Raw genomic sequence first — 72,089 nt, forward strand, 5'->3', positions numbered from 1 at the left:
CCAATATCTAGTACTGGCCAGGAAGATGAAATACTATCCGGGTGAGGTGTGGGCAATATCGAAGGAGCTTTAGAATAGACAGACATAAAATATTGAGCGAAACCGTTAGCAATGGACTGGGAGCCACTCATATGTAGATTCGTATACCTTTTGGCTTTTTGAATCCAAAAATCTTCTATCTATATATTACAAATATGCACGTAGTTTGTTAGGTCAACAGTTGGACAAACATGTTGAATAATCGTAATATAAAAATTAATTTCCATCAATGGCACTTAGTCGATGGTATTTTCTTCATTTCCATGTCAGCTCCTTAGGTGGATATCACACGGCGTTTCCAAGAATCCATGTTGCTCGCCAGTATTCTTGCATTCATCTCGTCGTACACAACCTGTGGATGATATTTGGTGTTAATCCATAATGCAGAAATGTGGTTGACTTGAAGATAATGCAAGACCGGTTAATACTATCTTGAAGTATCCGTAGCACGTGGTCAAAGCAGGTCAAACATCGAATCGCCACCTTAGATGTAATGAAAACCTCTACTGTCCAGCTTTTGATCTCCTCGTTTCTGACAAAGTAGTGTATTCCCAATGCCCACTACCCACTGCAAGTATCATCCATCAAAGCTCAGTATCAGTCTTCGTAATATGCAATCACTTGTAACCGTAAATCAAGTTCAGGTATCTAGTATCATATTCTCCAGATATAGTTGCGGGGCAAACTATCGAAGGTCGTCTTATAATCCACGAAAGTACTAATTATCTAATATCAATAATTTCAGTAATTTACAGTACAACGTTTCTTTTAATTTAAATTTATTTGCGGTTCTTTAAATTCAATCAGCGTAAATGAAAGTTTCATAAATCACGACAAAGGCACAAAAAAACAATAAAATGACATCTGCCGAAAATCTTTCTTCAAAAAAGTTTTGCTAAAAAACAATTCCGTGTAAGATCTTATCCCTGTTCTCTCGGCTTAGTATCTAGCAGGCTGGAAGGAAGGGTTTGTGAAAAACTTTTTTATATTTCCGAATGCGGTAGGTAAATATTTAATGCACTGAAAAGGTGAAACTTTTAATTAACATCGTTTTCCAAGAGAAAGTTTTTCATTCTGATGAAAGCTGATTGCGAAGTTATTATAAACGTCGGATTCTTTTGTCAGAGGGCTAAGGGACGTCTAACAATGACAACCCCTCAATTTTAGGGAAAATTAATATTCAAAGGATGGTTCTTTTAACAATAGGTAAATATTAATATTTCTGCTGTCAATTATTATGATTGAGTAAATCAAAAATCTTAAAAAAACACGTACATCGTACACGTACACATCGTTGAAAATGACTCAAGTTTTGGAGAATGAATGAAGATGATCTCAAGTAATTTTGGTGGTACAGAGGTACAGCTACAGCTACTACCCTGTAGTTACATATTGATAACTCTGGAGGCACCACTCTTATGAATTATAGTAACCTTTTAAATCTTCCACGTTTCTGGAAATATGCTCGTCTCTATTATGCGATGAAATATAAATGAAAGTTAGCATTTTCTTGACAAAGTCAAAATAGGTACCCCTATAAAAATATTGCGCATTTATTTTAACTTTTCCAGTTTTTTTGGTCTTTGAATGAAGTAGATTCCTAGAATTTCTATAATATCATCATCCATTTTTATTTTATTGTAAAATTTTAGATACTCTCGGTGAATTTGGAATTCAGATCGACATATTTTGACGGCGAATAATGTCTTCAGACAATTTTGTTATTCCGTTACCAAGTTATAAAGTTCCGTTATAAAGTTACCAATTAAATTTAAAGGAATTTAAATTTAAATAAATTCAAATTTGGAATATGTATTGTAAACTTCAAACATTCATCACATCTCGCGAATTAAATCACATAAACATGTCAAAATACGTACGTTGGTCCTAATTTTGGTCAAGGAATCTTCAGTAAAAATTTCAGCGCTATACTTGGAGCATGTAGTTTTGGAGCCTTTGAATTCCTGACAAACTGTGTTTTATAATATAATATTACTGTGAATGTATAAAATAGGTTTGTGTCTATTGCATGACTATTATATGGCCTAACAAAACTTATGATTTGTGCCACATAGCATGTATGCTACCAATTTTCAATTTAATTTTAATTAACATTATATTATATATTTTATTGATATATTTTATATTCGTGTCTTATAACTTTGTACATCGTTTCATAATTTCCATAAACCAGATCCCATCTTCTATTTAAGTGGGAAAGTTTTCCCGAGTCTAGACTTATTAAAGAAGAAGAAACTAGTTATAACGAGATGCAAACTGTTTGATATTTAATGCATATAAAAAAACCTTTCTAGAATATTTTTTTTTTGAAAATATTATGTTAATTGTTCACTTTACTTTTTCCAAATTTATATACGTCGTCCTCAGAGATAATGATAGGAGAATTTTTAATAAAATATTTAATAGTCTCAAAATACCTGCAGTTATTTATCTAGAATACGTTAATGAATGAATTTTAATTAACGCAACGATATCAAATGAGTAGGTCAAAAACAAAAGGCTACTCTTCATCACTTACACATTACACAGTTTTGAGGGGTTTTTAGGTACCTACATTAAATTTTTTATTAAGTACATAATATTAATAGAGTACCAAATTATTTTTTTAAATTAAAAATAATTAAGTTATCTGGTCTACTTTTAATAATTTCAAATAGTGACTGTTGTGAATTTCAAACATGGAGAAATTTATTTTGCTTCTCACCTACCACGAAGTTTTTACGTTACAACGTCTAATGATTTCTCAGCATCTTTAGTGTGGTTGAATTGGTAGACACAGGCCAACAAAATAGGGATACTGTACGTGTCTTCAGTGTACACAATAAAAAAGGTATCTTTGTACTGTTATAAATCCAAGTGAATTTTTAATTTTGTAATTAATGTGGTTATTTTTCCGTTGCCAATATATATTTATCCACTTTAAACTCAAATGTGAAAGTTAGAATTAATTGAAGCATACATAATAATAATAATATGTTCATTATTTGTTATCCGTTATCACAGAATATGTTTGATACAAATGCGACTACCAGATTCTTAGCGATACTGATCAATCACATTATGTATCAACGAAAACAATGTTAGCCATTTTTTTTACTGAACTACATTTTTCAATATTACAATAGGTAGTGTAATTTCAAATTTTACATCCGTACTTAGGTTATGATAAATCATTAAAAAAACATTCGTAATTCGCAGCTTAAACCTTGTTGAAAACTCAGTTAAATCTACAATAATACTTACGAAATTGTGTGTTTGACATCTCACTGCAGATAGAGATATTCAATATTTTAGTCATATACTTACACAACTTATTGAACAAATTAACATACGGGTCGCATGTTAAGTATATATTATAGTCAACCAATTATGGGCCGCATGCGGTACGTGGGTCACTGGTTGCCGACAGCTGATTTATAATATTAATAATATAATATGTTGATTTTCGTTTTGTATATTTGAAACCATATCATTGAAATTCATCATAAGATAATTTCATAGATACTTAAATTCAAGTGTGTATTTCAATATTTTCAACTAAGCAATTTAGAAGCAGTTTCTATGAAAAGGGACGCAAAGAGCATAAAATTATTCTACTTGTGTAAAATTTAATAAAGTAAATTGTGTCACGTCATTCATATTTCAATGCGATGTCACTTTGAATTCATAATAAGACTATTATCATAAATTTCTCTGTGGCCAAATTTGATAACCCGGCCAAATTGTTGCCCGTAAAAAATTACCGCCAAAAAAACCATTCACCTCCCTTGTATATTTATATGCAAATGTGAAAATTCGCATAATTTGAATGACTTTGTCACTGTGTATGAAAAGTATTCAATGCCCCTATATATAAAAACTTTATTATTGAAGCGCTGTACAGGTACAATGAGAAATACACAAATCGTCATTTTTATGAACACTAATATGAACAAAAGAAAATACATTTTTGATCGTGTTTATTTTTTGTATTTTTGACTTATTTCGTACTCCAAGGCTGGAAATTTAAAAAGAAAAATGAACAAAAATGCTGTAATTCAAAATAATGCTTTCATAAAACAAAATATTTTGTCATTTCCATACTGCTGCATAAGCTCATTTGTTTCACATTTGGGTGTATTTTTTAAAATAATATGTATTTAGAATGTTGTGCCGGCGTTAGAGTAAGCCACAAATTACAAAATATTATGTTCTTATTTCGCGCTTCGTTTACGAAAAAGTGGCGGCGACATATTAAATTAACATCGTGTATTAGTAACCCTAAATAATAAAAAAGTCTACATTTTCATTGCTACTGACTAGTCACTGGCGCGAAATCAAGCAGATAGAAAATCTATCCTTACATAATAATAATATTATTTTGTATAATATTTTGGACGTAATGATTAATGGATTGTGGTCCTGTAAACATATTGTGTATTAAGTCTAGGTTAAATTCTTTGATACGAGTATAACTTTCAACGCAACTTGTTAGTTTTAAGGTACCTACACATAAATAATTTCTTAATAATTTTTGTCACTCACAAAATATCGTCAAAGTAAAGCAATGAATTGTCTGTTATTACGAGTCAAAAAATCTTATATTATATTAGTTATCCTCCCATTTTCATCGTTTCCTACTTATATCGGCCCCATCTACAAAGAGCAGCTTCGAATATTGCAATATGGCGTTCGGGTTTCCGTCTGCCGGCAGACTAAACGTTCATCCGGTCGCTTATTCAGCAAGAACCAGCGCCATAGTTTTGCAAATTCACCTTTCCGTTTTCACAATTCGCTCATAAAAGTCTAATATTGTAGATAAAATACTGAGAAGGTACGAATTTTCTCCCCGGGCGAGCGATATTACAAGGTTCTAAATTTGAAATATTACACTCTTTTTGTTTCTTGAGAGTGCACGTGGTTCCTATGTCAAGCAAGGTTATTCCAATAACATTTCAAGTTTATTTATCCCATTGGCAACATAGCAATTTTCTGTACCTGTGATGGTTTGGCAACTACCTATCAACCAACATAAATAGTTTTCACTTTAGAAGAAATATCAGTAGAAAGAGAGGTGAGCATTTCCACAGCTGGTGTTATTTTCTTATTCCGCTCACATGTTTATGTTAATGAACTCTCTGAGAAAATGTTATACTCGTGCTTATATTCAAATCCAACTACTTAAGCATGTGTTTGATTATGTTACGTCATCTCTAATAAAAAATAATGATTATGAATTAATTCATACTTATATTTTATACCTGCTTATTCCATTTCATTATCGATAGCTGATGGTGTTATTGTCAGCGGTGATTTTCTCTGAGGGAAATAACGCAATCGATTCATCAGAATATTTAAAAGAGGGTTTCGTAACAGTTCAAACCAGTCATAGAATTATTAAATTATACATAGATCAGAAAAAATATGCGTATTTGTCATGTAAAATATTACCCAAAGCATAATAATTATGTGCAACATCAAAGGGGCTACATGGAACGCATTTTATTAGCCTGTTCTGTGGGCCTATTTATAGCACGACCACTCAAACAGATGCGTACTTCTACACTAGAAAATAAATCACTAATATTATTTGTGTCTTCGCTGTCATCTTTTTAGTTACAATGTGATTCTAGAAGAGGGTAGACACATTAATATTTTTACTAGATAGATAGGTACGTCAATATCTATGGCTTTTATTAGAGTATACGCTGCATAACTTTGCATTCAGGCTCTAAATAATAGGCAAGTTTAAATGAATGGATGAAGAAATAAATAGCACTATTCTAAATTTAATTATTTATAACTAAATAAGTTATGGTCTTCTAAATGTTTTATGTATAATTAATCGATTAACGAAGAATGTGTTTTTAAAGGAGTGTGTGAAGTAAATTACTCAGCTCATATTAAATGTTTCAAGTATTAGTAACAAAAATCATTTTTTTTCAATATTGTAAGGGTTTCCAACCTATGGTTCCCGCATTCCCAAGGGGTGCAAGATGGAATTGCAGGCGTTGCAAGCTTTACCGGCTTGTTTCAACTGCGAGAATAAATCAACTTTTTTGGAAGAACGTGAATGTGGCCTGGTTCGCCATCACGCATGAAAAATGTTCACCCATATCCCTGACATTTTACTCGTATGAATGGGCTTAGGTTTATCTTCAAAAAAAAGTTATCAACATAAGTATCAACATAAATATCAACATAAATATTTTTATATTATAAATTTACGATAAGTTGAAATAAGTACTTCAAATAAAAGTTACCCTTCGACATCTAGTCGAACAATTGAATCTCTCACACTGTTCTCCACTCTATAGAAATCTCTAATTATTCTACAAGAAACCCATCCATGTACCTTCAAATGTGCTGACGACAGCGCTCGAAATGGAAAAGTTTACGAACCGGAGCGCTCGACAAATTTTCTGAAGATATTTACATAGTCATCAAATCGTATGTGTATTTTATAAAAATAAGTGTGTCAGATTTTCTATTCTATGGCCTATCTAGCTCAGACGGTCAACATATTTTTTCCACGAGACGGAGCGATAATTTTACAAATTTCACGAGCCGGAACGGCGCTCCGGTGCGTTCCGTTCCATTTCGAGCCCTGGCTGACGAACTGCTGGCTTGAATACTTGGAACACATTGAACTGTTTCATGGACCCACAAGATGAATCTAGTTGCTTCAAATAATATGTTTTTACTTTGAAATCTCACATTAGCGTATTGTCGTATAAATACCATTTAGAATATTATCATGTTTTCAATTTACATGGTACGTATAATCTCTTGGCATTTTAGAGGGTGGGATTTTTGTATCGAGTTTCTTCAACGCATGTGAGAAAGATACGTAAATTATCACGCCACACTTTTATATTAACCAGACGCCTAATAATTTTTGCTTGATACCTCTATCGTAACTTTAATACAGGTGAAATCTTTGACATTATCTTCTGTCGGAGAAAACAGCTGCATCATTGGGTACCTACCGGGAATCATTAAAATTAAATTGTGATACCCAAAACGCCAATAAAACGCTTGTTATAAAAATTAAATAGGTACCTCCCTAATAAGGCGAATGGATTTTATATAAATACCTACGCAGATTTTCTTCGTTTCGGTGTTCCAATAGACAATAATGAATATAAATTCGAATTATAAAGTTTTATTCCATTGGCAATAGATAATTAGGGTAAATCCTAAGTTCAATATTTACACAAAAGTACCTACCTCCTATACAACTCTCTCTGTCTCTCTTTCGCCTTCCCTCGCAAAATCTTCAGGTGTTGGGAAACTCAAACTTGAATATTCATCGAGCGAAATTGTTTTGAATGAAATTCAAATCCTTGAATTTATGATAACACGACAACGATGGCTTTCTACGTTTCAAATGCAAGCCCTTATGAATTCCTCGTTCATAATTTTATTTGAATCAATATTATGTTTAATTTGATTTATTATTAATTAGAATAACCATAACTGAACTTAATGTTCGTTATCATTTCATTTCAGATGTATTTCGTCCACTGCAATTACTATTTCGACATCCCATTTCCACTACTCTTTCCGGTCCTGCGCTGCTGTCATCCATACAAACCATAATCACCGAAAATTGTCGCCATCCACCCGTCTTGTTACAGGGTTGGCACATTGACACGGCATCGAAAAGGTTTCAATTCAAACCCAAAAATTTTCTCACCCCCAAAAGGTGGAAAATGATACATAAATACAATGGAAAATATTCAAATGAAGATGCAAGCACATTGGTTGGTATAGGCCAGCGATGGCAAATCTGTTTATGCATACGTAACTTTGCTAGATTGTGCTCCTATGTGGACTTGACTGTGAGACATAGCATCTATCTATGGTCCAAAGGTCTCGACTTTTGAACTTTGAGAATCGATGTCATCGCCGAATCATAGGGCTACATTGATACGGCCACGGTAAAACACTCGTCTTCGTTAGCAGTCACTTCAGCCATGGGTGATTGAAGTTGTCACGAGAAGATGCTTCAAGTGGCTTGGAAATGTTTTTCAGATGCCTCCAGATAATGCGACACTAGTAAGTACCCTTGTAGCACATCCCTATAGATTCCGCCGCTACGACCGACCCTATATTAAGATAGGAACATATTGGTAACACGCCACACGACGAAACGCCACGCATGTGGAGTGGCACCAATAAATAATTATTATACATAGTAGGTATTACCATTTTCTATTGTGTTTACTGGAACAGAAAAATCCTATTAACACCCGACGCGACGATGCGTACGAACGGCTTTTTCTCCAAAAAAATATGTCCGATTTCTTACCATTTTTTTTTCTTTTGGCGGCCAAACTGTTTTCGCCCAAAAAAAAGTAGAGAATCTTTTGGAGCTTTCTTTTAAAAATATTGTTTTTCGTTCGATAGACCTTTTTCCCCATACTAAATTTCCTAATTTTGCCAGTTGCTACATATCGTTCCGAGCTGCGTGTTAAATTTAAATTGGGTCGATAGTCTCTAAAATTCCGGGACATTTTGTATCTTGGATATGGTTCAACCGGGATCCAGAGCTGGGACACAAACACAACTCCTCCGCGTGCCACAAGTGGCCCTTGTGCTATTCACCGCTGCTGCTGGTAAAGGTACAAATTAGCTTACTGTCCCACAAGAACTTCTTGGCTACGTGTTAAAAATGTGAACTAGCAAGCTCCTCCCATTTAATCGACGACAGCGCCTTTGGCTTGTGCCTAAATCTTCTTGTTGGACAGTACTCTATGACAACATCTTCTTGGCTACGAGTTAAAACTGTGAACTAACATGCTCCTCCCATTTTTAAACGCACTTCCATTATAAACTAACAAGCTCCTCCCATTTAGTCGACAACAGCACCTTCCTTCACGTAGCCAAGAAGATGTTGTCGTACAATAGTATCTATATTCCTGAAACCTTTTAATATTAAAACTAGTGATCGGCCACGATTTCATCTGCGAGAAATGCGGGCAGAAATACAAAATAAAGTAATCGACTGATTTCGATAATTATGATTACATAGACACTCGTTGTGAATAGATGCTGTGCGCACACACGGGTCCGGGACACCCCCAGAAACGGAACATTACTTCTACTTTTTCGCCAGGACTTCATGACTGAGGATCGTAGCTCGAATGATTTGGCTGTCGAATAGCCTTCTCACCGGGTTGGCTTCTCTCGGCATTCTACGACTAACGACACCAATGGCATGTGGCCACTGGAAGACCCGTGGCATTCATAAATCGATGCATCCAATGTTGGCTTTATATTCTGATGCGGCATATCTAAAAAAACAAGACAGCACGGAAGACACAAACGGTTTCAACATTCCTAATAATTGTGTCTGTAAGTCATAATGTATTCAATAAGCACTTGTGGATGCGACAACTCGCAAAAACGTGAAAAACCTCAGTTATATTGTCATGTTATTTTATAACATAACACACTAAGTCAAGGAAGTCTTTACGAGGGCAACACTACGCATAAGTACGACCGGATCGCGCCTGCGCACGGGATAGTTTGTACGGAGTTCGTGACACTATTTCCGGCGCTATCGGAGCTAGCGGGCTTTTGACACGTAGGCGAAGCGAGAGTCGTTCTCTCAGTCTTGATCGTTCGAAGGAAGCAGACGTCTTGGCCAGTTCCGAGCCTCGGACCCTGGGCTCAGGGCTTTCGATTTCCTGACGTTTTGGAGACGAGGACGATGGCCATCTGAAGGACGTCCCCCCCACGCCAGGAGATCGGAGGAACTCCACGGTCCACACACGTTCGAAGACGCACTCCTCGATTCCGTCCTGGAAGGAATCGAGGGCAGCGAATAGGCTGGAGAGCCTTTTGTTTTAATTGGTATTTATTGTTCATTTATGTTACGGTCCACCGAAGTAGTCTTTGTTTCGAATTAGCTTTTGGGTTTTTGTTCTAATTTATTTAAATATTGTATCGCATTAGGTGCTCGTGAATCACTTAATAATTATACATTTTTATACACTGTAGCCCGAAAGTTATCTTATTTATTAATATACAATTGTTGAAATTTCTCTACTTGCTTTTCATTTAATTATCCTTCACTATTGTCTCTATGCATCATCATAGAGTGGCGCTCAATCCGAGATATTTATATTTATCCCATTTATTATGCCTTTTTATTAATCTAGGAACCTACACGAATGAGTATAGTAACCGGACAGGTAACTGAGGTCTTAGAGGTAATAAGTCAAACCACCCACGACCCTGCATCCCATTTCCCCGAGTCTCATGCTTATTCCTATATCCCCAAACCTATCCCTATCCTATATCCCGTTCCTGATCCCATCCTTCCTTAACCCCCATTAAATCATTTTCCATGACATTGGCACCCAACAAGCATCGTGTTTCTTTTTGAATATTTCTTTTCCAAAACACGATGACTTACCTCCCAAAGACTACAGTTATTTGTTTCGGATTGCGAACTCTTTCGTTATTTTGTCCTAATTTTCTAAATTTTATTTGTTCCGATTATAAAACTTTAAATTTCGCTAGTCACGATTTCATACAATAATTGTTACCGTAACTGTATTTTGTTTTCAGAATCATTAGTTCTAATTATACCAATTTTTGCCGGTTCAGTTTTGAATGTTTTTTGATTACCGTCGTGTGACATCGCTTGCGTGCGCTTCCGTATCGGGCGTGATTTTAGACGCACTTTGATAATTATTCTATTTCTTATAACTTATTAAACTTGTAAATTAATTAATGACAAATTAAAACGTATTATTTGCGTTATATTTTTCTTAAAATTTTCTGGTTCGGTGGTCGTAACTATGTGTGTTATATTTTTCATATATTTATATAGTCTTTTATTGACTTACGCGGTACTTGCAAGAGACGTCGGACTAGTCTATGCGGTATGCGCAGAATGGCGATCTAAATGATAGAGATCAATACGTCAATTTTATCATTGTCCTTGTGGAATTTATTTAATTTTGTGTTGTAAGTTACAATTATTCCTTCGCAAATTAATATTAAGAGTGTTATATATGGTTTACACCTAATTTTGAAATACAATTTGCACATTTATCATCAATACATACTTCTTCTATAATTTATGTGATACCCACATTATTGGTATGGAAATGTCAATATTTGGGCATCGGAATTTGTGTTAACCATTGATTGTTTCAGCAAAAAGTTTGTTTAATGTTTAGTATGGTGCTATAAGTGATTTAATAAAGTTCCAAAGGAGAAGGAAGGATGTTAAACTAGGACGATATCGACATGAACATTTATATACCTACTGGATGACAAGAATTATTAACCTCAAATTTGACAGAACCATTGGATTGAAACATACTATGTGGATGTAACACCAAATCAATTGGACAGCTGGATGAACCTTATTATGGAATGGAGTTTACAAAAGGTCCTTTCGTTCCATTTCTATATTGTGAATAATTAATAATTTCTATATCTCGAATAAAATCATTATCGGGTTATTCCACCATTTAGTAGACAGTCGCGCTGTCATCGATTATTTGAGTGATATATTTTCATTCTTGTTAAAATTTGACACTAAATTATTCTGAATTCATTTCTTCTTAATTATTAACTTTCTATTCATTTTATTTTGCTATTACAATTAATTATTTGCGACGGTAGAATACATTTATTTCGGATAATATGTTTCTACATTGTTTTTCTTACTAGTTTGACAGTTCGATATTAGTTTTTCAAATCTGTTCTTTTTATAATGTAGACAATTGAAATTATTAATTTCGCGTTCATTATTGATAAAATTGAAGTAATCTTTCATTCATTAAAATAGATTTAGTCATTTTTAATTCCTATTCAATTATTCATATTTCAAATTGATTTCTGGTTAAAACGTTAAACGTCAAGCGCGCTTACATTTGCGGTCGCTAGATGACACCTTCATAGAATTTATTTGAAATATTTAATTTCAAGATTCTGTTCTTTCGTAAGAATGATTATTTATTATACATAAATAATTATTTTTACAGGTGAATATTTTTAATAAAATTTTCCTTCTTAATTCCTATATAAAAACTTCCGTCTACATATTTTTTTGAATCAATTTAATTTTTTCTCTCCTGTCAATCCTTTCTAATTTAAAGACATATTTTTTTTTAAAGCTTTTTGATTTCATTCTAGATGCTTTCACTCAACTATATGCAACTTTCCGTCCTCTCCTAATTTTTTAAAAAGCATATAAGCTAACATTAATTAATATCTTTAAATTCTTTTTTTCTCTTTTCAAATCCTAGCAATCAGCTATCTATTATTCATAAACATTCAATTTACTTTCACTTAAATTATTAATTACATTCTTTTTGATTTTGCAATTTTTTTTTGGATAAATAAAAAAAAAAAATTATTATTTAAAAATTTTCTATATACGTGTTGCATACATGTTAATTTTGAATTTGGTAAAATATTTTCATTCATGTATAGTTGTTAAATGATATAATTAAATTTTTCTTTGAGTATTAAAATATTTTTCTTTCAAATACAATCTGGAATTTGATATTTAACTACATTTCCATTTGAAATAACTAAATTATTTTTTCTTTCAATTTAACCTGAATTTAATAATTGATTATTTTTTTTGCTTGTTCAGCGTGCTTATTTCACTGGGCAAATTTAAAAAAAAAAAAATGCTGATATTTAATTTATTATCAACTATGTTTGAAACCTTTAGGAGTTATCAAACCTTCATTCATTATGACACACACTCTGTCAAATATTTTTTCTTTTATTATTATGGAAAGGTGTGTTTCCGTGCTAATGACACTCAACCAATTATTTTGAATTTTGTCAGGGCCGCATTTTAATAATGCCTATTTATTAATATTCAATTTTTTCGTGAAGGAATTTTGTACTCTTTGGTCTTTTGTCTATTACACACCTCAGATATTTATAAATTATAATTATTATTTTTGCTCTTTTACAAGCTTCTTTTTTGGATTGATTTTCTTTTTATCGAATTAATTATCGCAAATTTTATACATATATTATGTCATTGAGTAATATTTTCTATTATAAATTCTATATTTCTTTATGTCAATTTCTTAGTGAATTTTTACTCACCTATGGTAAACTATTTCAGCTACTGACTTCTTTCCTGCACATGGCAATACACCCTTGTTCCGGTGAACGTCCATCGCAAAGGTGGTGGTTGCAGACCTTTCGGGAAGGAGGCCTACTCAATTCATTCCACACAAACAGCACCTGGACCAACTTTTGGTAAACAAGCACAGTTCTAAATACTACCATAGTGCCAGGATGAGAGTTATGGTGTTCCCGGAAGACGCAACCGCTGTCTTGGCGTTTGGAAGGGCCTGTCAGTTTAGCTACCTAGTGATAAAACACCTATATTTAAAATTACTTACAATTGTCTAATTAAGTACATCGCGCTGGGGATCATGTGATCTTTATTTATACCAGTTGCCTTTGTACTTGATTTTGCGTGACGGTTTTGTTTGCTATTTTTATTATATATTTTTTTTTATTGATTGTAGTGATTGGTTATACTTGTTCTGTCAATGTATCTTTGTCGGTACAGGCTGCGGGGAGATTTTATTATTATTTGTTGGCTGCTAGCTCCTTGGAAGTCGTGGGAACTGAAGGTGTCTCACTACTGTCCGGTGTGTTTTAGTGATCCGGGGTACTGAAGATGTTCCTCGGACGCGTCTGATTTTTTTCTCTAGCAGTCAACCCTCTTGGTATTTGGGTTGAACTATCGGTGCTGAAGACGGTCCCGTTAGTCCCCTCTCTTTTTGGCGTTGGAATCTGCCGCTGATTGTGTGGATTCCACCGCACTCTGATGTTTATGGTGGTGAGTTGGCAGGCGTGATGCAAATAATAGAAGCGATCGTCTGTCAACACTGATGATGTTGTGCAGCGGCCTGGACTGTATGAAGGAAATCAACCTACTTATCAAAATTCCTTGAGGGAAGAAAGTGGACGTTATTATACGATCTCTTTAGCCTTTCATTTTTTATTTTTTGCAGCCCCAACTTGAATGTCGGACCAGTTGCGAACCATGTTGTTCTTTAATTACATTTAGCTTCCGATGTGTTCATGGTTTCCTCGTCGTTGCCTGGTTTTCGTGTGGTGCTTCCTTAACTTCGTTTTCTAGCTCATCCGGATCAGTTCTCTTCTTGATGGAGCTCTAACAGCAAGGAGGGAGTTGTCTCGAGATGGCGTCTCGGGTTTGGCGGGATTGAGTTGGTCCAGAATCTGCGGCGGAGTATTTTAAGTAGTTAGCTTTAAGTGTGTATGAAAGGGATATGGCTAGTTTTGCTATCGCGAGGTTTTAGAGTAGTTTGAAGCAGAGCCGTATATTCTGGAACGGACGATATCTTGCTACACCATTGTAGACTTTAACGTAGTATACTAAAATCGATGATTAATTTTAATGTTATATTTTGTACTAGGAATTCTTTTCTAGCTTAGTTTCCTCCTTGTTCGCGTTATTTTATTTGTGGGAGCGCTGCTTGGGATCCGGACCATGGCTTGGAAGTCCATCACACGTCATTTGTTCTTTCAGGCTTAACAGAGAATCCACATCACAGCTGTTGGTTGTTAGCCACACTGTTATTTTTATTCAGATTAGACATCTGAAAGTAGTATATTTTAGTAATGTTCTTTTTAAATATTCGGACGGTGCTTGACGCACAGTATTTATTACTTTCCGACAGATACGCCCTCACGCAAAAGCAAACTGGCACTCATTGTTTATTAATTAGTATGTTATTTGTTCGAACCAAGTTGGTGAATTTATTGTATTTATTATTTTTTATTATGTATACTTGCCAAAAACTACGGCATATACGATTGAGGATTTATATATTTTTTGCTTTGTGCACTTTATAACTTTTGCCAACTATTAAAGGTTCATCTTTTTTTCAATAACTTAATATCAGTTGAAATCAATTTATTAAATCATTCACTGATCTATTATTATTTTCAACTTAATTACTCAATGCTTATATACTTACTCAAATTATGGAAGCAATTTTAATTTCTATTAATTACTTTATTATATTATACTATCTCTGCAATTTTATCAATTTAATGAATTGAATTAAATTTCTTGAACCAAAATATTAATTCATTTATATACAATATATTAATTTATTATACCATTTCATATATTATTATTATCTGAGGTGCATTTATGTAAATTTTTTGGCTATTATTTCAATTTTTTATACTGATATCAAATCTTTTCAAACTAATAATTATTATACAACTCTTCATATCTTTTTGGAAGCTTTATCTAAATCAATTTTAATACATTCTAAATATTGCAGTTTTACACTGCTGGGTTGAATCCCCACTATTTGTTATGATGTGAATTATCTGTGATAAATTATTATATTTTATTTATTTATTTCTATATACACGAGCTTAGGTGTTTTTATATTTATTAGATCTTTTTCAAAATTTATAAATTATTGGTGGACCGGTTAGGTAGGGTAAATCTACGAGACCTCTCCCAGCTCTTCACTCTTCAGCAAATAATCTTCTTCGTTTTTTGGATTCTTCATAAGCCTCTCCCTCTGTCACCAAATAACAGAGTGGAAATTTCATCTATATGTCTCCTTCGCTTCGCCTGTAGCCGCGCTATCTCTAAGCATGCCGTCCATGATGCCCAACCCCTGGGAGGATTGATGCTATCAGAAGACCCCCCCCGAGAAGTTGACAGTCGAAGTCCTCGCTATGGCTTGTCCTTCTCTTACCGAGGTTGGAGGTAATGTCATGTTATTTTATAACATAACACACTAAGTCAAGGAAGTCTTTACGAGGGCAACACTACGCATAAGTACGACCGGATCGCGCCTGCGCACGGGATAGTTTGTACGGAGTTCGTGACACTATTTCCGGCGCTATCGGAGCTAGCGGGCTTTTGACACGTAGGCGAAGCGAGAGTCGTTCTCTCAGTCTTGATCGTTCGAAGGAAGCAGACGTCTTGGCCAGTTCCGAGCCTCGGACCCTGGGCTCAGGGCTTTCGATTTCCTGACGTTTTGGAGACGAGGACGATGGCCATCTGAAGGACGTCCCCCCCACGCCAGGAGATCGGAGGAACTCCACGGTCCACACACGTTCGAAGACGCACTCCTCGATTCCGTCCTGGAAGGAATCGAGGGCAGCGAATAGGCTGGAGAGCCTTTTGTTTTAATTGGTATTTATTGTTCATTTATGTTACGGTCCACCGAAGTAGTCTTTGTTTCGAATTAGCTTTTGGGTTTTTGTTCTAATTTATTTAAATATTGTATCGCATTAGGTGCTCGTGAATCACTTAATAATTATACATTTTTATACACTGTAGCCCGAAAGTTATCTTATTTATTAATATACAATTGTTGAAATTTCTCTACTTGCTTTTCATTTAATTATCCTTCACTATTGTCTCTATGCATCATCATAGAGTGGCGCTCAATCCGAGATATTTATATTTATCCCATTTATTATGCCTTTTTATTAATCTAGGAACCTACACGAATGAGTATAGTAACCGGACAGGTAACTGAGGTCTTAGAGGTAATAAGTCAAACCACCCACGACCCTGCATCCCATTTCCCCGAGTCTCATGCTTATTCCTATATCCCCAAACCTATCCCTATCCTATATCCCGTTCCTGATCCCATCCTTCCTTAACCCCCATTAAATCATTTTCCATGACAATATCTGCAAGCTAGCTGTTTATTGGTAGACTCAAAGTGTGGAGTGTCTGGCCGTCTGGCGAATGTACCTACCTGGAAAAGTATAGTATTCCGCGGCTGAAGCGATGACAATCTATAATTAGTTAACCGGTAAATCTGGAAGTCTGGAAGCGAAGTACCTACCTACCTACTTACACGAATTATACAGTGTTGCTGGGGATTTTTGGCCGCTCTGTAAATTCTGCTGTCATTGTGCAATGGACGTTTTGCACTTATGAACGGACAAACGTATGGGACGATAATAAATTATAACAAAATAACCAATCATTCTACTGGATCCGATTTTTAATATTTTTTTTCCATTCGGTAATAATTCACACACAAAAACAAAGACCCATCACAAAAATGTTGTATAATATAAGTACAAACTTTAGAGTCTTACAAAAATAGTTTAAACTTTTTAAACATATATTTTAGTTTATTAATTGATAAAATTTGTATATTTTCTTTTATGTACATAAATTTTTCAGATTTATAAATTATGTTATATTTGTTTTCCATCACATTCTTACCGTGCAATGTCTTTGTTGAAGTGTAGTAGAGGTGGGTTGGAAATACTGTCACCAGTTTGTGTACTCAAGTATCGGATGAAACTAGGTACCCATACTTAGTACGTGTGGCCCAATAAACATGTTCCAAAAAACTTGTGATGATAATAATATCATTGCGAGTTTCGCTGGCTAGTTGGTAGACTTTCAATACTATTGACATTAAACGCGCGCGAGCGAGATAGCACTCGAATACAATTATATTTTAATTTATTAGTCTATACATGCGAAGGACATCATCTTATGTATGAGAATAGGTTATAAATTTTCTGTAGCAGCATATTATTTCTTCGAAAATGTGGTGCGGTGACTGGGATGACGCAGTTTACATTTAAAAAAATCACTGTTCTTCATTATGTTAACAAGAATATTATAACCGAATAGAAAAACAACTCATAAATTTAAAGTGTGTTTAAAATTTTATAATAAATAGGACATTTCGAAAGCCGATACTTCAAATACTAATTTATATAGTTAAGTTTTAGTTTCATTATCAGTTAGACTTATTGCGCATACGCACGCCAAACGCTTTATATAGTATTACAAATACTAGTAAGTATTTTGGAACATGTTTTGATACTAAGTATATTTTTATACTGGTAGTATACTTAGTCTTCAAAATCGACCAGTTTTTCCACCTCTAGTGTGTAGGTTATGATTTGGTTATGATATTGATATTTTCATATAAAGTATACACGTATTGCTCAAGTATACTCGATATTGGATAAGAATAAAATTGTTTATTTTATCTTATGGCAAGAACATTCGGCCACTGTCATTTGTCAAATAAATGTCAAGATTTCCTACCTAAATATTATTATTTACATTATATTTTGTTGTTTATGTATTAAATTAATATCTACAAGCAATAAAATTATGTCTCCCACTTGGGATAGATTATGTCGACTATGTGCCACAGCAAATAACTGTGATATTAATCTCTACAGTGAAGATAGAGAAACCAAAAGAATGGTGCAAATAATACTAAAATACCTTTCGATTTCGGTAAGACGGAAAGTTAATAATTGTGAACCCATTAAAGATTTATATATAAATACAAAGTCATTATTGTTCTAGTCTGTCATATATGATATTTTTTTCAACAATCATTTTGTAAATATATGTACTTATTGTTAAAAGATTGTACCCCATTGTTTCTTAGGTTACTGCAGCCGATAACTTTCCTTCTAAAATGTGTCAAGATTGTGGAAGTAAATTGTCTGTATTTCACAGCTTTGCCTCGCAATGCTCAAAAGTTCAATCAATGTTCAAAGCCCACACGAACATAACAATCTTACAAGATGATCTACATTTGCAATTCCTGAAATCCGAATTTGACTTGGAAAATCCACCCATCAGAATTAAACATGAAAATGATGTAAGTCAGTGTGTAAAAATAACTATAGAATAAATATAGATAAACTAAAAGTTCATCCATCATCAACTGTGTTGTGGTGGTGTATAGGTACTCATAACAGTTTGCGCAAACTCATATTTCTTTAATTTTATGTGTACAGCAGAGATTCAATCTTGATCTCCTCTAATGCTTTTCTCCAGCTGTACACCTTCGACTTTTGGTGTATAATGTTAAAGATTGTTATAACTTGCTACTTAATTACTTACTCTAAAATTCGTTTATTGATTTTTCCAAAAAAAATTGTTTCAATTCACTCCCCGGTTCCATTAAGTAATTATTTGGGGCACAGTACATTCTGGAAAAATCATTGTGAATTGAATAAAAATGTTGATAATACTCCAGAGGCAATTACTTAATGCTACCTTCACTGTCCACTCCTTTAAAATGACTTATGACAAAACGACATAATGTTTTTTATGAAAAGATATTCCCAGCATTGGGGTTATATCCTATGGACATGGTGTATAAAATATTTTTATTTTCACAGCAATCATAATAATTTGAATGTGTTGGCTTGAGTTGTCCTTTTTCAAACACTAAAAACATAAAGAAATATTAATATTTTTCGTGGCAATAAAAGATCACTTGAAAACGAAACCTCATTTATTGAATATTGAAACAGTTTACAATTGCATATTCAATGTTAAAATCAATTAACTCAACTTGATCACCGGTGTATTTGTATTCATTCTATCCTCAGCACCTCAATTATGAGTTTTATGCTACGTAATAATGGTTTATAACAGCATTGCTGTGCATTAATGTATGAGGGATCAAATGTGGATGTTTTTCTCTAATTAATATGTTTTTTTTTAAATTGGTCAATGCTAGACGGATAATGAAATTATTGTGGGTGATGATGATGCTGATATTTTACCCCTAAGTGATATAAAGGAAAACAAAACTAAGTTGAAAAATAACTGTTTCCTAAGAGATGTTAAGAAAAGACGAGGACGACCCAGTAAAGCTCCAAAGGAAGAAATTGACAACAGCAAAGTTTTAAATGAATTAGAAGAACTTCTCGAAGGTAACATTATTCTTACACACAAAACAAAAGTAATAATAATTATTTCAACCTGTCAGTGTATGTATATGACATCACACGATAAGGAGAGGGGGTCTAACGTTATGTGATAATTTGTAACGGTGAGGATAGGGAGGGGTTTTAGAAAATGTCACAAAACCAACAAAATATAAACTCATTTTTTCTGAGAATAAAATATTTCTTAAGAACAATTTCGGTACCTTTATTACTAAAATAATTTTCAACGAATTATATGAAATACATATCGTCGTTGCGCCGTCAAAACTGGCTGTGCTGTTTGCAAAACTTTACAGGAGAGGAAAAAAACACTGAGTTGTAACTCAACTCGTGTACATTTTTAATTAAATTAATTATTAAAAAATATCTCCGATTGTAATCAATTTTTTCATTGTATAGTTTTCACAACACTTATATCATTTTTTTTGAATGTGTATAACTGATTAAAATAATCTATGTATGAAATCACATGGCCATTTTATTCAAGATTCTCCCGGTTTTGAAGAACATTGTATTTTGAATTATTAAATTTTTTTGGTTTTATTTTTATCTTATTTCATGAATAGTATACACATAGCCGGTTTAGAGGCTCAACGTTTGTTTTATGTCACAGGAAATATGACAGATAATCAAACTGAATCTGATTCTCCCCTAACTTCAATATTACCAAGAGTAAAGAAACGGAGAGGTCTGAAAGAAGAATTGCTAACTGATGACGAGTGTTTTGAAAATGATGATAATAATGAACGTTCTCGCTATACTCCGAGAAAAAAACGAAGAAAGAAGAGCAATCTAGAGACAGACTATAGCATGTTCAGGTGAATATAATTATTTATCAATTTATTTAAGTAGAGCAACACAAGATAATACAATATAACTGTGTCATTGATACGTTTTCTTTTAAGGTTTACGTGCCATCTATGTAATATTGAATGTCTGAATTGGAATGCATTAAGGTCACATGTAAAGAACATTCATAAAAGTATCCCTAAAGTGATGTGTATATGTTTCAAGCTACTGACATCCAGAAAATCTTTGCTAAAACATATTGCAAAACACGATCCAACAAAATGTTTCAGGTATAACCATAATAATTTCATTATGATAGATTATTTTTATTCGTAAAAATTGAAGGATGTAATATTTTTCATTGATAATATGAGGTTGTTTCATCTTGTGTCATTACAAACTAAAATAAAATAATTCCTTACAAAACATTCATTGGTGTAGGTAGTGAAATATTAAGTTTCCAAAATATATTAATAATTATTCTCGAACATATATTATGCTCCCATAATACATAAGTCAGGTTTTTAACCAATATGTAGAAAGTAATATAATAATAGTGATTTATGCGTCAATTACATTGAACTACTTTACGAGCTGTTTGTTGGCGAATTTAAAAGCGGGCGATTCAGCTACTGCGATTGTAATGATGACACACAAAACTTTCCATTCGCTGAGAAGCCAACAAGCTAGTGACTATTTTGACAGAACGTAGTTCGTTTTTTACCGGGAGGTCGCTACTGCGCAGACGCAGTAGGCCCACACGCCGGCATGTAGCGTGTAAAGTTGACCGGCTTTCAACTTTTCTCGGTAGATTGTTTACAATCTGCTTAGCTTGTTCGATGATGACACTGGGTGACTTTACAGGCAGATTGTAAATTCGCCAACAAGCAGCTCGTAAAGTAGCTCAATATCATTGACGCATAAGCTGTAACTATTTTCATAGGTCGAATGAAAAAATGACAAACAAAACAATTGAACATCATTTTTAATGATTAGATAGATTTCCTGTGTTTAGTCAGTAAGTTTTATGCTGTTGCTAATCATAATATACAATTTCAAGTGAATATTCTCTTTCCAGGTGTGATTCATGCAACAAAATATTTGCAACCCTAAAAGAATTGGAAAACCATGTGAATGTTCATCTACCAAAAGAAGAGTTGCCATATGTCTGCTGTAAATGTGCCAAACGTTTCACCACCGCTAGAATCCTTAAAGTTCATGAAAGAACGCATGTCCCTCGCGAGGAACGCTTTATATGGCCATGTGAATTGTGTGGAACAAAGTAAGATTATGAATTCAATAGATATTAGATACATTGGATGGCTTTAAAACAAAGTTATTTGTTAATTCTACAATGATTGAGTTATTTATGTTGACAGCTGTTTTCGAATATCATTGTGTACAAAAACGATACAGCAGAAGTTTTAATTAATATATAATGCATGAAGTTTGCAACCCATCAACAACGCCGAGTCTTGTGTCACCATAATGGTTAACTTAGAAGTAGAGAAGAGTATTATTCCAAATACGGCGGTAGTTTCCGATTCCATAGCGATTATCAAAGTGGTCATCCAATGAACTCAAAATAAATCCCACGAAAATAATGAGACCGAAGATTATCTTAACTTTCCCCATTTCGACAGAATATATTTTGGCAGAGTGTACATAGTAAACAACCCGAGGACAATAAGAATCTCTGACGCCAGGTTCGGCTAGTGTGATTTTATGGCATAGAGTATTTAAATATTGTAAATGTCTATAATAGACTATATACCGTCGTTGCACCGTCAAAATCGGCTATGTATATTTTTCAAAACTTTACAGGAGAGGATAAAAACAATGCGCATTACAATGCCTGTCGCCTACAACATCGAAATATTTTTTAAAGCAATTCCAGAATACATTTTATCATAATCATTTTATTTTTTCCTTGGTATAGATAGAAGGAATTATTATAAAATTTTTGGTGCAAAAAACCATTTTTGTGAAATTTATGCACATAGCCGATTTTGAAGGCGCAACGACGATATGTAATGGAAACTACATTTATATCACAGCCATACTTCATTGGTACAACTTTATAAATATAGTTAGATAATTTTTTTATTTACACTGTTTCAGAATTTCTGTATTCAATTTCTCCACTTAAATTCTTACAGTAACACATGTTTCTTTCTCTTACAAGATATTATCCATATGATTAAACTTTCATTGCCTTATAGATTTGCGACAAAAGGAGCATTGGGTACCCACAAAAGAGTAATCCATGAAAAGCTGAAGCCATACGTGTGTGACTTGTGCGGGCACGCCTGCAGTACTAAAGCCAATCTTGAAGAGCACCGCATTCGCCATGGAGCTGATAAAAACTTTGTTTGTGATAAATGTCAAAAAAGGTATTGCTATTGATTCGTACTTCTGACTTCAATAACTGATCCAAAAATAATCACTTTGCATTCTTGGTTTAGTGTTTTAATTTTTACCGCATTCTTACAAAAAAAATGCATTGCATTATTGGTACAATGCAAAATGACTTGAACCAAAGACATTGAAGAATACCTTCTTCTATCGAGACAGAGCCTAAATATGAATGAAAGTTAAGCTGGGAAAAGGTTACTATAAACATTATATCAACATAAACCGACCACTATTCTAATTTAGAATTAAAACCACGACAGTGTAAAAAATGCTGAATGATATACACAATAATGTTATCATCATAATACCCAGTGCTTTCGCCTCTAACCTATCAATCCAACTTATTCTCATTACAAAGCCATTTCCCATTATAGATTCATTTGAAACAAATTCATACTTTGTTCTCTGAGAATTTTTTTCCAGGGCTGCCCCGAAATAAAAACACCTTTGTGATAAGCGTAAAATAAGTATTTTTATGCAACAAACCATTATTATTTAAATCATACAACATCGCAAACAATACTAAGTAATAGTAAAACGACAGTGTTTTTAATTAGCAGGGCAGAATAGAGGATATCATACATTCAGTATAGCAAAATGTCAAAACATGTCACCATCTTTCAATTTACCGATGCTTAAAATATTATGTTTTCTATGGCTACTAATTCAACCACACTACTATCAAGTTTTGTAATACAGCAACATCACATAAATCCCTCATGGTATAGGCCAGGGGTCGCAAACTCTTGGACCAAATGAGCCAAATATGAGTGGCACAACGGTTAAAAAAAATTCGAGAGCCATACGTATATTTTTATAAATATGATTTATTTAATGAATTAATTACATTTTATAATTGTTTATTTATTAAGTGATGAAGATTTCCCGAATAAAACTAACGTAAATATATGTTTTTATTGTTGAAATTATAAATATAATTTTTACAGAATATGAATTACATACAATTTTCACGCATTCCTTAAAACTAATCTGAAGAATGACCTTCTTTGCATTTCTTTGGAGATTTTCTGTATGCTTGGTATGTAACTTGTAGTTTTTAGGCGCGACCTTTACCTTATGTAGATCTTTTAAAGCGCTTCACTTGTGTTGTGAAATTAAATTGCATTTTTCTCTCTCCAAATCATCAATTTTGGTGGCAAGACCTACAAATTTTGAGCTCCATAACTCTTTGCTTGTTAAATCCACCAATAAAATTGTATTTTAAAAGTGCTCGTGTCATTATCAAATGGAGAAAATTTTAATTTGTTGACCTTTGCAATGGACGGATTTAAAACAACTATCATACATTTTTGCATCAACCATCACAGAGGAAAAATTAGGCTCGCGATTATTTGTCATTATAAAATATAATAAGTGTACAAATCAATGACAAAAAATAAAAATTGTGAATTTTGCAAAAGTTTTTGTCAAAATTGGAAATTGGGAATTTAGAAAAGAGCCACACGCCAATGCCCAAAGAGCCACAGTTTGCCGACCTCTGGTATAGGCCAAACTCTTTAATTTGAACTATGTGGTAAATGTTTAAATAAAGCATTATTACAACATAGTTTACATGGATCTGGGGATACACAATACTAATAAATTATGTATGTGTTTGACCTATTGAAGAAAGTATGTTCTTTTGACACTTTAGGTTCAAAACTAAAGGAGCCTTAGTGCGGCATATCGATACCCACGGTGACACAGCATACCAATGTCCACACTGTCCGATGTTGCTCAATTCACGAAGGACTTTACGAAACCACCTGTTTGTTCATGATGAGAAGGCAAAACATGTTTGCACGTTTTGTGGAAAAGCTTTCAAACGAAGAAAAGATATAAAGGTATATAGGAAGTTTCATCAATTTCTTTTTATATACAGCGTAGTCTGCTAATAATAAAATCATCTTTATCCTTAGGGTCATCTCAAACTGCATACAGGTGAAAGGCCATATGCATGTCTATGGTGCCCAAGAACTTTTACAAACGGTTCAAATTGCAGAATCCATAAACGAAGGATGCATCCCAATGAATTTCAAATAGCTGAAGCTGACAATCCATATGCTCCTGTCATTAGTAAGTAAAATATTATTCTTTGAAAAGTGTTTTACCATCTTCAACTTTCTTTTGTAACTTCCTAAGTGAAGGATATAGCAAGAATCCTGACACTCGCTATATCATCAACTTTGTTCCAACCTATCGCGAATTTGCGACCCGTTGTAATTCAAGCTAGATGATTTCACCGAAGTGCAATATTATCACAAATGATTGCTAGCCACGATATAGCTTGTGCAATATGACATCAAAGTTAGTAAGTTAAAATAAGACCACAGAACACATAACAATATTTTAGATTGTTAATTTATTTATTCTCATGATAATCTAGTTGTCAAATTTGTTAATGTTAGGTATGTTATATTGAAAATTAAAGTTGATGCTTATATTTCATGCTCATCAAACTAAATTGTAGGTAACAAAAACGACCCACCAAAAAAAGTTATTCACACTACCATCAAGGTACATCCATCACCCCTGAAGACTGACATCCTCGATGACCCTCACCTGGAACTGGAGATCAGCTAGGGGTTTAAATACCTGCCCGACAAGGATTACGCAAACCAATATAACCAATGTAATTATTGATATTAAAGTCATTCCTTATTGCTGGTGAGTTTTCTTTTGTCAAATGAACCAGTCGATGCAAAATATTCTAGTCTGATAATATGACAGTTCTAACTTATAATTTTTATACATAATAATATGTAAGCGCAAACCTATTTATTATCCACTTCTAATATGTGAATATAAACAGGAATGACTATTTATTTATTTCCTTCTTCACAGGCTGACCTATTTCTCTATATGTACATATTATTATGTTAGTTGAATGCAAAGTATTTCATATCTTTTTTACTAATATGTGGTATAATTATTAATTATTGCTATACCTAAAGATTTTTAAGTCAAATAAATCTTGCTCAATTTTGTACATACATATTGTTTTATTCTTGCAAAACCTCCATTAGCATTTAAAACATTAGTTTTTTCATTAATTTGGAAAATAAAAACCAGCAACTGATATTTAAATAAAACATTTATTTACCAATATTATACACTATCAACAAAAACAACTAAATCAATAAAACAATTGAGAATAATCGAAATGAAAATTTCATTAAAAAAAAAAAATATCCATAATTTTTGTTATGAAAATATACCTAGATCATGATTGTATTCTAAAATTCTATTAAATATTCCATTTAGGTATAAGTACTTCAAAATTTAAATTTTCCCATATAATTTATTGGTGATAGAACTAATCCAATTCTAGCTTGTATTCAAATTACCAAGAGACACACCGAAAATACATAATATGAATTATTGTGCACGTTAATGGTATATGTACTCTGTTCTATATTTCAATCGATCATTCATTATACAGGTACGAGGTTATTCTATAAAACATTGAACATATATTTTCATATAGAAAAAAAGTCTACGAGAAAAGAAAGAAAAAAAACATACATGAAGCTCATTTCAATTCACTCCCAACTAAAACTAACAAAAAAATATTTTAAGGATTATTGATAAAATATATTTTCATTGTTAACATCATTACATTATTGCTACTTATACCATAGGCACATTATTTCATGAAATTTAATTAAGTATTTCTAAGCTGCCATATTCAGTCAACTTAGTATTAAATAAAATAGATGATTAAAACCCAAAAACAATTAATGTATTAGATATACATTGGTATGTAGATATATATCACAAATTTTAATAACATCATTTCACTTAGATGTAGGTACATATAATTGAATTGTGTTAGTGAAATTACTGTAGGTATCTATTCTTACAGGGCATTGAAAGTTTTTCAAAAGTACCGAATGCTGATAACTAAAAGACCGAAAGTAATCATTCTCCATTAATAAATCACTGTATAGGTATAATAATAATTTTAAAGCATCAAACATAAAGGGTGGATTCGTCTGTGATCCCATGCATTGCCATCTCGTGTCTTTTTCTGTTATCGAACCGTGCAAACTTTTTACCACAAAATCGACAAGCCTGATGCTGCTCCTTGGTATGACATAATAGGTGTCTTTTTAATCCTGAAGAACTCACAAAACTTTTGTCGCAATACTGGCAATGGTAGTTTTTTGTATTGGTATGCCTGTAAAATAAAACTGCATGGAATACCAACAATGGTTGCTTTTTGTTATGAAAATGTACATGTACCTAAGTACGTAGGTATCTTATTAATATATTAGTCAACATAGATGAATGACATGCACATGGGATTTTTGATTAAATTTTTCATTCACATTGTTAAAAATTTATTAAGTTAATTTTTACCATCTTTCATGAGTAATTCTGGCAGATGTGGTTATAAACATCTTCTCGCAGAAGCCACACGAATATGGCCGTTCATTAGTGTGCGTCCGAATATGAACTTCTAACTGATACTTGTCAATAAAACTTTTACTACACAAGTGACAGACAAAATTTTTTAAACCGCTGTGGGATATTCTGCAATGAAAGAAATAAAACATTATAATATTGAAAGGATAATTCTACAATATTTTCATGTCGGAAGTTTTAGTTTTTAAAGATTGTCTTCCCGTTGGCTATAAATACATTGTCATTCAGTTCTGAATTGAGTATAAAATGAATATGATTTGAATGTTTTCACTGACACTATTTAACAAAATATAATTAATAATGAAACTGAAACAAAGCCATTAAATATAACATCTCTAACCATCCATGATAATTGAATTGCTGAGGATTAAACAACTACAAGTGACATGAAGAACGAGTTAGGCTTTTACATCGTTTCATACATACTTATCCATCAAACAATGTTGAAACACGTACATAACTGCTTTGTATAAAAAGTGATAAACATTTTATTCCTTACACTGGTTACACCCCGTATATAAAATATTTTTATTATTTTCAAGTAACATATCAATTTGAATATTTTGGCTTGACCTGTCTGTCCTTGAAATAATAAAAACATTAAATATGAATATCTTTTCTTAGAATAGTAATAACAGATCATTTGACATCAATACACCCCCCCCCCCATTACAGAAGGTTGAAAAGTTACTTATGCAAAACTTAGAGTCGCATATTTAATTCATTATTTTCTCAGCTCGATAATAAAAAAATATTTTAAATACCTAGTTGAAAGAAATGACACGATTATTATTATTGTGCCTTGTTATATTATTTGGGAAAAAGCAAGAATACTAAATACTACATATGTAATTGGAGAATTTCTTTTTACTGGGCGTCATGTGTCAATAATTCAATGTATGGCGTGAATATGTTGATAAGTCCAAAAACATCAATTCTCAAGGCAGCTAGTTGTAAGGTTGGTTTTCTGTGGTAAATCAAAATGTTTTTAAATTTTTGTTTGTTGAGAATTTAGATTTTACTGAAATTTAAAAATGTATCTGATTTACAACAGAAAGCCAAACGTACAAATAACTGCCCTGAGAATTGATGTTTTTAGACTTATCAACATATTCACAACATACACAGAATAATTTTAACTATTCATTTATCAACAATTCAAAATATGAGGATACCTGTGCCGGTCCAAACCACTCATACTTAAAAAAGTTTTAGTACATCCATCTAAACCGCAAATAATTTTTTCTCTATCTGTGGAATGCGTATTTTTGTGAATGCTGAGTTTCGCTTTTGTATTGAAACATTTTGAACATACATCACATTTGAATTTAAATCCTCGCCGATGCATATTTTTGTGGTCCTTCTCAACTCTGTAAGCTGAAACACAATTATTATTGAATGTGAATTGCCAGCGAATAAAATTACCCATAAAGACCGGTATCTACTGATACAAATAATGTCTGATTCATTTCTGTATCATCACTGTAAATATTATATCCATCATAAAACCACAGGATATGGTATTACGATACAAGTTCTTGAATCTAATCATCATTTTCTATTTCACTGCAGCAATGAATTCATTTAGTTCATTAGTAGCAAACACATACATTTTTATTCACTATATATGAGTAAAAGGTAAACTAAATCACACCGCGTTGAACGATCCAGATGTTTTGGATCCCAAATAAAGTAGTTTTTATGGAAGGGTTCTATCAAGATTATGGCTTCCTCCTTACTACTCATCAGAACAAATAGATGCCTTTGCCACAGTACAAACAGAAAATTAATAAAATTACAATCTCATATACTCGAATCATAAAAATATTTCCGATATTAATGACAGGAATGAGAGCTACGGGGTAATAACGCTCCTCGTCCACCCTGACTTAGAAGAGTGATGTCTCATTCTTTTGATGCGGCGATAAAAATCTGACAAATGGCTGATTAAACCTGTTGTGTATTTTTTAATCACACTGAGATGTAGCACTGCAACATTTGCCCATCCACAGTATATCAATATACATAACAATGACTTGATATGATGGTTTTCAAAAAGTGGATCCTGTGAATCTTCGGAGGATATATTATGTATATTCAAAAAAAATTACCTAGAATAAAATATAACAAATATGTGAAAAGTAATATTTAGTATGACAAATTTGAGAAGGACATAATAGGTTCTTACATTTCTGGCAGATATCACAAAAATACCGCTTAATTCCTAAATGAGAATCCTGATGCGCAATAAGCAGATATTTCCACTTAAAAACCTTAGGGCAGAGTGAGCATTTTAATGCTTCGGGCTCTGCGGTATCTTGGGACTTTTTTAATTCTTTGCACACCTTGAATTTCTTTTTCAATCTCTTGTGTGCTCTTCTCAATTCTACAATAATAAACAGGTTGATTAGTACTTACACAACAAAACATAACAATGGCTTTTGTCTTACACAATTAATTATTATAACATACTTATTTTATTTAGAATCCTCAACAATCATTGGTTTTTTTAAAAATCATGAAATGTACAGTTTCAGTGTCATTTGGCTTATTTAATTAATGTAAAACTATGCTGTTAACTTATAAGTTTTATGTGTAAGGACACATAAAATTGTCAATATTAAAATGGACACGTTACTAGAATAGTTAAAAAACATAAATGTGAATTCACAATATGTAGAATTGTTTTTTGTGGCAATATTTAAGTGGACACATTCGAAGAATAGGACAATGCTAGAAAAGGGTCGTTTATAAGGTCCCTTTTATTCTTCAAATCTGCATTCACTAGTAAGTGAATGTGTTATGTAGTAATACAGACATTATAATTTGTTCACAAAATAGAAATCCACCAGAAAACTGATTACAAAATCAACCTCAATCCTGAAAAGTGACAATAACATCGCGGTAATGTTAGGTATATACAGGGCTCTTTTTTTTAAATACAGGTGCCGGAACTCACTTATTGCCAAACTTCTTACCTACTAAAGAAAATTATGTTCAAATATCATTTAAAGTAACTTTTCCTATGCCACGAAGCAGCGCACGAAAAATTAAACAAACAAACATTAATACAAATAAACAACCAAAGTTATAAAAAATAAAATTGTAAAAACATCATATATTTGAATAAAAGTATACAGTTGATTTCCATTGCCCCCAAATCCTGAACGGTCCCCCAGTCCACAATCTTTTGCGGGCCCCCTACCTATCACTAAGGTTAAAGGCAGTGTGACGCTATATAGTAGCGTTTTTCAAATGGTGTTCAAGGTTAAGGGTATTCAGTGTATTATCAATCATTAACCAAAAAATGCAATTACACAACCACATATTTTAAAATGGTAATACGCCTGAAGTAAGTGATTTTTTTACGATTAGAGCAAATCTGTGATGTGCATTTATCTCACTTATCTAGTCGATCCCAGACTAGAGCCCTGTCAGCCCCTCTTTGTGGTGGCAATGGTGATTTCCAAAGTTCAGTCCAATTCTCGTCTGGCAAATTATCTCGATTCCTTTTATTAGTGTTAGAGTCTATGGCCGAATGTCTTCCACTTAGTAACCACCGATCAACGTATTTTGATAGGATCGAAAAGTATCAAAGGTGGTCCGACGAGTTTGATGAACAAAAGTACTGAAACTGATTTGGTCTTCAACGCAGCTCTTAATGGGGTAATAATTAGATTCATTTGCGAAAATTCGTGTTCACATTCACTTGAAGAAATGGTAATGGAATTCAATGCATATATCAAACGAGATAGTTTTTCAGGATATGTTTTTTCATATGAGATTCAGGAAAATTAACTTTTACTATGTAACCGCGAACATTGTTTCGTCTAATTGCTTTTGAAACATTAAAAATACTGTGAAAAAAGGTGCCGGAACTCCGTTCCACGGCCTTACATTACAAAAAAAGCCCTGGGTATATAAATAAATATAATATGTCTTGTGGTAAAATTTATTATATCAGTAACAATTATTATGTATCTTCAATAGTCTGGAACCAGATTATATTTTCACTGTAAACTTAAATTACGCAGGTAACTTAATGGCTAACTTAAAGGTACATAACGGCTAACTTAACCAAACTCACTTCTTTTTTCTCGTTCTGTTTGTTTGTTTTCATTGTCATTTAAATCAATTTCGAAGTCATCAAAATTATTCGGTGATCCGACATCATCATTCTGAAAGATATCAATACTATCTATTTCTTTGCCTTCTAAAACTTTAATAGTGAGTTCCTTTTCATGTTTAATGATATCCTCTTCTTTAACTGGCGAAAGTTCTCCAACTTTATTGTTTGATAATTGATTTCTTTCAAAATTTTCTTCAAATTCTAAATCATCACCTTCCGTTTTGACCAGATCGATTTTGATTTCTTTCGTGGCGTGCTCTAACAAGAGAGAGAATGATTTTTCACACAAAATTCTAAATTTGTATGCGGAACATAGTTTTCTAAAACATTGAGGGCAGATTTGTCTCGGCAACCCATCCAATACATTCACCTGAAAAAAATACAAGGCTATACGAAAACGTTGACAATATGTCAAATGTCATAAGAAAACCTATATTAGTAGCAGCTTGTGCTTAACTGGTGAAACCAATACCTACTTAACCCATTGGAGACAATCAGCGCCAAATGTTTCAATACTTACATAGGTAGTATGTTTTTAAAAAATATTAAAACTGAACATAAATAATAAAAAAGTAGTACTTAGGTAGGTAACAGTTTTAGTGAACACTAAAATTTACTACAATTTTTTTTCTGGCTGTCGGTCCACTTTTTTCTCCTTTTAAATCTGTATTCAATGGGTTAGTAATTTTCATTTATATCGATATAACATTCTGCTAAGACTTTTGATAAGTTTGGTTACCTACCAAATAATACCGTAAATACATATATTCATTTAAAGGAAAATAATAAATATATTATAATACTATAACGGGGTTGTATTTACCGTGACAGTAGCACAGGCTACTAGCATTTCTGAACATAACATCGATTGTTCACCTATCAACTTTTGAGTTGTGAAAATTGATGTTAAACAACCATTTTTTAAACAAACTCGGCATACGTCGTCAAAACGCATTTTGAATATAAAAATTGCAGTACACTAAAGATGGTAGTTTATCAAAACTTATTATATTTCAATTATGTACCACATATTAATATTCTTTGGTTCATGTTTGTATCTTTATTTACATTTACAAAAATACGAACGACAGACGGATTCTTGACAGCTGGTCAATGTTGCCAATTGCCACAGATAGTCTTAGTGTTGCCTCGCCAGAAAATTAGAGTAAATTTACAAAAATGTTTACACATCAGTGATTTCATAATCTCCTATATATTATTATCCTACAGCTTTCCCGGGTTTTGGCGAGCGATTGTATGCCTTATTTGTCATGTCCGATGGGTTCAAAAAAATAATCCGTTCTCGAATCGTTTAAAATCATAATTTCACAGTTGACACCCGCTGGATTAATTTCCAGTCGATTTCGGTGATTTTTGTTTACTTCCCAATACATTTTCGAGCGACATGCGACTATATTGACCGGGCACTCGATTGGGAAAAAATTCACTTACTTCCAACACTGATTTAATATCATCCCCAATTTTAAATTAAAATACGTTTTTGACAAACTATTCTTAATCGAATCGACAGATACACATATTTTATTTTATTTATTAATGTTCCCGAGAGATTTCATTCGCAAATTTATTCACAAGGTCGTCTCAAAAATTATACCCGTATAACCTAAAAATATCCGTATCGACCAATTATTGTAATTGTAATCATTATTTACGTTAATTACTTAAGGGGACGTTCTACAGAATTGGCCTTGAGAATTGAAAATATGATTTTTTTACATGTGGTCCATAATATCTGGCCTACTAGTTAATATAAAAAGGTCGCGTCAAAGTTGTTTGTGTCAATAAACTTGCTCGACGACTCGATCGACTCATATTTCATATTAATTTCATCAGGGCTGTCGAAGACATAAATCATAAATAATTATAATTTTAAATTTTTATTTATAATATGTATTATTTAAGTTTTGTGCATCTAATGCCGGGTCCACACTGGCAACAAATTAAGTTGCTGGCAACCTCGTTAGATTTTACGATAATTATGATAATTATCGTAAAATTTCTTAAGCAATTATGGTAAGTATCGTACAATTTAATGAGGATGCCAGCAACTTGTTGCCAGTGTGGAAATGACTTAATATCCACTGTGGTTCACGTAGTGGCATGGACCTGGGGTTAACTAATTCAGGAAGTCAACACCCATGATAGAATTTTTTCCAGTTTTGGTTGCATTATATTCCAAAACTCTTCTGTAAAAATCGTTTCCGATTTTATAAATGGAAATTTCTCGGTGTACATAGTACACAAACCTACGAATAAAAAAAGACAAGAAGGAACATACTGATTCATTGCAGTAAAATCTGGCAATCAAATTCGCCATTTTGAAAAGCGACGATTATGCGTAAACAAATATCACGTGGTCTGTACGTGTGCGGCAAACTTCGAATGTGTTTATAATTTTGTGTATTTTATGTTTGTGTATCACGCATAGTCGGCCATATTTGCCGGCCTTTCTGATTGCCGTTATTTGTACACATCTCCCTTCCTGTCTTTTTTTATTCGTAGAAACAAACAGTATATTTTTTTATTAGTTATATGAAGTTGGCCTTGAATCTGTAATAAAATAATACACAGTTAAAAGATTTTGAAATAGAAAAAAACACATTTCCAAGCTTTCAGTTGTACTCACACATGAATTTCATTCGTCACTTAGATAAGTATATACACATTTTGATGTTATCTTGCAAAGTAAACAATTATCTGATCTTTACACTATATATGTACTTACATGCGAATGTAATGTTTTCAAATAATTGATATGGATTATATACCATCGTATTATTTTCTCGTATTATTATTTAACATACTATAATAGTATTTGAGTATCAACCTATGTTCAATTTGAATTGGGTTATAATAATAATATACCCGTATCATTATTATAACCAATCAATAGTATGTTTGCTACGAAATCCACCCAAGTTATCATTATGTACTTGCACAGGTTTGATTAAAAACTATGATGAAATTAACATTTTAAAAATATTAATTCTTATGACAGCCCTGTTTTCTGATCGGCGTATATCTTGCATGTGTTTATGAAATAATAATGTTCAGCGGCCGACAATATCAAAAATAATAATAATCTTTCTTGAAATAAAATCTCCGATGATTAGTGATTTTTGCGAAAAAATCGATTTAAATGAACGTGCTAACGACGCCGAGATCCTTTTTATACTAAATTATAGTTGAATGTCGCGCTTTCAGCCCCCCTTAATAATCATTATATTTTTAATGTGTCTATAAACGAGTATGACAAACAATCGTCATTTTTAACACTTTTCTTTAAAATCAATAGGAAATGATATTTCATATTATTATTAGGTAGAATATAGATAGATGTCATAATAATAATAATCTATAATATTATACACTTTTATCATTCTTGACTTCTCACGATTCCACTGACACTTTGTTAACTTTCGTCACTTAAAAATGTATCCTGTTATAATAACTGAACACATTAAAGTCGTTTATTCGAAATAACATTTATACAAATTTCCATTAAAACTGTTCATTTTATTATCCAGTTATCCGCGCGCATTTTCACCAGTGCTGCCAACTAAAATTTTCAAAGTTCAGTAGATTTTTTGATTTTTTCTTCAAAATATCAGTAGATTGACAAAAATGTATGAAAATCAACGATTGTGTTTGCTGAAAGCGTGCATATTGACATAAACTCACAAGTGTCTTTTAAAAAATCATATAAAAAGTGACTTCATTCATCTTTCATCACAAATATCATAATTTCTTATGTTCCTGACAAAAATTTCAGTAGACATGGCAACACTGACTATGCGATCAACCCAGTGTTGCCAAGTCAAAATTTAAAAATTCAGTACATAGACGTGGCAACACCGACTATGCGATCAACCCAGTGTTGCCAAGTCAAAATTTAAAATTTCAGTAGATTTTGACAAAAATTCAGTAGATTTCATAAAATATCAGTAGATTTTGAAAAATGTGGTTTATTACATATGATTTAAAACTAATAAGAACAACAATAACCAATAATATTAATTTATTGTAAACAATGATGATATTAATGGGTAAAATGGAGCTCTTGGGTAGAGTTACTATGCTTTTTATGACAATTTAGAAGTGTATAACATCAAAAAAGGTCATGCATAAATCGTTTCAAGTTTATTATTAAAAGAATCATCAGTTAATTTACAATTATGGAGAAACACAAATATCAGTAGATTTACTTGAATTTCGAAAAAAAATCAAAAATTCAAGCAAAAAATATCAGTTGATCTACTGAAATTTCAGTAGACATGGCAACACTGGATTATTTCAAAATTTGATAACGTAACATTTTTTTATGGCTGTTAAATGATAATTTTTTAAACCAATGAAACTTATATACATTCAATTAGCTCATATAACCCAAAAATATTTAAAAGGTATTCAACAATAATTGGTGTTAAACATATTATTTAAATCAACCAGGATCAATCCACTGCTGGATAAAGGCCTCCCTAGCCTGATTCTACTCATTTCTGTCATTTGGATTGCTGTATTTATCAAAATCGGTGATATTATATTTATCTACATATTCATATCGTCATCATCATCATCGACCTGAACCAATCCACTGCTGGATAAAGGCCTCCTTACCCTGATTCTACTCCTTTCTGTCATTTGAATTGCTGTATTTATCAAAATCGGTGATATTATATTTATCTACATATTCGTATCGTAATCATCATTATCATCAACTAGGATCAATTCACTGCTGGATGAAGGGTTCCGCAACCTGATTCTACTACTAGCGGTTAAACAATTTTGTGATATTATACCTATTTCTATCATCCTTATCAACATCGACCTGAACCAATCCACTGCTGGATAAAGGCCTCCCTACCCTGAATCCACTTCTTGCTGTCATTTGAATTGCTGTATTTGTCAAAATCGGTGATATTATATTTATCTACATATTCATATCGTTATCATCATCAACTAGGATCAATCCACTGCTGGATGAAGAGTTCCGCAACCTGATTCTACTACTATTGGTTTAACGAATTTGTGATATTATACATATTTCTATCCATCTTATCATCATCGACTTGAACCAATCCACTGCTGGATAATGGCCTCCTTAGCCCGAATCTACCCTTTCTGTCATATGTATTGCTGTATTTATCAAAAGCGGTGATATTGTATTTAACTACATATTCATATTGTCATCATCATCATCATCAACCAGGATCAATCCACTGCTAAATAAAGACCTCCATAATATACTGATTCTACTCCTTTTTGTCATACGAATTTCTGTATTTATCAAAATCTGTGATATTATATTTATCTACATATTCATATCGTCATTATCATTAACATCATCATCGACCTGAACCAATCCACTGCTTAATAAAGACCTCCCTAGCCTGATTCTACTCCTTTCTGTCATATGAATTTCTGTATTTATGAAAATCGGTGATATTACATTTCGCGAGTGGAGAACTACAAGGTTCTAAGTGTTTGTCCTTGACGAAACAAAAGTAACAATGTGGCAGCTTAGAATACTACTTCATTGTTGAGTTTGTTTTTTCAAGGACGAACACTTAGAACCTTGTAGTATTAGGCTCGCGATTTATCTACATATTCATATCGCCATCATCATCATCATCGACCTGAACCAATCCACTGCTTAATTAAGATCTCCCTAGCCTGATTCTACTCCTTTCTGTCATATGAATTGCTGTATTTATCAAAATCGGTGATATTATATTTATCTACATATTCATATCGTCATTATCATCATTATCATCATCGTCATCATCGACCTGAACCAATCCACTGCTTAATAAAGACCTCCTTAGCCTGATTCTACTCCTTTCTGTCATATGAATTTCTGTATTTATTAAAATCGGTGATATTATATTATTCTACATATTCATATCGTCATCATCATCATCATCGACCTGAACCAATCCACTGCTTAATAAAGACCTCCCTAGCCTGATTCTACTCCTTTCTGTCATATGAATTTCTGTATTTATCAAAATCGGTGATATTACATTTATCTACATATGCATATCGTCATCATCATCATTATCATCACATCGACCTGAACCAATACACTGCTTAATAAAGACCTTCTAGCCTGATTTTACTCCGTTCTGTCATATGAATCCATCTATGTGATATTATATTTATCTGCATATTCATATCAAAATCATTATCATCATCATCAACCAGGATTAATCCACTGCTTAATAAAGACCTCCCTAGCCTGATTCTACTCCTTTCTGTCATATGAATTTCTGTATTTATCAAAATCGGTGATATTATATTTATCTACATATTCATATCGTCATTATCATCATCATCAACCTGAACCAATCCACTACTTAATAAGGACCTCGCTAGCCTGATTCTACTCCTTTCTGTCATATGAATTGGTGTATTTATCAAAATCGGTGATATTATATTTATCTACATATTCATATCGTCATTATCATCATTATTATCATCGACCTGAACCTATCCACTGCTTAATAAAGACCTCTCTAGCCTGACTCTACTCCTTTCTGTCATATGAATTTCTGTATTTATGAAAATCGGTGATATTACATTTATCTACATATTCATATCGTCATCATCATCAACCAGGATCAATCCACTGCTGGATGAAGGGTTCCGCAACCTGATTCTACTACTATATTATACCTGTTTCTATCGTCTTTATCATCATTGACCTGAACCCATCTACTGCTGGATAAAGACCTCCCATGCCTGATTCTACTCCTTTCTGTCATTTGAATTGCTGTATTTATCAAAATCGGTTATTGTTGTTTTTATTCAATAAAACGCATTTTTTTTTATAGTACTTATTCCACTTTAATTAATATATTAGGACCGGTTTCGTCCGCCTCAGTGGGACATTTTAAACTCCAAAAATGTCCCACTGAGGCGGACGAAACCGGTCCTAATATATTAATTAAAGTGGAATAAGTACTATAAAAAAAATGCGTTTTATTAAATAAAAACAACAATACAATGCAGTTCCACCATGAATTGACAGTTAACAAAATAAAAGAAAATCGGTGATATTATATTATATCTATTTATATTTCCATTATCATTATGAGCCTGAATCAATCCACCGGTGGATGAAGGCCTCTCTAAGTTGTTTGAATTTCTGTCGGTCATATGAATTGCTATATTTAACAAAATTACTGATATTATATTTACCCATTCATAATATCGTCATTATCATCATCAACCAAGATTAATCCACTGCTGGATGAAGGTTATCCCAACCTAATTCTACTCTTCTTGGTCATATAAACTGCTATATTTTTTTAAATTTGTGATTTTCTATACCTACCTATTGATATCGTCATTATCGTCATCAACCTGTATCAATCCACTGCTGGATGAAGGCCTCTTTAAGCTGATTCCACATCTTTTGGTCTTATAAATTCCTATTCTTATCAGATATAATATGTATTGCTTCATTATTTATCAACATTTGTCTCGATGTGAATGTCCCGCACCGGGAAACTATATTGTTTAAGATTAATTTTTAATTCAAATTTTGATTTTTTAAATATTATTCTAAGGCTGCAAGCATTTATTTTTTATAGACAATGAAACAAAATAATGTTTAAATTATTTTTTTACACTGTTAACCTTCTTCAATTATCTCAATGGGACCGAAAGGAGATTAATATCACGTTATATTGGATCGCTATTTATGATAATCACATAATATATTGCTTTATATTCGAATGATTGAGATGTTTAATTATTTATCATATTTAACTGCACATACTTACACATATATTATATTAAAATTAAAATGTCAGTGGTAGCCCATCCCTAAGGGAAAAATATGGCGCCATCTATGCATACTTCACAATTATAATAAAATACAACACCGCCAAGCCAGTCCTCTTCAGTCCTCTTCAGGAGTAAGCGAGACGCGATGTTGTCATTTTATAGTACCTACCATTTTGACAGGACGTACTGAAATTTACCTTCAATTCTAATTAATTTTTATATTTTTTAAAAATAGTTTTTATTAAGAAATTTGTACTATTAATTTACGGTTTTATTTACTATTGAAATCAATTATGTATCAAATTATATATGCATATTTCTAAACTATAGGATTTTTATGTTTCTGAGGTATTTCAAAATACAGTACTCTCTCAGTAATCCGCCACCCCAAAAACCAGACAAGTGTCCAATCAGTGAAAGCGGGGGATTATAGTACATACACATACAAAATATGGTAAAAATTAAAACAGGTAGTATGTAAAAATATTTTTTTTTTTGAGAAATTTGTACTAGCAAATTACGGTTTTATTTATAATCAAAATCAAGTATCTACTAAATTATACATATTTATAAACTAAGTTTATTAACTAAAAATCATACAGTAAATCACTTGACACAACCCGTTGTCCAGTGAGGCAGATATTCTTGAATGGTCCAAGATTCCTGGCTTTCCATATGACCAAAGGTTCAGCTTGTGTTTCCCGGTTGCATTGGAGCACGGTATAATTATTGTGATGCAGTCCTTGGGCACTTTCCTCCTTGGTGCATTACTGTCGTCGCGATGAATGTACGTTTTACGAGGGAAATGTTTCCAAAATAAACCCGTCTCATCTATGGTGTATACTACGCGGCGGACTACTTAATTTGATGAATATGAATACCGGCAAATTATAGAGCTTGATTTTGTGCTTTCAACTAGTATAGATAATGGCGGATTATAGTAGTTGTCGGATAATCGAGCGGCGGATTACTGAGAGTGTACTGTACAAGAAAATAAAAAATGAGAAAAAAACACAAAATAATTAATTCAAAATTTATTTAATAAAAATAAAATATAATATAATAAAAAGTTTATTTATCATTTTAGCTAAATCTCTAAAATTTTGGTGTAAAATTTGTTAAAGCCGTTCGCAACAAATCTGTCAAAAGCTCGTTTGTTAGCTGTGAACGATGTTTTGATTTTACAAACTTCATAGAGGAGTACAACGATTCACAACTATAATAGGCAAGCAGCTTTCTTTATTAGGATATTTGAATTCTGGCACCAGTTTCCAAAATTTTATTACAGTATTTGACTTGTGCTGCATTAGTACATAATGCCTGATCTTCTTTTAAATTTGTAATGACTGTAATTCCGCAGCTCCTCTTTCAGCAAGTATTAATAATTCAGACATCGGAAATACGTGTTTCTTTGACAGTTGCACTCATATCCTCGCATCTTGTCACTTACAACATTTAGAAAGGAAAACTCACGAAAATACAACTATAATAGGAAAAGAAAATACATAATATAAAATATATTTTTATTAAGAGATATGTTTGCCCACATCTGTTCTATACCATGAATATTATGTAAATATATTTAGCATTATTCAATTAGTTACAAAATACTAAGTAGCTAATATGCAACAAATAAATAGTAGGTAAACATGTATTTTTTCAATAGCGTCCCTATAAGCACGTCACATCACGCCACTGGTGCTTACTGTTTATTACAGGTAAATGAAAGTTTTTTCAGTAAGTACCACATAATGGATAACTAAAAGACTAAAAAGTAATAAATTTCCATTAATATGGTAGATACCTAAAACACATCTTATCGTACCATCCCCAAACGGAGGTCGCCCACCATCAGAGTAATATTTGCTTATCATCTGCTACCCGGAACTGTTCAGTGTAGCTGCACTAGGACCAATCACGGATATTCTTCAGTCACAAAATGCGACATTGTCCCCTGCTGTTTTCCGTTGATCTTTCTGTACTCTTGTCCTCTCGTAATGTGGCCGAGGTACTGTTGTTTACTGGTTTTGATACTACATAGAACATATTGATCCTTTCCAATTCGATTGAGAATGTCAACATTTGTTACCCGGTCGCTCCAAAGAATTTTGAGTATGCGTCTATAGAACCACATCTCGTAAGACTCAACTATCCGTGACATCTCTCGGTTTAGCATCCATACCATAGAAAAGGATTGAAAGAACATAACACTCAATCATATCCAGTCTCAGATCTAGGTCGATTGCTAAGGAGGCGTCTGATTTTGAGAAAGTCACTCCTCGCTCTATCTCAATTCTTGAATCAAGAAAAAGAAAAGACAAGAACTGAGATACATCACATCACTGTGTAGTTAAAATAATAATTTAAAAACATCTTCAAGCATAGAGGTTGGATCAATTTGTGATACCATGCATTGCCATCTCGTGTCTTTTTCTGTTATCGAATCGTGCAAACCTTTTCTCGCAAAATCGACAAGCCAGATGTTGCTCTTTTGTGTGACATAATAGGTGTCTTTTCAATGCCGAATTACTCACAAAACTTTTTTCGCAACGCTGGCAATGGTAGTTTTTCGTATTGGTATGCTGCCTGAAAAATAAAAGTGCACAGAATACCAACAATGCTTCGCTTCTTGTTATAAAAATATATATTTGTATCTATGTATGTTATTAATATCTTAATATATCAACATAGATGAACGACATGCACCAGGGATTTTTGATTAAATTCACATTGTTAAAAATTTATTACGTAAATGTTTACCATTTCTCATGAGTAATTTTGGCGGATATGGTTTTAAACATCTTCTCACAAAAGCCACACGAATATGGCCGTTCGTTTGTATGCGTCCGAATATGAACTTCTAACTGATACTTAGTAATAAAACTTTTACTGCACAAGTGGCAAACAAAATCTTTCAAACCACTGTGGAATATCCTGCAATGAAAGAAATACATTATAAAGCTGAAATGATACGAGGGTGGGTCAATAATTCCTTAGAAAAAAGCATTAAAACAGTTTTTATTTTTGTATTTTTTTTTTATTTCTCAACATAATCTCCTTGGAGCTCAATACACTTGGTTAGACGTTTCTCAATTTTTTTTAAACCGTCAGAAAAATAAGTTTTTGGAAGGTCCTCAAAATAAGCATTTCGTCCCCTTATTGCAGAACTAGCCTAACTGATTTTTTGTGATTTTTTTTTTATTTGATGGAAGAATTCCTTTTTTTATTCTCTATTTGGTGTCAGAACAGGCTTATCTGAATTATCAACATAAAAAAAGTTATCAGCTTAGATCATTCCAAGCCTAAATTCAATCTTAAAAATATTTTGGAACTAAATTAGCCTAACTGACGTTAAGCTAGTTCTGCACGCAAAAGTACACCTACACGTTGGCAATATCGCCTCTTTCTATTGCAGTTAGGATTTATTTGTACTAGTTCGCTGTCAATGTCAACTGCCAACGTAATTACGCTGATGCTGTAATTACCGACAAGTATTGCAATTATTCTATGGACCATCTAGTGGCTCCTTCCACATCTAATTCGGTTGATGATGATGAGATAGTTGACACATTTTCTACCGAAATCAGTGGCATGACTGGAGTTCAATCAACACCAAATCGATTGATCCCGCTGACTCCAAATAACCAAGGAGAAATCAGTGCCACAGTGGCCCACTTTACATTAGAACAACGAGGTAATTATGAGTTTTATTGTTCACTTTTACAACAAAAATAAACACTTTCTTGACTGAAATAAGAACTGCAATTTGCTTCTATCCCGCACATTAGTTCAATGATGTATATATTTTCAGACTCTGTAATCATCGACAAGGTTTGCAATAATTTTATGGATGATCAAGAGGTTCTTTCGACATCTGATTCCTTTGATAATGATGGGAAAGTGGACCCATTTTCTACCGACAGTGGATCAGACTATGAACCACCACAGCATTCACTATCATCACGCAGTGATGAAAACTCATCAAATGGTATTGGTAATATTGTAAATCGACTTTCAGCACCTGTCCTAGAGGTGATTAACTCAAGTCAAGCAGGAAAAAAAAGACTAGGAAAAGACAATGTAATGAAGCTCTGTGGCGCAGAAATGTAATAAAAAAGCAGCGAAATTCTGGAAACAAATTTATAAACTGGAAAAACAATGTAATATGTGAGCGTCAAATGAAGGAACCCTCTCCTCAAACATGCAAATTTGGTTGTTCTATAAAAATTACCCAAGAACAGAGGGTTGCAATATTTCATCAGTTTTGGAATTTAGGTGATATAAATTTACATCAACGTAAACCGCTTCGTTGAATTTAATAAAAAAAAATAACTACAATTGATATAAGTGAAGGTAGAGAAAGAAGTCATCGTAAAATGACTGACAACTCAAATTTTCTTTCAGAAGATCTTAACATGATTAAAATATGCCAATTGTTTTTAAACTCATTGAGCATACGTTATCAAATGGTTAAGACTGCTGCAAAGAATTCATACCACCTTAATTCAAGCACGGTTGCTGATGACAGCAGAGGGTCGCAGAGGATATTTGCGGTAAGCGACCACATGAAGCAAAACGTGAGGGATCACATTAATAGCTCTTCTACAGTAAGCAGCCATTATTGCCGAAAAAAGACCACGAAGCAGTACTTGGATGCAGCATTAAATATAACAAAGGTGTTTGACCTATATAAAAAGGACTACGAAGAAAAAGGCTTGACAGCAGCCATTGCTTTAATGTACCTACATATAGAGGCATATTTTGTAATGAATTTAATTATTCTTTACTCCGAAGAAGGACCAGTGTGACTTTTTCTTGAAATATGAGCAGAGCAGTAATGAAGAAAAAGATATTATGAAAGCAGAATATGATACTCATCTAAAAAATAAAGAAATTACCCGAAAGTTAAAATAAATGTCAAGGAGCAGGCAAACTTAAATAAAACGTTCCTATTGCGCAACAACAAGTCTTACAAATCCCAGAGCAGAAGCCGCACAACTATACTATAAACATAAACGAAAGTATGCCACATACAATCTCAGTATTTATGATCTAGGATCACAACAAGGTCATTGTTTTATGTGGCATGAATCAATTGGAATGAGAAGAGTGTGTGAAATTTGGAAGCTGTGTCTTTGATTTCATCAAACAACAGGTATCGGAAGGGATAAAAGAATTCATATTTTTTTCAGATAATCGTGCTGGAAAAAATTGTATCCATTTCATGTACTGTGTGTACATGTTCTGTGCGGCCAATTTCTCTTGTAAAATAACACATATCTTTTCAGAAAAAGGTCACACGCAGAATGAAGTTGATTTGATTCATAGTGTTATTGAAAGGGCTGCCAAGAAAATACCAGTATATACACCGAGCTAGTGTTATTCAATAGCACGATCAGCATGTAGGAAGAGACCCTACACCTACATTGCTTGAAATCAACAACGAAAAATTGGGATAAGGATGAACGTGGAGTCAAATTTTCTTGGCAAAAGATAAAACGAATCTCAGTAATGCCAGAAAATCCACACACACTCCAAATCGAGTACAACTTTGAAGATTCGCCTGCACCAGTTAATACAGCTGAGCGTAGCCGTGGACCACTAATTCAAAAGATAACTGACTTCAAATTGATACCAGTAAGAAGTTCGGTCATACCAATAGCTAAGCTAAAACATTGTGACCTAATGTATCTTTGCCGGGAGAAAATAATCCCTGTTGACTACCATTCTTTCTATACAGGACTGATCACCTCACCACAAGAAGTGAATAGGGATGAACCCGACAGTGATTAAATTAAAAATAATGCTTATGAGTAATAGGTTTTATTGCCTTTTCATTTATATAACTTCTTGAACTTTAACTTTCATTAATAACTACAGTATATTATAAGTACCTATGTTCATTGAAGTGTTTGGTAGATTTTGTGAATAAAAAAACTAAGTTGTGAGATTTAATTTTTATTTTGTAGTGGTATACAAATTTAACCTAACTTCCTAATGCGCTTAAAGTACCATTTTTATTGCCTTATGTTTGCGTTCAAATACTTTAACTCAATTAAGATAGTTCTGATCTGAATTATTGTAGTACAACTATATCCTAATAGTTATGCAGAACAAGCTTAACTCAAATAAGATAGTGCTGATTTCAAATACTGTAGTGCAAAAGTAGCCTATCTGCATAAAATATGTGACGGAATATACTTTTTGGTATTTTTTTTTCACATAAACAAAGCATTTAACCAACGCATTATCATACGAGGGTGGGTCAATAATTTCTTAGAAAAAAGCATTAAAACAGTTTTTATTTTTGTATTTTTTTTTTATTTCTCAACATAATCTCCTTGGAGCTCAATACACTTGGTTAGACGTTTCTCAATTTTTTTTAAACCGTCAGAAAAATAAGTTTTCGGAAGGTCCTCAAAATAAGCATTTGTCCGATCGATGACTTCTTCATTTGAAAAAAAACGTTGTCCACTTAGCCATTTTTTTAAGTTTGGGAAAAGGAAAAAGTCACTGGGGGCTAAATCTGGCGAATACGGTGGGTGGTCGACCAATTCGAACTTCAATTCTTCAATTTTAGCCATTGATCGTAAACATGTGTGAACACGGGCATTGTCCTGATGAAAGAGGATTTTTTTCCTGTTTAAATGAGGCCGTTTTTCTTCAATTTTGTTTTTTAGCTGGTCCAATAAAGATGCATAATAATCCCCTGTTACTGTTTTTCCTTTTTCCAAATAGTCAACGAAAATAATTCCACGTGCATCCCAAAATACAGTAGCCATAACCTTACCAGCTGATTTTACAGTTTTCGCCTTCTTTGGACATGGTTCGCCTTTCGCAATCCACTGCTTTGACTGTTCTTTCGTCTCGGGAGTATAGTGGTGTATCCATGTTTCATCTACAGTCACAAAGCGACGGAAAAATTCATCCGGATTGCGTTGCATGAGCGACAACAGGGCTTTAGAGGCCACCACCCTATTGCGTTTATTGTCGACTGTGAGCAAACGCGGCACCCATCTTGCAGAAATTTTTTTCATGCCCAATTTGTCATGTAAAATAGAAATGACGCTACCTTTTGAGATCCCTGTAACCTCAATTATCTCACTCAACTTTAATCTTCGGTCACTTAACACTATATCGTGGATTTTATTGATCATTTCTGGTGTAGTCACCTCTACAGGACGTCCTGAGCGTGGTTCATCCTTTGTTGATGTACGACCACGTTTAAATTCATTTAACCAGTTATAAATAGTTGCAAGTGAAGGAGCAGATATGCCGTGAACTAAATCCAACTCATTTTTTATTTCCTTTGCTGTTAACCCTTTTATATTAAAATGTTTAATAACAGCTCTAAACTCAATTTTCTCCATTTTTGTAAACAAGCAAATTTTTTTTTTAAATGTACGAGAAACACACAAACCCGACCAATCTGATTGAAACTTCGCAGCATACTGAATCGGTAGTGCCGCTGCATGAAAACAAACCGCTTACAGTACTAGTCGCGCCACCTGTCGGCTTTTCTAAGGACTTATTGACCCACCCTCGTATATTTAAATCAATTTTTTTGTATTTACAGTTTTCAAATTAATGACGAAATAAAGTTTAAAAGTGCTCTCCTGTAAAATGTCTAAAAATCAGTTAGGCTAGTTCTGCAATAAGGGGACGATTTGTCCGATCGATGACTTCTTCATTTGAAAAAAAACGTTGTCCACTTAGCCATTTTTTTAAGTTTGGGAAAAGGAAAAAGTCACTGGGGGCTAAATCTGGCGAATACGGTGGGTGGTCGACCAATTCGAACTTCAATTCTTCAATTTTAGCCATTGATCGTAAACATGTGTGAACACGGGCATTGTCCTGATGAAAGAGGATTTTTTTCCTGTTTAAATGAGGCCGTTTTTCTTCAATTTTGTTTTTTAGCTGGTCCAATAAAGATGCATAATAATCCCCTGTTATTGTTTTTCCTTTTTCCAAATAGTCAACGAAAATAATTCCACGTGCATCCCAAAATACAGTAGCCATAACCTTACCAGCTGATTTTACGGTTTTCGCCTTCTTTGGACATGGTTCGCCTTTCGCAATCCACTGCTTTGACTGTTCTTTCGTCTCGGGAGTATAGTGGTGTATCCATGTTTCATCTACAGTCACAAAGCGACGAAAAAATTCATCCCGATTGCGTTGCATGAGCGACAACAGGGCTTTAGAGGCCAACACCCTATTGCGTTTATTGTCGACTGTGAGCAAACGCGGCACCCATCTTGCAGAAATTTTTTTCATGCCCAATTTGTCATGTAAAATAGAAATGACGCTACCTTTTGAGATCCCTGTAACCTCAATTATCTCACTCAACTTTAATCTTCGGTCACTTAACACTATATCGTGGATTTTATTGATCATTTCTGGTGTAGTCACCTCTACAGGACGTCCTGAGCGTGGTTCATCCTTTGTTGATTTACGACCACGTTGAAATTCATTTAACCAGTTATAAATAGTTGCAAGTGAAGGAGCAGATATGCCGTGAACTAAATCCAACTCATTTTTTATTTCCTTTGCTGTTAACCCTTTTATATTAAAATGTTTAATAACAGCTCTAAACTCAATTTTCTCCATTTTTGTAAACAAGCAAATTTTTTTTTTAAATGTACGAGAAACACACAAACCCGACCAATCTGATTGAAACTTCGCAGCATACTGAATCGGTAGTGCCGCTGCATGAAAATAAACCGCTTACAGTACTAGTCGCGCCACCTGTCGGCTTTTCTAAGGACTTATTGACCCACCCTCGTAATTCTACAATACTTTCACATCGAAAGGGATTTGTAGACTGTGTAGTCATTTGGCACAATGTCATTCAGTTCTAAGTTGTTTTTAAGTTTTCACTAACACACACATATGTATGTAGAAAATAATTAATAGTGTGATGTGAGATATTACATTAAGGGCTCATACGCACTAGCGGCAGGCCGCCTTGCGGCTAGCCGCAGTGGCTAACTGCGAGTCGCGGTTGTATTCGCGATTATCCGCAAGGTGGCTGACCGCGGGGACAGTGGTTACGTTAGCGGCTAGCCGCAGTCAGTTTCAAAATGAACGTGACTTATCTTGGAGTTCTATTAGCTAGCTCAGGATGTTTGAGAACCCAGATAGATCAAATTATAAATACTTGTCTGAACAGTTTTCGAAATAGGACACTTAAAGGAGGGGCGAATCAAGTGAGAATGGTTATAAAATAAAACGTATCGGAGATTTAAATGTTTTATTCCCCTCCTTGTTTGTTAGTACACTCATTTAATATTAATTTCAGAAATAAAATATTTGGGCGTTCATTTAGGAACCACTGCTTTACTATAATTCTTCTCGTTTATTAGTACTCATTTAATATTATATTTTATAAAATAATTAAATTAAATATTCGGCACATTTCATGTTCCATAATATTATTAGCACCTAGTATATTATGCTAGGTCGTTTTTCTACGTGTATAAATTTTTCCGTGTCGAAATCCATATCGGAATAAGTTTTTAACAAAAGCGGTCAGCCGCTGTCTAACCGCCTAGTGCGCAGCGCTCCGCGGTGCGGTAGACCGCGGGCAGGCCGCGCTGTGCATGACAACCGCCGAGATGTAGTGCGTATGGTGTAGGCACTTTTCATACAAAAAACGATAGGCGGCCTGCCGCAAGTGCGTATGGGCTCTAAAGTATTTTATTGCTCATCAATCCTTTTGACGCTAGCCAATTATTATATACCTTCGGCAATGGAGGTAGGCTGTTAAGATTTGACATAAATAGTGCACACTCATACTTATTTGTTTTCATTCTAAGAATACAATTTGCAGATGGTATTGGTTAGTTTCTAAAATTTAATTAAACCCTGCCTCAACCAAACCATAACAGTTTAGGTATGCAATGAGCGATCCGACAAAAATAGTGCACATTTTTATCATGCTTATTTGTTTTCGTTGACACTATCTACATTGTAGTCTTAGTTCAATGAAAACAAATACATTTGACTGCAAAGTTTAGTGTGCACTATTTATGTCAGATCTTAACAGCCTACTTCCACTCTTCGCAACTGTTATATACCTAATTAGTTGATTAACTGCGGCAAAATTGCAAAAAGCATGTATATGTTGTAAAGATATATTATGATCTTAAGGCGATACTTCAGTGAAACGGCAAATAATTTTCAACTATAGACGTGACGAAATTTTGGACTCGCTGGCACTCGGAGACCGAACGTCGAGGTGTGAATACGTCATTTTGTTTCGTGATGGCGACGGGGTGTAAAGATGACTAAAAACGTTACCCATTTACTTTAAAAAGAAAACATGTCAATGAATATATTATTATTGTTACTAATAGAACAATAAACAAAACATTAAATGGACGCATGTTGGATATATATGACAAATTTTATTTCGTTCGGCATGCGTCATTTGCACCCGCGACCCGCAATCCGCGCATCGCCTAGCCACGATCTTTTTAGACCATGCCTCAACGGAGGTATAGCCTTAATCAACTTCAATTAAAACACAGGTAGTTGCGTTTCATCACCAAAACAGACACAGGGAAATCACAAGATGTAGTTTGGAATAGGATACATATAAAACCCACAAACAACCCAAAATCGATCAGATGCTATCCTATAAACTGAAGTAATACTAAAATGAAGACAGCAGGGAGGAACGGTATCTTGGCAGCTCAACCACATACTCAGGGTTTCAGCTCTTACACGGTGGCTGAGTATACCTACCCAATATGGTATAAGTTCACGTATACGAGACAAGTGAATACTGCACTCAATGAAATCTACCTGATCGTGAGGGGTCTATGACTTTCACAAATGGACTAGTGCTTTCAGGAATTGCCCCTCTCTATACGCTGTACCCATGGTAGAGCATACCCAAGACAATACAGTGAAATAGGAGTTCTTCGATAACGAAGAGAAATGCCAAGCATGGAGCACCAATTTTTATGCAAGGCATGGCCACTAAAAATGCAATTTCAATGAAATCCTACAAATATACATAATTTGAAAACACCTCAGATATATACATACCAGAAAAAATAAGACAATCCAGCGGATCCGGGGTCAAGTCCGGCCAGGTGTCATATTTTTTTCAAAGATTTTTCCTAGTGGTTATATCTGAGATAGTTTTATAATAACATTATGTATGTTTAACAAAGAATGTTACGTTCTTAATTCTTATGCCATTGAATAAGAAACGTTGAATAAAAAAATAGTTTTTGAGATCCAACAGGTTGAAGAAAGTGATGTTATCTTTGTTAACATCTGGGGTGACAACCCTGTAGCCATTAAAGACCTCAACGCAACGAAGAAGATAATTGGGTTTTTTCTTCACATTAAAAAATAACAGTAAAAAAAAATTACAATCATTGTATAAAACTATTATTGTTCTAAAATTAATAATATGAGGATTTACATGCCTGTGGCGATCCAAGCCATTCATACTTAAAAAAGTTTTAGTACATCCGTCTAGGCCGCAAGTAATTTTTTCTCTATCTGTGGAATGTGTATTTTTATGAATGCTGAGTTTCGCTTTTGTATTGAAACATTTTGTACATATATCACATTTGAATTTAAATCCCAGCCGATGCATATTTTTGTGGTCCTTCTCAACTCTATAAGCTGAAACCCAATTATTATTGCATATTAATTTCTAGTCAATTCAAACTACCCATAGAGGTCGGTATCCACTTAATGCGTATCATATCATCCAGTGATATGATACAATATAACAGTCTGACTTGTTTCCCTATCATCACTGCATATCCATATCAAAACAGAGTTGTTCAATCTAACCATCAATTCCAATCTGTTTATCTCTGCAGCTTATCAAAGTGTAGCACATTTTTATGGTGCTTTTGACAATTTGAAAATGTACAAGAGAACATAATGAAATAATATTTTTATTGATTCGGTTTTAATTACTCGACAAAAATGATTGCATTTTTTTATATGGATGGTTAAAAAATAATTTTCTTCGGTATGAGATTGGAAAAATAACTTAATTTAAAAATCACATAAGTACATCATTTTCCTCATGTCCCTTTATTAACACCTATAAAGAAAATTACCATAAATAATAAATTAATACCAGAGTATCGATACTGATATCGTATCAACAGAAATGTAGTAATATTAGCGCATCTCTCACACGGATGCGACAGAAGAAGAAGAAGATCGGTCAAAAAGTATTAATACTTTTAATAGCCAGAAATAATTCTCTCCAGAGTGGCATCACTCACACCACCACCACCACCGGTGTGTTCCAATCAGCTCGGTAATATATCAATTCCAAAACCATGATTTTTCCACACATGTAAACTATTTTTGGATAGCCAACAGTAATATAAGAAACTCCCTTTTGCATGTCCGATGCTATCACTTATGCCCAACCAAAAAATGTATATTTTCATCATGGAATAATTTTTGGAAACATCTTTTTGGCACAATAAATATAAAATTCTAAGCAATTTAACTCCATCAAAAACTCATTTTCGCCAAAATGTCACTAATGCCTTTTAGTTTAGCAGCCTCGATAATACTGAGTAAAGCTGGATGGACAACGATACACCGGGAAACCAAAGAGAGCAATGTCAGCGTACCGCCATAATAATGATAATATCCTGAGTAAGAAAGTCACTGCGTCAATATCCAGTCATTTGGTATGTTTTTGGTCCCAAATCCCTTTTATCTTCCTTCTTACTCCATTGCTGCAATACAAAAAGGTAGCCCTTTGCCCCAGTAAAAAATAAATTAAATAAAATCACAATCGCACATACTCGAATTATAAAAATATGTAGGTCTGTACACCCAACATAACAAGACCGAGTATTCAATAGAGCAATAATGCTACCAGTCTACGCTGACATAAGAAAATGACATTTCATCAGTTGACAAAAAACTAAGAAATAGCCGATTGACCTCTCCATCACATATCTTTGTATCACATTTCGCGATACAGCAGTCCACACTGATACGATATGCGGATACTCAAAAAGTGAATACCGGGCCCTATTAGTAGCGAATACAAAAATTCATAAAAATAATTTAGAATAAAATATAACAAAATTATGAAGAAGTAATAGGTAATGAAGAAAAGAATTTCAAAAATAACATAATAGGTGCTCACATTTTTGACACATATCACAAAAATACTGCTTAATTCCTAAATGAGAATCCTCATGCGCAATAAGGTGACATTTAAACTTAAAAACCTTAGGACACAAAGAGCATTTTAACGCTTCACGCTTTGCAGTTTCTTTGGGCTTTTTAAATTCTTTACACACCTTCAACTTCTTTTTCAATCTCTTGTCTGATTTTCTTAAATCTGTAATAATAAGCAGGTTCATTAGACTTCACTTACACAAGAAAATAAACTTACTTTAATCTTACAAAATTAATTATTGGTTTTAAAAAAATCTTAAAATATACGTAACAATCTTAGTGTCATAATATGGCTTGTTATGTATTTGATTTATGTACACGTTGGCAGAATAGTTCAAAGACATGAATGTGAATTTACAATAATGTACCCTTATTGAAAGTAGCAATATTTAAGTGGACATATTATTAGAAGAATAGGACAATTCTAGCGAAAAGATAAATGCGAATGTGGAGTATGCATTGTTCAACGATTTAGGAAAATATCATTTTCAACCACATTCACTCATATACAAAAAACTGAAATTTGTATATCCCTTTTATTTTTTGATACTGCGATCACTAGTAAGTGAATATGCTATGCAGTTATGCAGATATTATAATCTGCCTTCTCTATGCGCAATACAGAAATCCACCAGAAAACTGATTTGAAAATCAACCCGCATCCAAAGCGAACAAATTTATTTTGAAATCCTGAAAAAGTAACAATAACATTTAATGAAATATTATATCAGTAACTAACAGTATTATTACGTCATATCATCTAATAGTTAAGAATTAAATGATAGTTTTACCTTGAGCTTAAGTTACGCAGGGAACTTAAAGTTAGATGGACAATTTAAACAAACTTACCAATTTTTTCTCGTTCTATTTGTGTGTCATCATTATCATTTAAATTAATTTCGAAGTCGTCAAAATTATTCAGTATGCCAATATCACCATTATGATAGTTATCACTACCCTGCACATCTTTGCCTACTGAAACTTTGACGGTTGGTTTCTTTTCATCCTCAATAATGATATCCTCTTCTTTAACTGGTGAAAGACCACCATCTTTATTGTTCGGCAATTGATTTCTTTCAAAATTTTCTTCGAATTCCACATCCAAATCATCTTCTGTTTTAACCAGATCGATGTTGATGTCTTTTACGGCATGTTCTAATAATAGAGAGAATGATTTTTCGCACAGAATTCGAAATTTGTATGCGGAACATAGTTTTCCAATACATTGAGGGCAGATTTGTCTCGGCAATCCGTCTAATATATTAACCTGGAAATAATACATGTAGGTATATAATTATATGAAAAGGTCTTCCATAAGTATGATGACCAATGTTGCCAACCGTACTATAATTATAGTATTTGTACTATAATTTTGGTCCGCGTACTATGTACAATATAAAACAGGTATAGTACGCCCAAAATACTATAATTTTGAATATCATACTATAATTTAATATAAAAGTACTATAATTTCGCATTTGCTGTCGCAATCGAGTCGTCTTTGAAAATTAGGAAATCTGCGGCCCGCAGCGAAATATTTTTCCTTAAAAAAACGAGCCGACTATGAAAAATCGGGAGCCTGCGGCCCGCGGCGAAATATTTTTCCCAAAAAAAACGAGCCGACTATGAAAAACTGGGAATCTGCAGCCCGCGGTGAAATATTTACACACTCTACTAAATTCTCCGTTATTTTTACAAAAAACTTATACATTTTTAACAAATGACAACGCGTACTATATTTTATTCCCAAATACTATAATTTTGGAGGCTCTGTACTATAATTCCACTTTCAAAATATGGCAACACTGATGATGACCATAATTTTCTTGAAAAACATACCTGAAAAGGGTCCATAAAAAGAAAAAAATGGATTGTAAATATTATATTTTTTAAAGCCATTTAAATTAAAATGACATGTTGAAGTTTTTTTAAATGTTTTGTGCACAGAAAAGGAAAAATCTAGACAATTAAAACAATGAAAAACTACCAAAGTACAATATCCGTTGATAATATAAAAATAAAAGGTTTCACGACTTTTAAATATTAAAATGAGATACAGTCGAACTTGGTTATTACGAGGAAGATAGGACTGACTGAATTTGTTTGTTATAAGCATTACTCGTTATATCATTATATAACATTTTTCGCGCCACATTCTATTTCAGCATAGAACATAAAAATTCTGAAAACCATTGTAAAAATCCCCGAAACAAGCATGGCATTCAGAAACTACAAAAGAAGTTCTTTATTGTAATAAAGTGCTGAGCCGCCGGCGCTGGTAGGTACCTACTGACTTCACAAAGCTTGGATTTTTTACATGCAATTTCAACCATATGCGTGGATACTTTTTCAATGTTGTCGCCGAAAACACCAATTAGGTACTTAGACACTTGACTAGTGTCATAAACGTAATCCGATTCCGGCGGCATCCATCTAATTAACTGCCCGGTCGAATTTTATTGCTTAGGGTCGAAAATGTTGTTTTTAAACGATCGACACATTAACAGTTTTGCTCGGTATACCCGAGAAGTAGCTCTTTATAAAAGTGAATAAATGTATGGAGAAAATCATAAACTAAAATGTCAACGAATGTTTCCTCATTACATCCGAGATCTTGCTATTTCCATGATCGTAATAGCCAAGTTCAACTGTATTGGTAAAAAATCATTGTAATGCAATTTTACTTCTTAAAACAATCACCTACGTTCATATAGAACTAGAAGCCTTAACCTGCTTCATCATATAAAAATACACAACTTAGCAACAATTAAAATCATGTAACATTTACATTGAAAATACCTCAGAAACAGACGCTACACGATGATAAATTGGATTCCAGCCAATGTGCTTTATCAATTGAACCACCCGTATCCTACCTAATAATGACGAAATTAACTAGTAGTGAACCGTTAGAGGTTCCTTAAGTTGAAAAACTTTGCTCACCTAGATTTGTCCGAGGATATTCTTTATTAATCGAAATCCAGAAAATAGCCAATGGAACATCGGCAAAGTTCAGTTTTAGCTTCCCGTCGTTTCTCGATTCAACAAATTTCTCTCGAATTTATAGGGAAAGCGCTTCTATAGAATTTTCGGCATTGGTTACAAAAGGGTTTCAAATCTAGTAGTATTGATTGTATGAAAGTAATGATGAAATTTCTTTTGCAGCAAAGTTAAATATTTTTGAGATGGATCCAAAATTAATTGCTTGTTTTCAATCGTGGTCTGGTAGGTCCTTTGGTACATTTGTAGAGATTCTTGTATTAACTCCTTCTAATTTATCAGAGCACGTCTTTTTTGTGTTTTTTTCGAAGGAATGCTTCGCGGCACACCGGTTGCGGAACACTGGTCTAAGTAATGAATATCTACAATTATCACTTGCCATTCGTTTCATTGTGTAACTTCTATTGAATTTGGTTGTGCAAACATATACATATTATGTGTCTTATCACTAGGGACCGGATTTAAATGCTAGAGTATGTTTTGTTAGGGTATATGCACAGCTATGGGAGTTGCACCGAAATCCGTTTTGAAAGGCGCAGAATCCAAAAATAAAATTTTATTATGCATATAAATGCATATTTGAGACGTTAGAGCATATTTGAGACATTGGTGCATATTTCATAAATGAATGTATATTTTAGGGCTTTTGCATTCATAATCTTAGTTTTTTTTAAATTATTTTATCGAAATATAACTAAATTAAATAGGTAGGTAGATAGTTTAGATGCACTTGCATTTTTAATGGCATCCCCGGGCTGTGGATTTATCAGAAAAAGTGAGTGAAGTCAACTCAGGCTATTTTTGTGGGGCCCGAGCTCAGCGAGATCGGAGCATTTCGGCCCCCGCGTCAAGTTGGGCTCGATTCCAATTTTTAGGGGCCCAAAAATTCGGCCCCGCAATTTCATCTTCCTTTATTTAAATTTTCTGCAATTGCAAGTTGCATATAAATCTGCTCCCTACTTATCACTAAGATTTCAGCACTTAGCCCTTTTCAATTGATCAGAATATATCAGATTTTGTTCGCTGGTAACAGGACCATTGACTTACCAAACAGGATTGGCTTTTGGCTAAATTTACATAGATTTTTTTGATATGATGATTCATACATATTTTTTGATTGTAAAGCATTCTGAGCCATTTATTGTTTGACGTAATGGCATTAAATGGTATGTAATATTCAATGAGGAATCGGCTAATTACTATGGAATGGTTTCAACCAACGAGATTTTATATTGGGTTTGCCCAAAATGGTGGTGGACAATGTACGGTTTTAGTTTGTGAGAATGTCTCTATGAGCACAGCGAAAAAATCAAACCTCAATATTTTTAATTGTGTCATACGTGTCAGTACTTTGGTAAATAGTACTTTCTCAAGTAATAATAATATCATAGAATGACTCAACCTATGGATAAATGATAATGCTTAACTGCCAAATTATCCGGATCACGATTTTCGTAACGTCGAGTAAAGAAAGAAGGACACACGGTGGAAACCCAAAAATCTACTATGATACAACCGTGAAAGCCTCAAACATTATATCACGATTTTCAGTCACAAAATCGACGAAAAGGAAGAAGAAATAATATTCCATTCACACAATTACTGATTTTTTCATTGGCGAGGGGGGGGTGTCCGGATTCGATGCATCGTGTGGGAGTCTGCACATAGATTTGGGCCTACTAACGAATACTTAGGTAATTAAAATCATGGTGAAATACTAAACATAGAATAACATCGTAGCGTATTTACCGTGACAGTAGCACAGGCTACAACCATATCTGAACATAACATCATTTGTTCACCAATCAACTTTTGAGTAGTGAAAATTGATGTTAAACAACCACTTTTTAAACAAACTAGGCATGCGTCCTCGAAACGCATTTTGAATAATAAAAAATGCCCTATACAATAATATATTATAGTGGTCGATCAAGGTTTATAAGTACCGCATATTATTATTTATTGGATCATTTTCGTATTTATATTTACATTTCAAAGAAAAACTGATTTGACGTTTGACAACTGACCAGTGTTGCTATCTTGTTTTTTAGTAAAAAATAGAACATCTTTCCGACAATGTAAAAACCTCCGCAATTTCCGCAAAAAATATTTAGGTTTATATGGCATTTCCTACGAGTCCTTTATTTGCGCGATTTGAAAATTTTCTCTTCGGAACCAAACTAAATTTTTCTTTCTAAACGGCCAATCGAAGATTTTCTATAAGAGGATGTTTTATTAAATGAATATAATAATAGTATAACTTAAATTAGATAGGTAACTTAACTGTACATAAGTATATAAGTTCAATCAATAATTTAAATTCATGTCACGAATTTTTATAATGAAAAATGATTCAATTTAACATAGGTACATACCTACGTATGCACCTATGTGAACAGAATGTTCAGATTGATAATAATTATCAACACTGAATTTTCAGTAAAAAACTGTGAACATTATCAAAATTCAGCTAAAATAGCAGTATTTCTATTAGGTACCTACAGTAAAAAAATATATGGGTAGGTATGTTTGTTTATAAATTAGGAACCTACTCATCTCCAATGACAACTGCTGTAATGCTGCTGCTACTTCAACACGATTTTACAGATTAACTACTTAAATTATTTCAAAAAGGGGTTTTAAAATAAAACATTAAATATTAGCACAATAACGGATAACTAATGAATAACATGTGTAGAACACAGTTGAAAGGAAACTAAAATAGAAGAAATAAAGAGCGTTTTTAATTGGTATTTAACTAAAAATTATTTCAACTTTATTTCTAACATTGTAAAATATTCCATATTTGTATTGTAGTTGTTTTTCGTAGCATTGACTATTAGTGCTATATTTTAACAGCACCTCTCTTGCAGTGGCGGCCGGTGGTTACCAAAATTGATTTCATAGGGGGTGCACTAAAAACTTTCTTACCTTACTTATTTAAAAAGAAGATCAATTCGGCTTTGTTTCTGCTTAGCAAACACCTCAATCACTTTCTCATTAAAGTCTGGAACTGATTGTAAAAGTTTTTTCTCGATGCTTAACACAGATAGACAATTAAGTCTGTCCTGGTTCATGGTATTTCTTAAAAACGATTTAATTCTTTGAAGGGTTGAAAAACACCTTTGAGGCGTAGAGTTACAAAACCCGCTCTAGAGACTTTTTTGAGTTTTGAGTAAATGACGAAAAACTGTTTTGGGCATATTATGATGATTTAAGTGTAATTTTAGATGTTATATTTCTTCCGTTACATACGAAAAAGTATAATAAATTGTGAAATCTAATGTATAAGCTGTATTTATTCAAATAAATGCATTTTAATTATCCCAAGAGCGGTCTTTGTCAGTCTCTATCTGATATATTCTCTATCTAATTAATATGTTAATGTCATGTACTTATTTTTATTCTATAACAAACAAAAAAAAATCATCTTTTCCTGGAGACAATTAGTTATTACCTACATATCATGCAAATTATTTGTTTAATAGGTAACTAATCTTTTTTAATTACATAGGTGCCCTAATAATTCTTAATAATTTTAATATTAATGACTATATTTTGATTCAGAAAGATAATATTGTCGGTCCCTATTAAAAAAGTCGGATCTGAAATTTTGTCATTTAGGGATTGTTGCGTAAAAGTTATTTAAACACTTTAAACATTTATACCACAATCACAGTTTTTTGTTTGTTTGAAAAATTTCGAGATACTCAAGTTAAAAATGACGAATCTACCGAGAGTGTCCGAATAACAATGTCGGTTATTACCAACCGACATTGTTGGCTGGGCGTGGGTGAGCAAGATGCGTCGGATCTGACAGTTGCTGCTATGTTCACCGGACAGACGGATGTTTTTATAAACGTTTAGAAAAATTTCTATAACCCGTATTTTTATTCATTATGGCAAGCAATAGGTCACAAAGGATATTTGATGAAACATCTTTGATTGTTCGTACTGAAAAATAGCATTTTGCAGATCTGACTTTTTTAATAGGGACCGACGATATTAAACCCTTCAAAGGTAATTATAAGATAATTTGAAATAACAATAACATATTTTTTAATAATATCAATAGCATAAATAAAAAAAACCCCAGCGGAATTAAGTACCGGCCTTTACCTAACTAATCCCTGCATTACCTGTCTCCCCAAATTCCATGTCTGTGGGAAAACCCACCATTACCTACCAACCTATTTATTAAATGTAAAAATAAAATGATAATATTTTCAAGCTATATTATTCATAATCTACTTAGGTATATTAGATATTTTATAGCATTTAATTCAGAAAACCAAATCTGACAAACAAAAGTCGCGAAGTCTTAACTCACTTATTTTCCCACATAAATATTTATTACCTATATTCTGTTGTTCCTGCTACTTTTTGTATACAAATAATAGTACAGTGGAATTTCTGAAATTTATTGCAAAAACGTATTATAAAAATATCGGTATTTCTACAAGATAGCACAGCATTGTTAACTATGTATCGTTACTACAACTAAGCTAATCTACAAATTAATAAACATATTTGAATTAAAATTCATTATCATTCATATTAACGAATGATACAATTTTATGACGAAAAAAACTTGTCCCGTAGAGATAATGATAAGGAATGTCATTTTTTATCAGGGGAGATGAAAAAACTTACCTAACGTAACAACCTACTAAATCTATAATTTGTATAGTACAAATTATCAAAGAAAAAGCATTTCCCCGACAGAAAATAGCTTTCCTTCAATTATATTTTTGACTCAAACCAAATAATGATTAAAACGTGTACTTGTGAACCTTATAATGTTTTATTATATCACACAGAATATTAAATATAAATGACAACAAAAAAATACACGTAAAACTAGAAAATAATATGAGCCACCACTGGGTTATTCATAACAATACAGCAAAATATAGTCAATTTTTAAATACGTTTTTTGGCGTAACAGGCTACATTTCCATGCAACTGGATTTTTCAAACGCTTCCTTGATTGTTCTTGTTGAGATTTCGTCACAATAACTATTGAAACATTCATTATTAAAAGTAAAAAATAGTAAAATAATTGAAGCAAAATTATGACCGCACGAGAAAACGGTTTGACGGTTTGTATGGAGATTAAAGGATTCGTGAAGAGTCATTATTTAAATTGCGGCATCTGATTGGCCGGTTACGCAGAGAGGGTTTTACCAGAACAAATTTATTTTCAGAGCGGGTTTAGTCAGTCTCCTCGATATTTATTTTGATTTTTTGAAGAAACAGAGAGGGATTTAAAACTCTCACCTAGAACAGAAGATAGGTCTTACGAAAGAGCTCCTGCGTACATTCATAACTATTTTTTTTGAAAAATCGCCCAGAGCGGGTTTTGTAACTCTACGCCTCCTTTCACTTTCCACAGATGTCATCGGAATTATACAAATGATTTTTAAAAATTTAGTACATTGGAAAAATGATGTCATTAAATTATTATTATAAAACAATTGTAAAATAGCTATAGCACCATCCGCGTTTTTAAAATCGTTCCTATCGTAAATAACTGATAGTTCCTGTTTAAGTTTAAATTTATCCAAAAAGTCATGAGTCCAGGGTCATTTTAAAATCATTCTCAGGAAAATTAATCCTGCAACCTTCAAAATGTTCACAATAAAAAATTTTCGCCGCTAGCAAATGTTTATTATATTCAAGCCTATCTTTCATTTGGACTAATATTACATCACACACATCTTTACACATTTCTATATTGTTAAATTTTATTCTTTTACTGGGAGGCTCGGATAAACACTTTCAAGGAAACTTTTAACATTATTAACAGACACTTCAAAATCATAAATAAAACGTTTCATCAATACGGAGTCTAAGTTTCGAGATTGCAATTGTTTAAATAAAATGTCACAATGAGGCATTATCCGCCGAAAAAATGATAACCAAAACATGAAATGTTCATCTGTGAGATACCGCAGAAGCATATCTGCTTGATTTATTGTATTGCTATCATTTTCACACACTCCTTAAGTGGTTCGTAATATATGTAAACGGTGTCAACAGTTTTAATGTTAAAATTCCACCTCATTTGTGGGGTTGATGGAATTTTTTTCTTCACAATCTCAGATAGAAATTTTACTCGTTTCGGGGACCGTGAAAAAAAATTTGGGGAACGCTTTTAGATTGGCAAAAAAATTCTGCACCTTTCAGTTGATGTGCATAACAGTGTGCATGAGGAAATCTTTCTCTGATTTTGGATTGTACACCGTTGATTTTCCAGGTCATTACAGATGCACATTGTAGCACTGTGCGATTAATTTATTTGGAGAAATATTTAAATAGGTCAATTCTTCTAAAATTGCTGCTGACAAATCTTCAGCACAGTGTGATTTTGGTGTTAAATATTACCAAAAGCGCTCATAAACATTTCCTTTCCATTCATAACGAATTATTAATACCATTTGCATTACCGTTGACACATCGCTAGCCTACTATTGGTTTGTGACACAGACCAATTCAAATAACTTCAATAATCAGCGGGAAACGAGCACTACATGTACACATGCTTACTACTACGATTGCGTTTGGTTTAGAAACAAACTTTCTGTTGGGATATTATTATATTCTGCTATATATCATATAAATAGTGATTTTACATGGCATTTATACACCGTAATGCTTTATTTTACGTTTTTGTTATGTTCCATATCCACAAAATGCAAAATGTTTTTCGTTTTTGTGGATATGGCACAAATTATGGATATGGAACAAACCAAGATAATATTTTTTCCTATTTTTGTGTTACAATGCGCGTAATATTTCATTGTTACTGTGTTTTCGTCAATAATAATAGACACATCATAGGTCATTATATTTATCATTAATTGCGATAAGAAAAATTGTTACAATAAGAATATTAAAATACTTAATCTTGGTAAGTGATTGAAAAAGGACATAATGTAAATTATATTACAATATCATTGAAAAAATAAGAAATATAAAGGGAAATAAGGCAATTGAACGTTTCCAGAAAAAAAAAAAAAAATTTTATTGCATATAATGCTTTGAAGAAATCCTTATCATTTTGTGACTAATCAATGTCAACGATTTTCTTGTTTTCTGTAGGAACATATTTTTTTTAAATAGGAATTTGAGGTAAAATATTGCAATTACTATTTTGTATAGGAAGAGGAACCCATTTTTTTCTAGAGCTACTGGGAGGGATAATTATATTATGACAAATCAAATTTATTTCAATGAAGTCATCATTGAAATCCATCTTCCATTTCACATTTGATAGAATAGATTGTTTTTCGTATTTTAAATGCTTTAATTTTGTGGATTGCATATTGGTAAAAGCATAAGAGGCTGCAATGGCTTGGGAGGTAGTCGAAAAAATCAGCCTCTAACATCTGTAAAACTTAAAAAAAAACATTTTTTTTCGATGATATTTTCAATATACCTTAGTACCTACCGAATCAATGAAAATGGAGAATAAACCTCCCAATTTCTTAGGAAACGTTCAATTATGCTATGAGCAGTATATACCTCTTGTAATGTTCCATGCCCAGGTTCAGAAAACTTTTGTTCAATTACGTTAATATTAGAAAATACCTATATCAAGGAGAGCAGTTGACATAACAGAATTTTTATTTTGAGGTACCTACACATTTTTATCCGGCCACAAAATTATTAAGTACCTATATGATTTACGGTTGGAATGTCACGAATGATCTGCGGCAGTATTTTCAAAATATTTCCAGATCTGCCATTCAGGAATTCGTGCCAAATACAATCGTATACAATTTTATTTATATTGCAATAAGCTGTAGTTAAGTCTTATAAAAAAAAATTATACGTTTGCCTTCGGAAGAGAAAAAAACATTTTCTAAATCAAATGTTATCTGAAATTCTACGGGGAGATGGAGAAAAATCCATTATTTACTTTAAAATATCTATTTATAACAATACAAGACGAATCACAAACAAATTAAAGCCAGTCAAACGTTATGCATGACGTAACTAAATGTAACTATGACTAAAAAACTTCACTAAATTACGTATTGTTTTGTTCTTTGTCCACATTCTTCCAGATAAAATGCGCAATGCCATTGGTTGAAAAGGATATGGAACAAACCAATACAACTTATAATATAGCGTAGCGAATTAATACTATTGGTTTGTTCTATATCCGGATATGGAACAAACCAATCCAATCTTTTGTATTATTTTTATGGATTTGGAACAAAAATATACTTAAAACTAGTTTATTTCAATATTTTTCGGTCTTTTGTCACTGGATATGTAACATAACAATACTCAATGATCGTTTTACGTAAAAAAGTTTTTTTTGATAAAAGTGGTCTGTGTCACAAACCAATACTAAGGTAACGACATCTGTAGTCTCATCAGCTTGTATTGACAAAAATTCAGATTCAGAGATTTGGTTCTTCACCTCATCCCGATAGACTTAAAAAATCGAATCTAAAATATCACTTTGTATTGTTTTTGACGTTCCCTTAAAAACAGTAGATTCTTTCAAATGAGTCTAGATTACAGTGTCAATCTCAGCAACAAAATCAATCAGTCCACGGAATACACCTCGATTTAACGAGTCTTCAGTTTCATCGTGACCGCGTAGAGCTAATTCAAATGCACTACAAAATTTTACAGTCAATTAACTTTTATAAAATATACCGATTGTTTTCAACATTAATTAATATAGTCTACATTTATCGACATCATTTTAAAACACACACACTTCACTGATTAAACAATCAATCAATCAATAATATTCAGAATTTCTTTTTACGAAGAAAATTATCGAAAGTGATTAACAGAACGTGACTCTAGATCGCGGCAGCAGAGACGAAACTGAACAGTGAACTGCAATAATTTTTCAAGGAAATATAAAAAAAATGTATAGCTATCGATTGTTTTGAATACGTATTTTTCGACACAGAATATTGAATTATTGACGACAAGGCGTCAGACCCTTCGTCTACAAAATAAAATAAAGTCTGAAAAATTGCGTCGGCATAAAACTTAGCGCAACTCAGGTATTGTTAAAAATATGACATCATGTCAGAATAATTCACTCACTTGCTAAAAGTACATGGTAACTTAGATATTATTTTTTTATAAATTATATTCAAATATTTGCAAATATAGAACGATTTAAGGATCGTAACCATAATATTTATGTTGATAATCAATTTGTATTCAATATCAGCCTATTTCCAGTGAATTTTTATGAGATTTAAATAAAAAAAAACTATTTTTTATCAATCCTGCTAAATCTCAGTTACCACATTTTTCCGTGTATACCTACTGTTTTTTTTTCTGTATCGAATTTTGTGAACTGGTCGGCGTCTCAAAAAGCCATAAAATTTTGTGTTTTTATAACATGTTTATGAGTTTCACCTATCGGGTTGAACTGTTATTACACAATGTAATAAGAATGGCAAACTAAGATCAATATTAGGGCGCTCACCACGAGCGCTCGTTTTCGTTGACTGTTCAGTGGGTACATGCTTTTGGTATAAATTTACATGGATTAAATTGCGATAAACGAGTGATGACTTATGAATAGCATTGTTGAACATTGAGTGATGTTTAGGAAAAAGCAGTGCAGCACACATGCATGGTGTTAGAGAAGCCGCCGCTGCTTTCTTGGCTGTGATAAAATTTAGAAAGAGTTATACAGTTTTGACTGTTTAGACCAATGATACTCAACCTTTTTTTCTTCGGGCCAAATACATATATTTGTAAAGTAACGAGGGCCGCATACTACTGGTTTTTTAGAAAACATTTTTGAGATTTTAAAAATTATGCGTGTTTTTTAAATTAATCGTGTGCAATAGCAACACTCTTATACCAGATCTGATGTGGACCATAATGATAATCCTCTTCGGGTGTGACTATCTGTGCGTCAAAGTCGAAATGAATCTCAAGATATACGAAATTCCTGATAATAAATCTGTTTCGGGCCGCACATAAAATCTTAAAGGGCCGCAGGTTGAGTATCGCTGGTTTAGACAGCTAACTTATTGTAACAGTTATAATACCTCAATACAAAATATGTAATAAATACTATCACTGTATCACTTTAGCGGTCGATAGTCGCCCTGTGTATAAAATAGCCCCGCATGTGGTTATTTTTTAAATGAATTAGCACCAATTAGTAACGGCTGAATTAGTATCTCTCGAAAAGTTATTAGGAAAATGACAAGCCAAGCGAAATAAATTTTAAATTCATGATGCTAAACTAATTTGCTTACATATTATAATAATATAGAATAATAGCTCTACAAAAGTGATATTCCCAAGGCCTGAACAAACACGAACCATAATATTGTGAATGAGAAAGCATTCAGCACGCTTATCTCCGCAATATGCGTTAAGAGTAAGATAGAATTTCTATGGTCGAATTAAATATTTTTTGTACACAAACACGTCACCGGTAAATATTGATTTGGATGACTAGTCATTTAAAAACTGCGAGCACATGTTTAATAATTAACGAAATTTATTATTTTTGTGTTAAATATAAAGCTACTAGTAATTATTTTTAGTTAATTTAGTAGAAAATATGGTTAACTATGCTGTGTTTAAATTTGGTAGCCGTACTGAGAAGCAACATGATGGTATAATGTTTCAGTTAAGTTAATAATAATAAAATTGAGGTTCTACTGTGCGTTATACGCAAGAAACATGACTTCATTTTGCCGAACAATACCCACTCTCCTTATACTACTTTGAGGATATTCCCTAATATTATTTATGTTTATATGACAGTGATGAGTTCAATAATAAAATAGAAAATACAACAATTGCACAGGTTTTAAAGACTTTATTGTTATATAATATGTATACATATTATGATACAAGCAATACATATATAACTAACAATCAAACACCAATATACTAAAGATTTCAGTCATACTTATATTATCATAAAACACAATATTTCACTAAATTCAAGGGTAATAATTACTATAAGGTACTGTAAAAAAAATATAAATTTAATAATCCATTGTAAAATGGATGAGAATATAATATACATAATCAGTGACGAAGAGTACACACCATTTAAAGTTATAGGTAACATTTAAAGCTATGACACACATGCGACAAACCTGAGACACAGGTACTAGGTCAGCGAACTGACGCAACGATTGCGTACGTAATTATCTCATAGTGGCAAACTAGGGATAAATAAATAAATATAGCAATCAGTACTTACTTAATATTGTACCTACATTTATTTTTCCACTATTGTTTCAATTGGAAGAGAATACTATTATATCGTGTCTGGAAATTTGTACGTATGCAGTTTGCCGTATCACACTTCACCGTGAAATGTTGTATCAGGTATATATGGTTGTATATTAAAGACCATCCAACCTCTTTGGGTCGTATAGTACAAAGATAATGTCTAAATAAAACACGGTTCTTGTCGGTCTACAGGAAGCCACGGCAAACTAATTTGGAAAATAGCCGATATACTGGATTATTTGTTAGGTTAGATTAGGTTTTCATTCTGAAATTCATGAAAACTATACGGTCATCTCTTTCCAATACGAAAGCTTACGGTGAACTGTGCAACAGTGAAATGTAATACGTACAATTTACATGTAACTCTGTTATATAGGTACCGAAAACATTTATGACTTACTTACTATGTATAATCATAAACTTTGTCTGACTAGTTTGATAATATTTCCACTGTGTGGAAGGCTATTCTAACTGACTTTTAGGAGGATTTAGAACCCTTTGTAGAGCCTACCTGTATAATAATAAATTTTACTTTTCTATATCACATCAGTAACAAACTAACTTATACCTTTTAATATAAAATATTGGGTATTTGGATAGTTTCTTTTATTGTTCATGATGGAAATGCATTGTATTATCAATTCTCATAAAATGCAAATTTTAACATACTGATTCCACTTTTATTAACTACTAGCTGAAGTACCCGGCTTCGCACAGGGTCGCTTTGTGGTTATATTTATCTTAGATATTTGAAAAATCATAAGAGGTAATTATTTTTTTAATATTAAAATATCTGTGTAATACAATATGGCAATATGAAAATAATTCTAATAGGAGTAAAGGTCAAACATAAGAACACTAAATTAAAATCGAATCCAAAATATGAAAACGTTATTAATGTTATTATTATGTAGTAAAAAAAAAAAAAACAAAATTGGATGGAACAAACAAACAACAAACTTTGTATTTTATATAATAATAATTTAGAAACCTTCGCAGGTGTGCGCACACCAACTGACAAAAGTTTCATCGCAATCGGATGAATGGTATAGGAACGCATACGAATAGTAGAAGAAGAAGATTTTCTAATTCAGAAATCTTCGTGGGCATGCGCATGACAACTCACTAAAGTTTCATTGCAATCAGATTAATGGTATAGGAACGCATACGAATAGAAGAAGAAGATGGTTGTACTAATTCAAAAACCTTCGCGGGCGTGCGCACAACTGGTCAAAATTTCATCACAATCGGATGAATGGCATAAGAACGCATACAAATAGAAGAAGAAAAAGATGATTGTACTAATTCAGAAACCTTTGCGGGCAAGGGCACAACACTTGATCAAAATGTCATTGCAATCGGATGAATGGTATAGGAACGCATACGAATAGAAGTAGAAGATGATTTTCTAATTCAGAAATCTTCGTGGGCATGTGCACGACAACTCACCAAAGTTTCATTGCAATCGGATGAATGGTGTAGGTACGCATTCGAATAGAAGAAGAAGATGATGGTTGTACTAATTCAGAAACCTTCGCAGGCGTGCGCACGACAACTCACCAAAGTTTCATTGCAATCGGATGAATGGTATAGGAACGCATACGAATAGAAGAAGAAGAAGATGGTTGTACTAATTCAGAAACCTTCGCGGGCTTGCGCACAACATCTGGTCAAAATTTCATCGCAATTGGATGAATGGTATAAGAATGCATACGAATAGAAGAAGATAGAATAGAAGAAAAAGAAGAAGAAATGGTTGTATCAATTCAGAAACCTTTGCCGGCGTGAACACAACACTTGATCAAATTTTCATTGCAATCGGATGAATGGTATAGGAACGCATACGAATAGAAGAAGATGGTTGTACTAATTCAGAACCCTTCTCGGGCGTGCTCACAACAACTGACGAAGGTTTCATTGCAATCGAATGAATGGTATAGGGACCATACGAATAAAAGAAGATAGAATGAAGAAGAAGAAGATGGTTGTACTATTTCAAAAACCTTTGCGGGTGATGATTTTTCTAATTTAGAAACCTTCATGGGTGTGCATACAACCACTTACCAAAATTTCATTGCAATCGGATGAATGGTATAGGAACCATACGAATAAAAGAAAATAGAATGAAGAAGAAGATGATGATTTTTCTAATTCAGAAACCTTCATGGGTGTGCATACAACCACTTACCAAAATTTCATCGCAATCGGATGAATGGTATAGGAACGCATACGGGACAGACACACAGACAGACAGACAGACATTCATTTTTATATATTAGTATAGCCTATACTCTTCCCGCAAGTGCAAGCAATAAGTTTACAAAGTTTTATCGCAATCGGATGAACAGTATGGCTGCGCATTAAATACGAACAAACAAACACACAAACAAATATTAATTTTTATATATTAGATAACTGGACCGGTTTCATCCGCCTCAGAGGGACATTAAATATTTATTTAAACAAATATGGTCGGTTCATCTGTGCGCCTATGGACTGCCATTTCATGTCTTTTTCTATTATCAATTCTGGCAAAAATTTTCTCACAAAATCTGCATGGTACCTCCTGGCTTTCAGCATGACACAACAAATGCCGTTTTAAGCCAGATGATACAACAAAACTCTTCTCGCAATGTTTGCAGTGATAATTTTTAGTATTGGTGTGCCTAAAACAATTTAAAAAATTGGTCACAACATAGAGATTCATACTCATTTAGGTAGGTACAATTATATATATAGCATAGTATAGGGGTTAATGATTGCACTAAACAATTTATCTAATAATTGTCTAATGATAACATAACAAGCTCTTTACTAAAACTTACAGAGAATATTATGTTGGATACACACTCTCTGCGAGAAATCTTCACCGAGCCACTCAGTGAGACTTTACCGGGACCGAGGGAACCCAAGCGCTACTCTTCGGTACGCTCGTGCATGATGAATACGATTACCATCCGTCTTTGTTTAAGAGGGCAGTTATTTATATCAGCGTGCTGTCATTAATTTAGATATTATTCGTTATAAAACTACTATTATCTATTTTTATCCTTTATTTTGTCTCTGTGCCTTTAAAGCAGTGGATTGTATGTATTTTAAAGTTTTGACATGTTATGATCACTTTGAAATGGGTTTACATAGGATGTTTAAATTTGTTTGCTGTGATTTACTCCAGTAGTTGCCGTGTCTACTAAAATTTCAGTAGATCTACTGATATTTTTTCAATTATACTGAACTGAACAATTAAATTCAAAGAATCTACTGATTATTTTGTCTACTACTGATCTATTTGGGTGTTTTCCATATTTTTAAGTTAACTGATGATTATTTAAATAATAAATGATTTACGCACACGCCCTTTTTGATGTGAATTAAAAAATATCACGCTTATAAATTAACAAAGAAAGCATTGTGACTCTACCCAAGAGTGCCACTTTACCCAGTGACAGTGTTTATAATAAATTAATATTAATATTTATTACATAAAGCATAATGTATGCTGTGCTATGTGTAACCAGCAAATAAAATTTAATGTGGATGAACAATAATTACGTTATTGTGAGTAGTATCAAGAGGCATTATTTAAAAATTGAAATCACATTTACAAAGGGCTCCTGCCTTATTATTATATTTCATAAACATTATAAGACCATAGTCTGAAGTGCATCAAGGAGCAAATCAAAAGGTGCAATCAATGATACTCTGGAGAGGGTGGATGACGAGGATCTGATACTCTGATACTGGAGTCTTTATTTTGTTGTTTATGTAAGAGAGACACAGGTGAATTCACATTGGTATCGTTCAACAGTAGAGGATATTAAGAACAAAGAGATTAGGGTGACAAGTGGTCTGCACAGACTCGTTTATCTATTTGAAATACACAATTTAAACATGGGGGATAAATTCTGATTATTAGAGTTAAAATTTAGTTCTAAGAAGCGTTCCGATTATCGTGAGATATTCAATGTTAAAGGAAAGTTGTTTAGTTGATTTTTGGTGATGAATTGAGACATTTTATAGGGATGGGTATATTTGGTGTTAGTACCTATGTGGTATTTTACGTGTTTCTATGTAGTATGTACCCAGTGTATGCGGTACATCAGCAAACATTACGTTTAAAGTGGTTTCCGCCAAAAAATATTAAATTAAATAAGTACAAAAATATATAAGAAAACACATTTTAAATATTTTTCATTTTAATTATGTACAGTTGTTCAACCTTCTGAATATGATTGTATCATAATACCTCGCATTTATTTTTTTGTTTCCATTGAAAGTTTTATGCAATTTTAATTGGTCAAACCTTTAACTTGTCTATGCACACACATCATATTTAAATAATGTTTCGCTAATACATGTAATCGTAATATGTTAATATAAATTGTCAAACCTCATGTCAGTATGTGCTGTATTTAGTTGTTTCTTTATCAGTAGGAACCATTTATACGCTTTTTAAGTCATTGTATACGTATACAATTGTATACGTACCAGAGGCGTGCGGTAACTTTTAGTAGGCTTTAGGTGCTTTTAAATGATCAGTTTTGCTGTCCAATTAGTCTCCATATCAGTCGAGCTGTCAATTAAACCGACATGTAAATGCAAAATTGAAGCGGCCGACTGAAACCAAAACAGAGACGAGACAGGATGGATTTTCCATCAGTTATCGTATCTGTTTTTAAAGTTGCCAGTTAAATTAAAATTGAAATATTATTATTTCTTCAAATATAAGTACTGTATTCTCCCAACCAATATGTTTAGAAAGTTATTATAAAAATATTATTCATTTTTAGTGGATAAAAAATACGTAAATATACATTACCGTTTCCCAACTGAACTTTGAACTGAGACTGAACGGATAACTAAACTGATCGTCTAAATCAGCGCTGTCCAACTTCTTTTATTTTTTCTTTAGCAAATATTTCGGGGCCAAAGAGGATATGTAAATGAAAAGTCAGTTCATGTCAATTCAAAAGTTATTTTTTATACACAAAAAAATAACACAACTAGAAATAACAAAAACAATAATAAATATATAAGTTATTTAATTTTTTTTTTTGTAAAATTTTTTATTCATCATAAATTAATTACATTTACAAAACTAAGATTATAGGTACCACGTACTTATAAGTTATTTAATGGGAGCATTGTAGCCTTGGTTGTTAAGCAACAATTTCTTTTATGTCAATATCAACATTAAATTTGTTGTGGCAAGTCTAATTATATTTTCAAGCGTGGAGTCCTTCAAGCTGACATGAAATACATAAAATCAAAATATAGAGACAGCTTGAAG

The 72,089-nt window shown here is 32.9% G+C and overlaps 4 protein-coding genes across 5 annotated transcripts in view; 1 reads left to right on the forward strand and 3 right to left on the reverse strand.

Moving 5' to 3' along the window:
* The first annotated feature begins 18,108 nt into the window (after positions 1-18,108).
* LOC147072162 (uncharacterized) lies at positions 18,109-25,981 on the forward strand. The gene is made up of 10 exons (XM_085947378.1): positions 18,109-18,331; positions 18,489-18,704; positions 19,575-19,770; positions 20,399-20,603; positions 20,691-20,864; positions 21,653-21,856; positions 22,797-22,967; positions 24,644-24,833; positions 24,909-25,065; positions 25,460-25,981. The coding sequence occupies exons 1-10, from the start codon at positions 18,203-18,205 to the stop codon at positions 25,570-25,572; spliced, it is 1,755 nt and encodes a 584-aa protein (XP_085803504.1). The 5' UTR covers positions 18,109-18,202; the 3' UTR covers positions 25,573-25,981.
* Positions 25,982-26,064: 83 nt separating this feature from the next.
* On the reverse strand, positions 26,065-32,661 carry LOC147072163 (uncharacterized). The gene is made up of 6 exons (XM_085947384.1): positions 32,370-32,661; positions 31,505-31,916; positions 29,606-29,803; positions 28,593-28,794; positions 27,352-27,525; positions 26,065-27,169 (listed from the first exon to the last, which is right to left on the reverse strand). Exons 1-6 carry the CDS (start codon positions 32,499-32,501, stop codon positions 26,962-26,964), a joined length of 1,326 nt encoding a protein of 441 aa, XP_085803510.1. The 5' UTR covers positions 32,502-32,661; the 3' UTR covers positions 26,065-26,961.
* An 8,210-nt stretch (positions 32,662-40,871) lies between these two features.
* LOC147072164 (uncharacterized) lies at positions 40,872-57,583 on the reverse strand. Of its 2 annotated transcripts, none has more exons than XM_085947385.1 (6): positions 57,293-57,583; positions 53,393-53,810; positions 52,509-52,706; positions 50,800-51,001; positions 42,119-42,292; positions 40,872-41,944 (listed from the first exon to the last, which is right to left on the reverse strand). In XM_085947385.1, exons 1-6 carry the CDS (start codon positions 57,422-57,424, stop codon positions 41,752-41,754), a joined length of 1,317 nt encoding a protein of 438 aa, XP_085803511.1. In that variant the 5' UTR covers positions 57,425-57,583; the 3' UTR covers positions 40,872-41,751. The 2 variants fall into 2 exon arrangements, with proteins under 2 accessions (XP_085803511.1, XP_085803512.1); XM_085947386.1 differs by having other exon boundaries at positions 41,243-41,653.
* Positions 57,584-68,952: 11,369 nt separating this feature from the next.
* LOC147072165 (uncharacterized) overlaps positions 68,953-72,089 on the reverse strand; it is a 20,581-nt gene continuing 17,444 nt past the window's right edge. The window contains exon 7 of the mRNA XM_085947377.1: positions 68,953-69,465. Within this exon, the coding sequence (XP_085803503.1) occupies positions 69,258-69,465 (208 nt within the window). The 3' untranslated portion in view covers positions 68,953-69,257. The remainder of the gene's footprint in view (positions 69,466-72,089) is intronic.

This window comes from Rhyacophila brunnea, unplaced genomic scaffold, assembly GCF_057557595.1.
Source record: "Rhyacophila brunnea isolate RB1 unplaced genomic scaffold, BYU_Rbru_1.0 scaffold_2, whole genome shotgun sequence".
Taxonomy (NCBI): Eukaryota; Metazoa; Arthropoda; class Insecta; order Trichoptera; family Rhyacophilidae; genus Rhyacophila; species Rhyacophila brunnea.

What these genes read in the sequence shown, in the direction of transcription:
- LOC147072162 (XM_085947378.1), top strand. Translation starts at nt 18,203, where the DNA reads ATGTCTCCCACTTGGGATAGATTATGTCGACTATGTGCCACAGCAAAT. An exon ending in GAATTAAACATGAAAATGAT is followed by an intron (nt 18,705 to 19,574) that starts GTAAGTCAGTGT and finishes GGTCAATGCTAG; the next exon opens with ACGGATAATGAAATTATTGT. An exon ending in ATTAGAAGAACTTCTCGAAG is followed by an intron (nt 19,771 to 20,398) that starts GTAACATTATTC and finishes TTTATGTCACAG; the next exon opens with GAAATATGACAGATAATCAA.
- LOC147072163 (XM_085947384.1), bottom strand. Translation starts at nt 32,501, where the DNA reads ATGCGTTTTGACGACGTATGCCGAGTTTGTTTAAAAAATGGTTGTTTA. An exon ending in AGTGGTTTGGACCGGCACAG is followed by an intron (nt 27,526 to 28,592) that starts GTATCCTCATAT and finishes CTTTCATTGCAG; the next exon opens with AATATCCCACAGCGGTTTAA. An exon ending in AGAATTACTCATGAAAGATG is followed by an intron (nt 27,170 to 27,351) that starts GTAAAAATTAAC and finishes TTTATTTTACAG; the next exon opens with GCATACCAATACAAAAAACT.
- LOC147072164 (XM_085947385.1), bottom strand. Translation starts at nt 57,424, where the DNA reads ATGCGTTTCGAGGACGCATGCCTAGTTTGTTTAAAAAGTGGTTGTTTA. An exon ending in TAGCCTGTGCTACTGTCACG is followed by an intron (nt 53,811 to 57,292) that starts GTAAATACGCTA and finishes TATTATTTCCAG; the next exon opens with GTTAATATATTAGACGGATT. An exon ending in AATAGAACGAGAAAAAATTG is followed by an intron (nt 52,707 to 53,392) that starts GTAAGTTTGTTT and finishes TTATTATTACAG; the next exon opens with ATTTAAGAAAATCAGACAAG.